At 42.5% G+C, this 71871-nt stretch overlaps 3 protein-coding genes across 4 annotated transcripts in view; all 3 read right to left on the bottom strand.

Annotated features, from left to right (window-relative positions):
* CHEK1 (checkpoint kinase 1) overlaps positions 1-10360 on the bottom strand; it is an 18476-nt gene extending 8116 nt beyond the window's left edge. Inside the window, exons 1-8 of the mRNA XM_060251539.1 lie at positions 10052-10360; positions 7286-7370; positions 6470-6693; positions 4286-4350; positions 4132-4201; positions 3574-3762; positions 1183-1287; positions 715-810 (exon numbers count right to left, since the gene is read on the bottom strand). Coding sequence (XP_060107522.1) covers positions 715-810; positions 1183-1287; positions 3574-3762; positions 4132-4201; positions 4286-4350; positions 6470-6693; positions 7286-7370; positions 10052-10262 — 1045 coding nt within the window. The 5' untranslated portion in view covers positions 10263-10360. The remainder of the gene's footprint in view (positions 1-714; positions 811-1182; positions 1288-3573; positions 3763-4131; positions 4202-4285; positions 4351-6469; positions 6694-7285; positions 7371-10051) is intronic.
* A 2511-nt stretch (positions 10361-12871) lies between these two features.
* STT3A (STT3 oligosaccharyltransferase complex catalytic subunit A) lies at positions 12872-31938 on the bottom strand. The gene is made up of 18 exons (XM_060251538.1): positions 31652-31938; positions 26847-26969; positions 26539-26599; positions 25584-25705; positions 25049-25194; positions 23885-23975; positions 23075-23181; positions 21754-21918; positions 21034-21214; positions 19661-19816; positions 19128-19219; positions 18536-18691; positions 18102-18290; positions 17266-17382; positions 15716-15818; positions 15151-15339; positions 14708-14823; positions 12872-13140 (listed from the first exon to the last, which is right to left on the bottom strand). The coding sequence occupies exons 2-18, from the start codon at positions 26932-26934 to the stop codon at positions 13102-13104; spliced, it is 2118 nt and encodes a 705-aa protein (XP_060107521.1). The 5' UTR covers positions 26935-26969; positions 31652-31938; the 3' UTR covers positions 12872-13101.
* Positions 31939-36235: 4297 nt separating this feature from the next.
* Positions 36236-70275, bottom strand: EI24 (EI24 autophagy associated transmembrane protein). Of its 2 annotated transcripts, none has more exons than XM_060250960.1 (11): positions 70126-70275; positions 56659-56806; positions 52938-53083; positions 51392-51452; positions 48034-48100; positions 46482-46606; positions 44492-44611; positions 43308-43419; positions 41517-41628; positions 39884-39958; positions 36236-38556 (listed from the first exon to the last, which is right to left on the bottom strand). In XM_060250960.1, exons 2-11 carry the CDS (start codon positions 56698-56700, stop codon positions 38394-38396), a joined length of 1023 nt encoding a protein of 340 aa, XP_060106943.1. In that variant the 5' UTR covers positions 56701-56806; positions 70126-70275; the 3' UTR covers positions 36236-38393. The 2 variants fall into 2 exon arrangements, with proteins under 2 accessions (XP_060106943.1, XP_060106944.1); XM_060250961.1 differs by having other exon boundaries at positions 70170-70190.
* Between the last annotated feature and the right edge of the window lie 1596 nt (positions 70276-71871).

The raw sequence follows: 71871 nt of genomic DNA, 5'->3' as shown, positions 1-71871 counted from the left end.
CCTTTAGTATGGATTTGAACTTATAACCTCGGGGAAGTCAACATTGGAGGGAGGGGGGATGGAAATGTCATATGGGTTAATGTGAAAAAAAAAAGAAAAAATTAAGAAATAGATAAGCTTTGTAACCATATGCTACCAATAAATTGTTTAAAACACAAACTGCACAAACATAGAACCACTTTCCTTGTTGTAATTTTCATTCCGAGAAGTACTGCCACAAATCACTTGTGAGCAGGAAAAATCATAACATGGGAAGGAATTTACTCTCTGGCCTTCTCTCAAGCCAAAGATAAGTTCATCAAGAATCCACAATGGGCCCTCGCTAATAATCTTTCAGAAATTAGTCTTAGAAGCTAGCACTATCTTTGATGGTCTTAAAACTAATTAAATTCTAATTTCAAGACTTTTAAACAGTGCTGGATCCTGGCTAAATTTTCCTGTCAGAGGAATGAACTTTCCTGCCTCCCCTCTCCCATTTATCTCCACAAAACTGCTGCTCCTGGGATAGAGGACCCTGAGGGGGGTCTCCAGCAAGAACAGGGAATTGGAGGAAATTGCCAGTAGTTGTATGGATGCAACCCACAATGTATTCCTTTCCATGGTATGTACCTTAGTGCTATGCAGAATAAGGAATCCATTAAACTGTCTGCAGACCTGTCGTAAGGACTTTAGAAGAAACTGATATATACTGAAATATATTTTTAAGATATTTACCTTTCTTTAGAGGTTTTGTATACCATCTGTCTTTTTTTATGTCTGCAATAGTAAGCCTTGATGTAGGGTTCTCCGTTAATATTTTGAGAAGTAAAGCTGCAAAGAAAAACAAACAATCTGGTCCTACATGACTAATAGTTTTAGAAGCAATCTGAGCAGCTTCCGCCACACAATAATTGTCAACAAATTTAGAAGCTCAAGTGAATTTCTATTTTTCCTCAGTGTGCCTAGCAGACATTTAAAAGGTCTGCATAAATCATAATTTTTGGGATAATGAGCGTCCCCTGAAGGATATGTTCTACAATCAAAAACATTTACGTGGCATAATACTTAGCATTTGTCTAGTGCTTTCAATGCTTGAGGCACTTTACCCATATCATCACACAAGGAGAGAAACACCACTCCACTCCCTTCGCACAGCTTCCAAACCCCTCAAACAAGGATATTACAATTAGTCAAATGAGATACCTAAGGGCAATGAATCAATCTTCTTCCATGGTGAAATGTACGTTTTCTTTTCTTTCCAATCACAGTATTCTTGACAAGCATCACTAGGCTGGTCCCATGGCAATTCTGCAGGAAAGGAAGCCAAATTCCTTGACAAACCTGGAAGCAGTCTTGGAGAAAGGCATATGTAGAAGACTGGCTCTCTGTAATAAGGGATTTCATCCTATCATAAAGAGGTACTCTAGGGCTCCAGTCAACCATTGGCCTGGGCTAACCTGATCTCATCACATCTTGAAAGTTAAGCAGGTTGGTCCAGGCTAGTATTTGGATGGGAGACCACCAAGGAAATCCAGAGTTGCGACGCAGAGGCAGGCAGTGGCCAACCACGTCTGTTTGTCTCTTGTCTTGAAAACCTTACAGGGTCATCGTAAGTTGGTTGCAACTTGACAGCACTTTCCGTTACCAACATCTATCATGTAAGAGCTTGAGGCAAAGTTACTGACAACTTGCAGGTCACCTCAGACAAAGAAACCAGCATCAGCACACAAGCTGAGAGTAATATAAGCCTCTAGCCATCCAAGTTCACTGATAAGAATCTCATGGCATATCAAGGGATGTAGCAATTTCACAGAAATTATGGGCTGGGTGTTTTACACATTGACCAGGATAAAAGGAAAGATTTACTCTATTTCTCCCTCTCTAAGTCACTGCAGATCTATCTGCTTAAGAATAACCATGCAACATTAAGAAAGAAGGTTTAAATGAACATTCTGCAATAGATTTTTTGGCTAGGGACATTAGGAGGGACAGTGGCTCAGTGGTAGAGCATCTGCTTGGTAAGCAGAAGGTCCCAGGTTCAATCCCTGGCATCTCCAACTAAAAAGGGTCCAGGCAAATAGGCGTGAAAAACCTCAGCTTGAGACCCTGGAGAGCCGCTGCCAGTCTGAGTAGACAATACTGACTTTGATGGACAGAGTCTGATTCAGTATATGGCAGCTTCATATGTTCATATTGCTTCAATTTAAATGAATATTCTCTCAAAAAATAAAAAACAAAGTATAGTAAAAGAAGGGAAATTAACTACGATTAGGAATTTATGGGGTTGATAGAAAGAGAAGATACTGGGTTGGATGCAGATTACATTTTTCAACAGTAACATAGAACTTTCCTGCACCTCCCCCTCCCCACTGACCTTCCCCAAATCAAGCCAAGATTGGGGACCCTGAAGAATGATATGAAGAGATCTGCTGAGAGAAGGGGGGATTGCAGGAAACTGCTCATTTATCTTGGATTCAACTCACAGTCTTGTGTAAGGGTGGCCAAACTTGCTTAGCATAAGAGCCACACAGAATAAACGTCAGATGTTTGAGAGCCACAAGATATGATTACACACGCCTTTATTAAAACGCTTAATACTTTCTAATAAAATACATATGTGTGCACTTTACAACAAGAACATGCTAGAAGAAGACTTTTTAAAAAACAAAAGCTGGGAATAACAGACCAGCGTAGGGAAAGCCTGGGGAATTATTTTTTGGCATCAATGGGAGAAGGAAAAACACATGTACCATATAAATCACTGACCATCTTTTGCATCATTATGCTTCTCTGTTTTGACACAAAAGTTAGCAAATACAGCTCCTATAAGAGCTATGAAACTAAGGGGGAATTTCTATCCCTCCTTTCTGTGGCTCCCTCAGCTCTTGCACTTTTCCCCCACTCTGGGTCTCTGGGCAATCTCTGGGGTGGTAGAGAAGAGACTGCAAGCCTATTAATCTCTCCTTTTCCACTTCACACACAGCGGAAGTAGTTGCGTACCTATGGGTCGGCGCTCAGAGACTGACTGAGGTCACGATACTAAGCACACTTACTTGAGAGTAAGCCTGCATTAAGTTCCTCCTTGACCGGCAATATGTGTTAAAGAGCTGCATGTGGCTCCTGAACCACTCTTTGGCCACCCTGGTCTTGTGTTAAACCTGGAAATGAACTGCACTGAACATCCCAGTCCCTCAAGAAAAGAAGTCATTTGGTCCTATACAATATTAGAACTTACCTCAGAATACAGCTTTGATCAGTGTTTTAAAGTTTATAAATATCCTGGATGCCCAACTGAGAATCAGTGTTCCCTCTAAGCTGAGTTAGTATGAGCTATCTCAAAGATTTTTAGCCTCCAGCTCACACATTTTTGTCTCCGCTCAGGAAAATTGACTCCAAAGCACTATAATTTATGCAGTAGCTCACAACTTTAATACTAATAGCTCACAAAGTAGAATTTTTGCTCACAAGACTCTGCGGCTTAGAGGGAACATTGCTGAGAATACTGCTAACTTGTACCACTATTAAAAAAAAAACCCTACATGTGCTAGATGGTCAAATCCACGTTTGCAAAACTAAAACATGCACATCCTTTACCTCCTGCCAGCATAGCAGTGAGCACTATTCCGCAGGACCAGACATCAACGGGCTCAGCATGAAAATCTTTTCTTTTAAGGACCTCTGGGGCGATATATGGGAGTGTGCCACACATCTTGTTCAACAATCGCTCACGACCATTGTATTTAAACACAGTTGCTAGACCGAAGTCTGAGATTTTTAGGTTATCTAAGGAAACAGAAGGAAAGAATAAGTATGCCACATATAATGCTACTTTTTATTGTTTTTCCTCAAGTGCAGCAAGATCTATTGAAATGATCAGTCTAATGAGACAGCACAAGTCCATGTGTAAGATTCCAGGGTCAAACAACAGTGAATAACTGCTGTCATAATGCCTTGCATAGAGATATCAATCTGGATGGTCACTGGTGAAGACAAAAGGACAGATTGTATGATCCTACGTCAAGGAAGGTTAAGTTCCACATTCAAAATAACAAATGAATTTGGCTAAACAAAACTCAAAGGTAAGCTTATCTTTTCCTGTTTTCCCAAGCAGCTACCCATTTTAAGTCCATTAACATATTTTTTTTCTCTTACCTCTTTCATCTAGCAAGAGATTCTCAGGCTTAATATCCCTGTGTGTTACTCCTATACTGTGGAGGTAGACCTTTAAAAACAATACAAACTATTAATTTCATGTTCTTCCTGGGGAGGAGAAACAAGCTTGAAAAAAAAGTATAAAGAAACTTACCACACCAGCTATAAGTTGGTGGAAAAATTTCTGTGCATCTGCTTCAGGCATTCCTATATCAGGCTCTGAAAGAAAACACCTTATCAGGAAGAAGCTGATACTTTGGGGGGGGGGGGGGGGCGGGGTTAAGGAAAAAAAGTTGTCACATGGCATAATGTGTTATAGCACTCCAATTGTCTGCCCTGAAACAGCTGCAGTTGTAGGCTCCAAAGCAGCATGTGCAATAGCAAAGATTTTAATTGGAATATCCAACTGAAAATTTTAATAACATTAATAAATAAGAACATAGATTCAGGTGCGTAGCTGTGTTGGTGTGAAACAAAACAAAGTTTGGGTCCAGTGGCACTTTTAAGACCAACACAGTTTGATCCTGGGTATAAGCTTTTGTGTGCATGCACAATTCATCAGATACCATATGAAGGTTGGTCTTAAAGGTGTTGGGTCTTAAAAGTGCCACTGGACTCAAATTTTGTTCTATTAATAAAAGCAGTTTGCTTTGGATGCATCTACATACCTCTGAAACAATATATGATAGTCACTTCCAGCTGCAACCATATCTTGGGGGACACCAAATATTGCATGTCACCTGAATGTCAATCTATGCCATGCTATAGGTGGTGGCTGATAGTGAGAGTGTGTGTGTGTGCATGCTGTGCTTATATGTTATCATTTTCTTCCCAGGTCATATTGAAAACTGAAAAAAAGAAAGGGAAAGCACCAGTACAGCAGTCTAAGAAAGAAAATTCCAGAGAGATACAAGTATCAGTTTTCTAGGGCCCAAGGAGTTTGAATCAAGAGACTTGCTCAATATCAACTGAACCAGGGTCCCCCCCCCCCCCCCCCGTCTCAGAGGACCTGCTTAAAAAGAAAAGCAGCTCAATTAAAGGTACAACCTAAGACCACTCCAAGCCATTTTCCCATCTACTGCTTTTATCTCTGGTGAATACCAGCCAAGAGCCAGACAATTCAATACTCCTTCACACCTCAGGTGGCTTTAAATATTATGTAGTCATCTCCTAGGTAAGGGATGAAATTATAAGGTGCCAAAAGCAGCAGCAGAGACCACACACACCCATTTGTTGCCCAAGCCCACCCACTTCACTTCATTACAGAGGTGGCCATGCTGACTTAATACGATTCACATAGCTTGTTGGAGAGGCTGTTTAAGCACATCCTTTGAAAACACTGGTTCATCACTGCTGAACAGGCTCTTTGCTTAAAATATACTGGGGCCCTAACAACTAACTCCTCCATTTCCTGAGGGTCTTTTTTATTTAGGTTGGACAGTTGAACCCGGATTGTCATAACTGCTCTAAAGAGCTGCCACTTGTAGTACTCATTCATCAGCACAGTTATCTGTAACATCTCAGCTTCATAAATATTTCCACTGTAGAACCATTGCATGGAATGAGCGACACTGAAAAATGTGGGCCCATTCTTTAAATTACTTGTGGTAACATTATATTATTGCAATAACTGAGTTCTGCACAATATTCACTATATATATTCATGCACACAACTCTCTGGATACAGAGACTCTTTTAGCACTTGTGCATATAACCATGGCACAGCAAGCCTATGCAGCTTGAGCATGATAGAAGGGGAAATGTGGGGAGGAATTAATATATTTATTTTAATTTTTTATTTGCCACATTTCTAAACCTCAGGGAAAGAAAAAGAGACTGGATTTATACCCTACCCTTCACTACCCAAAGGAGTCTCAAAGCAGCTAACAATCTCCTTTCCCTTGCCCTCCCCACAACAGACACCCTGTGAGGTAGGTGGGACTGAGAGAGCTCTTTCGAGAACTGCTCTTGAGAGCAGCTCTTTCAAGAACTGTGACTGACCCAAGATGCATGTGGAGAAGTGGGGAATCAAACCTGGTTCTCCCAGGTAAGAGTTGCAATCTAAAGACAATGGAAATAATACATCAATAAGAACCACAGACTGAAAGCAGCACCCCAAAAGGACATGAGCTTTTACTACTGCAATATAGCCACTGAGGAGTCTTCTTTTCCTGCCATTGCAGTCAGGACTTGGTGAACAGATGAAACATTACCAGGCAAATCTGGAGAGATTTGGAGTAAATTTTTCACATTTACAGAGCAACTGGATCCCGATGTTCACCTTCACCACTAGCATTGCCATGTAACCCACCCCTGAAGCTTAGAAAGCACCCTGTACCTATTCGGTCAAAGAGTTCTCCTCCACTGCAGTACTCAAGGAAGAGATACTGAATACTGCCTTCTCGTCGGTGCCCATAGAATTTTACAATGTTCTCATGACTTAACATTTTGTTAATGCATATTTCCTTCTTAATCTGATCTGGGCACTCTGCTGCTCGTTTCATGTCAACAATTTTCACTGCAACTGCTTCTTCAGTGCGTCTGTTGACAGCTAGTTGAACTCTAAAGGGATGAAAAATATGACAAAGGAGAAAGACAGGTCACATTGTTAATATCTACTACAATTATGTATTAGCCTAAACCCTGATCACTACCCACAGTCCATCCTTTATCCTTTCAGACAGAAATACAATTTCTTTAATATTTTTTTTTAAATCCTTGAAAAAAGAAATTAATTGTATCAAGAATTCACAACTCATAAAAAAGGTAAAGATAGTCCCTTGTGCAAGCACCGAGTCGTTACATACCCATGGGGGTGACGGTCACATCATGACATTTTCTTGGCAGACTTTTTACAGGGTTATTTGCCATTGGGTTCTCCAGACATCTACACTTTACTCCCAGCAAGCTGGCTACTCATTTTACTAACCTCAGAAGGATGGAAGGCTGAGTTAACCTTGAGCCAGCTACCTGAACCCAGCTTCCGCTGGGATCAAATGCAAGTCATGAGCAAAATTTGGACTGTAGTACTGCAGCTTACCACTCTGTGCCACAGGGCTCCTTCTCACAACTCATAGTGTCTCCTTATGCTGCATTCAAGCAAGCATTTTCTGCCTCTGCAAGGCAAGCATCATATGTTGGTGACTATACTCACTCTCCGTAGGCCCCTTCTCCAAGAGTCTGCACTAGGTCCCAGTCCTCCACAAAGGGCACTGCCATGTTTACAAACACCACATATACTACAGAAATAAAAGAAACAATAGATTGGTCACATAGAAACAGCCTCTTGTCTGGGCATATACATGTTCCTGCACCAAAAAAACCTGACATTTTAAGAACGTTAAGGCTACAACCCAAACTGTGACACTAGACCAGATTACAGGAGCCTTCATGGATCTGTTTACAAAAACCAAATCAACTTGAGCTTACTTGATCTGGTATGCAGCCTAAAACGGCAGGGGCCCTTGCCTGTTTAAGTGTGGCATGCCTTCAGCATATCTATGATGCAATGATCACTTGTGAGGCACCATTGCTTTAAACAGTCACAAGGAGATTAAAATCTCTTTGACTGAAGCAGCACATTAACTGCTAAATCACACTGCTTTTTGGTAACAGTGTTCCCTTACAACATTCAATCTTTTCAGGGTACAGCCCTCAACCTGTAAGGAGTATATTGTATCTATAAGGGATATACTGAACGGGAGGGGTTTTGTTCCAGGTTTAAAATAAAGCCCCATATTTCTCAGCTAATAAATAGACAATGTATTAAAAATCTTTATTTTAAAATAATCTGAAAACTCTAGATCTGATTAAATAAAACATTACAGAATACATACACTGGCATATGCCATACAAATCAGTCCTATATCAAAATACATGCCATTCTTCTTCTAGCTAAGTTGACTTTAAGAAATTTCAAAGCTTCTTACCAACAGCTTTGCTAAAAATGGGGAAAGCGGATCTCAGTGAATTCCAAAACTGAGAGATGTAAGGATTATAGGGTATGACCAGTTTATACAGATCCTATTACATAGGGCAGTATGTGACTTTACAGAACATTTCAATTCATGCCTTCTAAAGATGTTATATGATGCTCCTCTAATAAACAGTGTTTTTACAATCAGATTTTCACAAACACAGACATGAGAAGGGTCAATGAGAATTAACAATGGAATGCAAGACAAAACAGAAAAGTCTTCACCCACTGGTGGAAGACAAAGATAGAAGTGGACAGATAAAACTCAAAGGTCAAAGGCAGAACTTGCTGCCATAAATTTGCTCCTCCCTCTGCCTCCAGTGCCTAGTCACTGAACACACTCTGAACCATAAAAAGGGCTATAGTCTTCAAAATAGTTTGAGCACTCATATTTTCCTCTAGTATCTGTTGTCATTTAACATATGGATCGATTTACTTATTTGGCATGAAATCATGCACACCCTTAAGACACCTTAAAAAGTCATTGCTCCAACTAGTAAGCAGCATGTATACATTATTCCAGAATTTTCTAACATAGACCCATTTATGGATGACCCTTATGCCAGACTACCCAAACTATGCATTTCAGAATTTGTTAATCTGTAACCTCATATACCACATAGAATGAGGAATTTTGAACCCTGCAGTGTCTTTACTAGACAGAACTTTTCTAACACTTTTACTATGTAGAATGGCTGCGGCAAATGGAGATGTTCTAAACTTTTATGTGACTTGGTTAAGAATAAAAGCTACTGCTTCAAATGACAGCCATTCCAAAAATGACATCCCGGGAAGTTACTTTAAAATCATTCATTAGGAGCCATGTTGCCCCACAAAATAAGAACTGCAGGGCAAATGACCATAAACTTGCAGAGGACCACCAAAATAAAAAACACTGTATAATTATCACTATCACCAAGGCCCAGTATGAGCAATTTGCTGTGTTCAACCCCACACACTTTGGATAACTACGTGGGGAATGAACATCAATAAGAGCAAATTTTCCCAGGCCTCCAAACACAATAACCAAGGAGAGGACAATTGCAGTGCCTTGAATAAGAGCAGGCCAAGAAGTGCAGGGGTAGGCGTTAGAAATTAGAAACCCTACCCGATTTTTTTCTATTTAAAAATTTACCATGGGGTTTGTAGGGCACTAAAGCTTAGCAACCAAGCTACCTGATGCCCCCCCCCCATACGTTCTCCCTCAAAGTCTCTCATGATGGAGGGCAGGGGTCACTTCGTAGAACAAGAGGTGCCGCTGGAGCTCATTAGCACGACTCATCTACATGACTCATCCGCATATGCCACACACCCCTGGCATTGCCGGAAGATGTACTAAATCATATCAGCAGCTACCTTAAAACGCTTCTTGAATTCTAATTGCCGTAATAAAACCTTACTCCCATCATACTTTTTTAAATGACTTTCTCCTATGTGGCACGACGAAGATTTCCATCTGTCTGCTTGATATGTTTGGGTTATTTTCCTATGTTTTTGTGGGGGAAATATCAGAAAATTTGTCGAATCTTAGAATTTAGCAAAATTCTCACAGGGGGTTTGAACAACGCAGCCCAGAAGCAAGTATTTTGGGGGGGGGGGGCGTTACAGAGCATAATAAAGCGTACAGGCTCCAGACTCAGAGCTCTGCTCCTGTGAGCTTCTGCCCCAAATGAGGCCTGTTGGCGGGACACGAGAGGCATCATCCATAGCCACACACGGGGGCGGGTGGAACTTCCCCAGAGAAGCAAAGAAAGAGAGCAGCCCTCCGGAGGAAGAGACGGGGGAGGGATGGGGTGAAGCATGGGGGGCAGCTGGCCGAGTTGAGGCTGCCTCTGAGCGCACCCCAGAACATCTGGGCCAGAAGTTTGTTTGGGTTAAGACGCGACTCAACCCGCGTGGCGGCGGCGTCCCCATCCCCACCGCCTCAGCCGCGCCTCGCCTCACCCGCCCGGCGGCTCCCTGCTCCGCGGCTCCTCAGCAAACGGCGCTTCCCGCCCAGCAGCACCACCAGCCGCCGCGGCGGCGGGAAAGGCCAACACTCGGTAGTAGCCGGAGGAGAAATGAAAAGTGGCGGCGAGGAAGAAGCCGCCTCGGAATTCCGGCGCCAGCCCCGCCCCCGGCCCGCCTCAGCTCCTCCCAGCCGGCCGGGCAGCATGGCGCGCGTAGGAAAGCGTCTCAGGCGCACCACCCTCTCGGCCCCCTTCGCGGCGCTCCCACAAACAGCGCCCTGTCCAGAACAGCCGCGCTAACGGCAAGGAAATCTTATATGGATTGTCGCTCGCTCTTGTGTGTTCTTTAAAATCCCGCCTTTCTTCCGGGCGGGATGTCTCGGTCCCTCTGGCTCGTTTTCTTCTCAAAATAACCCCGTGAGGGAGAACAAGGTTGGAGTGCAGCGGCACCTTTAAGACCAACAGTTTGATTCGCAACGTTTTCGTGCGCAAGCACACTCCTTTAGAGACAGTGAAAAGAGAGCTTCGTGGCTGAATGGGCGTCTGAACCTGACACCGGATTTTACACAGGCGTAGAGAATGCCATCGGATTTAAAAAAAATAAAAGAACCACCGCCGGGAGATTTTTAGCCCAGCCTTTTAAGTATAGTTGACACCCTCTAATGAGGCGTGGCCCACAGATCCCCCAGTTACAACTTATCTCTACAATGCAAAGATCCGTTCCCTTGGAGAAAATGGATTCCCGTTTTGCTAAAAGCGTAAAAGGATTTTTGTGCTTGCCGACCAGGGTTCTAGCCTAGTTTCTTGCCTGATATGTTTTGTTTTGTTTTTGTTTGTTTTTTTTTTTGGGGGGGGGACTTATTCTTAAATGCTACAGGATAGTTTTTAAACGCTACTTCTGAGGAGCCTAGGCAGCATGAATGGTTCTTCCTTCAGGGAATTGGATTCCACGCAGAAATTATTTAAGAATTTGCATAGACTGTGTTTCCTATATAAGAGTTTGGACTGGATTCCTTTGTTTCTGCAGTGGGACTCTAATGAATGAATGACTTCATTTTCTACAGTGTTAATGTGGTATCCCTGATTATTAACAGACATTGATTTGTAAAACCACTGATTTTTATACATTAGTTTTTATATACACATTTGTTTTTTTCTTTGTTCTGCACTGTATAGCCACTTGTTTTCCCTTATTTAACCAAAAATAACCATAAATACTTGGAGACTAATGTGTAGGCTCAGGCTGTGAAGTACTATGCAGAGCCTGCCCTTCTAACAGCACAGCAATGTTTTATTTTGAACCATTACGGAACACTATAACTATTACTATATGAGGAAGTGCTTTCACAGACACATACAGTACTTAGCTTTTGGAATATTGTTAGCAAACAGACCCCTCCTGCAAGAGGAGCAGTTATGCTAATCAAGACACCACCTTTCACTCTAATGTCACCCCAAAATCATATTTGCAGGGCACTGCTTGGCCTAGAAATGACAGCTGGAACACAAGCAATGATTACTGTCAAGCAAAAGCCTGGAAAACATGTTTTTGGAAGGCGAACCATGGCAACTTCCTCCCCATTTCAAAGAAAGATGTGTTAAGATAATGGGGCTCCCAAGAGAGACATCTACATTACTTTTAACTAACTTCACTCACATCTGACCATATGTTCCCCACCTGTTTTAACACTATTTCCCAAAAAAGTTAACATCCCAATTTAATCAAAAGGGTCACAGAGCCATAAACATCTCCAGAACCATTCAGATCCCCTCATGTGATATCATCTGTCAAAGCACCATTTGGGGGACATAACACTTTCATCTTTGGGTATAAATATAGGTTCAGATCAATAACTGTGTATGTGCTCTTAGCATCAATCTCACACCCTCCACCGTGGACTGTGGGGTACAGTTCTTGTCCAGTTTCAGTGGCTGTAAATTTTCACTTCAACTTATCACCTGTTCATCTATTCAAACAAGTTTCCTTTCTACCTCTTCTCCCCCAACACACACACACATCAACTTCATATCTGGATGGAATTCACTCTCTACCTTATCTTCCCCCTTAAACAGGATTTCCAAATTTCTGAAGTGAACTGTGACACACAATAGCTCAATTTAATTAAATGTTGGTAATCTTTAAAGTGCCCCTGAACTTGTTTTATTTGTATGATCTTCAGCCAGTAACACAAACTCAGCACAACCTACCTCTCAGGGTTGTTGTGAGGAAGAGAGAGCAGTGTAAGTGGCTTTGGGTCCCATGCAGAGAAAAAGGCAAAGAATAAATTAAATTAAATTAATTCTTTGAAGACCATGAAGCAGAAGATGATGATACTGGATTTATATCCCACCCTCCACTCCAAATCTCAGCATCTCAGAGCGGCTCACAATCTCCTTTACCTTCCTCCCCGACAAGAGACACCCTGTGAGGTGGGTGGGGCTGAGAGGACTGCCCTTTCAAGGACAACCTCTGCCAGAGCTACGGCTGACCCAAGGCCATTCCAGCAGGTGCAAGTGGAGGAGTGGGGAATCAAACCCAGTTCTTCCAGATAAGAGTCCGCACACTTAACCACTGCATCAAACTGGCTCTCTTCAGCATAGGTAGGCAAAGGAAACTTTGCTTCTTAGTGCAGCAAGTAAATGTTTCATGCAGTATAAAATTGAAAAAGAGCCCAGGGAATATACATTTTACAGATGTAGGTGAGCAAACCAGATAGAAAATAAGGCTCAACTGTGACAGATCCACCCTTTGTTTAAATTGCAGACATTCAGACTCATTCTTACAAACCATAATGTGTTAATGAAGAACACACACTTTTACATACCCTTTTTTAATTATCCCATCATAAAAGGTACTAATTCTGATTTGGTAGTCGGTTCATATTTATAAAAATCATTCCCTCTAATACAGACTTGTTGCGTGAGGACAATATTTCTTGGGCAAATGAGTTCCCAACTCCTTACTGACAAACAATATAAAAAAAATCCATCTGCCTCACAGGCAAAGGCTCGGTCAGTGCTCATTCTAGTACAGCTGAAAGCAAATTACGTTCTTGACAATCCTCGATTATCCAAGTCCTTTACCTGTTAAGACAAAATTGAATTTTTCAGCTTTGCAATTCAAAGTCTTTAGGGGAAAGGTCCCCAAACTAATATAAGCAAAGGTCTCTTGGATTGATTAGCTCCAATTATGAATCCAGCTACTAATTCTGGTGAGCTTTGTTAAGAAATCTGTTTAACATACGCCTGTTGCTTCCTCAATGTTGCCCTGACAGCTAACCTTGACTGGCAAATAGGAATCCAAGTAGGTATACCAAGCATTTAGGTTTACTCCCAAGTTTTCTTCAAGAGTTGCCAAAAAGTTAGTTAGTAGCCATAAGACTGGAGTTTTAATTCAAATGTCTCCCCCTTCCGTTTTATGCTCTCTTATTTAATCTTTCAATTCACTAATAATCTGCATCATTAGGCACAAATAAGTCCTCTAGTTTCAACTGGCTAAAGCACACTTAACTTCATAGGACTGGACTCTCAGATGTTTCAATAAAATCCAGAAATAAATGTTCTTTCATGTTCTTCTACAACCTAACTGCAAGGAACTGCACTTTTCTGTCTCATGTCTAAAGTTTAAACAGTTAAGTCAACTACAACACTTTTTACAGCTCTTAAAAGTTTGTGAGCTCCCTAAGATATGACTGGAAGGCACAGGATACAGTAGCCTTGCTAAACTAAGCAAATATGGTTGAGATCACAGAGAAGGAAACTCATCCAACCCTTCATGACCCAGGAAGACAGGAAAATGGGTCACAATTTCTGTAGTGTTGTGGAATAGCTCTGTGGAGAGCACATCAAGAAAGCTTCCATCAACTGGCCAGCAAGGGGTGAGATCCACCTATTGACGTAACAGAATTTGTCAGGGTGGTAGCATGGTCCAGCACTGCAGTTTCTGAATGCTGGGCCCAACAACCTCAGAAAGGGTAAAAAGTGTCTAGAAGAAAGACGAGTGGGGACCAAGAGCAATCAGAGGCAGAGGAGGTATAAGACAGAAGAAAGCCAATAAGAAGTAGGTGGTGGAAGACAGTATGGAGAAGGGGGGAAAGCAAGGCAGAGGAAAGTCAGGACAGGACACAAGGGAGAAGAGGGAAATGGTTATGTTCACACGGAGAGAGAGGGATGAAGACCTTGAAGGCAAAAAAATTGGGTAGACAGCTGATGATGCTGACATAGCAGTGGCTTTTCATTAGTCAGACCTGGGTGCTGCAAATCACAAACTACATATTTGGCCATCAAACAAAAATCTACAAAACTGGCAGTTGAGCAGAGAGTCTTTTTCTTGGGACAGTACAGCAAGAAGATTCAATACGTGTCTCTCTTCTACTGAATCTCATCATATTCAGATCCAGGATGGGGAGACTTCCTGGAATTCTGTGTATACACTATCCCGAGTTCTTTGATGAAAGAATGGTGCAATAAAGATTTAAATAAATGCCCAACTCAAAATATGATGCCTTTGTTAAAAGAAAGGCATGCTAGGCCTTCCACCTTGCATAAGAAGATCAAGAAGGTATCTTACGCTAGCTGCTTGTAGAAAATGGCAAGTTGCCTTTACCTTCTCCCTCACTTTAGCAGATGATGCAATTCAGATCTTGCTTACCTTGTATATTCGGACCAACCAGTGTTCTGTGGTGTATGCCTCTTCCAATACATCAAGTTCAAAGTCTTTGTTACCAATCTCAGCGTTTCTTACTCTGTCATAACCTGGAGGGCGCTCTAGAAACGGAGGGAGAAAAAGTTACAGCTCACAGCAGCTTCTGTCAATTCCTCATGCCCTCCATCACCCCATATTAACTGCATTTTTTACATATCTGCCATTAAGTCAGGGATTTTTTTCCTAGCTGGTCTTCCACCAATGCACAACAACGTCAATACTATGGAAGAAAAGTAACTGCTGGATGAAATCCAGTTATGCTATAAACTCTGAAAGGCAGCTGTGCTCAGAAGACCTTGATACATGGAAAACCAAGGATTTAGCCCCAAAATCCAAGCCCCAAGACAAGTCTTCTCCTCTGCTGCCAATTTCAAATGAAAGTCACTTACTGGCTTCTGTGTACACCTGTCCAAAGCGGTAGTAGCACATTTTGTACATAAGGCAATTGAGCAGCACTGGAGAGCCCTCCCTATCCACACGGAACTCTCCTGTTGGTGTGTAGTAATCGTGCTCCTTTATATGCTTCCCAGTGTCCGTGCTCCCACCAATTCGTACCATCCACAGAAATTTGTTGATATCTGTGGAAAATAAAGGCAACAAGAATGGAAGTCTTTACCAAATGGCCTATACAGCAGAGCAGAATACAGTGAGAATGTTAATTTTGACCATCAAAAGGCTTGCAAGATAGGGGAAGGATAAAAGATGAAGTTGGCAAATTAACCACAAGCTTTAAAAGTACAGGGAGAAGAACTCAACATTCCACAGTCTTGGTTACCAAAGTTTGTCTATGACAATGCTGGGCTCATTGCATATATGTCTAAGAGATATGTTTTAGCATTTGCATTGAGTTAAGCAAGTTATGCATTTGCTCCATACTCCCATCAACAGGGAATATTAATAAGTCACTGAAGTTATACAATTGTTATTTTTGTGTACACAGAAGCACATGATTACCATCTGATGAATATCCAGTGAGGCCTCCAAATATTACCAGCACGTAACTGACATCTAGCTCTCTCATAATCTCATATGCTCGCTCTTCTGTGGATGCCATGGCCTGAAAACAAAACAGCAATGTATAAAAATTCATAGTATGTCAATTACTACATCTGCTTGAATGATGACTTACTCATTTGAAGGGAGGGATCAGACCAGGGGTGTCAAACAAAGACCCCACAGGCCAGACACGGCCTGTCCAGGGCTCTTATCCAGCCTGCAAGCAACTGGTCATTACCTTTATTGCCAGATGACCAAGGCTGTGCATCGTGTCCCTATATGCTATCCCACTGCTAATGAGTAATAGGAGGTGTAAACGGAGGATGGGCATCAGGGAGATACTTTAAGGAAATACTGTAAGAATGTTAATATTTTAAGCATGTCTATATTTTGAATAAATAATATTGTGAATTGGATTTGCCTGTGACATTACATTTTATGGCACACATGGCCCGCCCGACAAGGTGACATTTATTTCAGATCCAGCCCTCATAACAAATAAGCTCTATACCTCTGGACTAGATCTTTCACAGCATCTCTCCATAATTTCTCATGATGCTAGGAAGAAAAACTGGAACTTACTAAGCAGCAGAACCTAGCTAGAGATGAAGAGCTTTGTTTGGTGGCCTATCCAGAAATTTTGAAGCCACCTCCCATGTAATTATTTCCCCCCCCCCCCAGAAAAAACACCAGAAATTTTGGGAGAAATGGAAATATATGCAATACCTACTTGCCTATCAAACCTAAATCTATTTTACTGATTTAAGAACATAAAATGCACCATTTATAATTTAATTATCATAAAATGTTACTATCCTGCATCTTTACAGAATTTGAAAATATAATTTCCTTCATTTCTTACAAGAAAAATTCCAAATGTGCCCAATGTGTACTTGAGTTGCAGAATACTACACCCTATGCTGCTCTAGCACATGGACCTTAATTTTTGCCATTTGAAGGGGGGGAGGGATAAAAGATGGAAGGTAGAAAACAAGTTCTGTAACAAAAGAAAGTATTTGGAAATAGGTAGGACTAGCAGCATGTTTGGATATTAAGTTGAACACTGAACTCTTGAAAAAGTTCTCAGGATTTTCATTCTGTAGTTCTGGAATGAATGAAATGCTTTTTAAAGACAAGGTTCTTCTCACTTAAAAAGAGAAAATATTTCACACAAGTTTTTTGTCAGTGTTCCCCAAAAACCTCCCAATTTTTCCATTGGAAAAAAAAGTATTTCCATTGGAAAAATTGAAAAAGTCCTCAGATTTTCTTCACGCTACACATCTTGTGTATGATAAACCTGGCCTCAAAAAGTATTTCATTCATTCTAGAAGGGAAAATGTTTCATAGGAGGTCTTTTTCCCCACCCAGTGTTAACAAAATTTCCTCAGTTTTCCCAATAAAAAGGCTAGGGAGGTAGAGTCTTTGGGAGCGTGGGGGAAACAGGCTCCCCCCCCCCCCACTCTAAAATTCTCTGCTTTTTTTCTGGACCTTTACATCTCTACACGTACCTGACCAACTCGAGAAATGTGTGTGTTATTCCAAGTGTTGTTGTCCACAAGAATGGTTCTGTTTGCCATAGCTGTTATTTGATATCCATAATCCCACCAGGACATAACTTTTGCATCCTGAAATCAAAATACAAATCAACACATCGTACTTCTATTAAATTAACATGCTCGTTTGAGTTAATCTGTAAAAGTAGCAAAAAATGCAATGGCAATAAAAATTGCTTTTTCTGTGCCAGTATCACATGGTGGCAGCCAGTGCATTTAAACCATCATCATAAGAACTTCAAAATACCAATACATACAACTGTTTTGTACAGATGTGATCCCAGGCACAGCGAATTTGTCATTACTAAAGACCTATTATGCATACTAATGAGTTCTGAAGTCCAAAATGATTTTTCTTTTCATTTTAAAAATTAGAAAAACATTTCAGAGGTGATGCCAAAAGCAGGAGAATCTCTTTTCCTCTGAGATCCGGTGAATTAAATTATGGGTACCACATGTTCAGACCAAGTTACATAGCAGGCAGTGTGAAGAATGTTAACCAAAACCCCACAATAGAGAATCATCCCATCGAGACAACGGCATTATGCGTTTACAACTGATTTAACCAGTAGGCGAAAATCCATGCAGTTGTTCATCTTCTACTCCTCCTAAAACTAAAATGCAATATACGCTGATGTTCTTAGAGTAAATTCAGGAGGGCTTCCACCATACAGGCTTTAAATTTTGACCACCATTAAGGCTGGAACCTGGAAGTATACCTGTCCCATGAAAGTTAACAGCACTCTAACCTCTTTGCTGCTTCTCAAAGTGAGCACTCTGAAGAGAATTACCTCTGGTGTATTATGACGAAGCCAGTAATAAGCCTCCCTAAAGTCATCAAAGATGATTCTGCTACCATCACCGCCACGAGCAGAGAGCACTATGGAAGGGGAAGAGTAAGCTTCACTGGTCACCCAAGTTGAATGAAAAGTGTAGGTGATCAAGAAGAAAGCCATCACGAGGATCATGCCACTGGCAACCTAAGGAAGAAACAAGGGCTATCAAGATACATGGATGCTACAATTATGAGAGCAACAAACATAATAATCCTTTAAAAAGGAAAATCTTCAAAAAGTATTCAGAAGTAACCAAACGACAAACAGAACAAAAGTATTCAAGTAAAGCCTACCCTAATGTAATTCTCACAACACCCTTCTAGTTTTGCTGTGTTCCTCTGAGGAGAACCCTGCATCCCTCATCAAGTCATCCTCATGCAGTCACTCACTTCGTTTTTGATGGGATAAGTAGAATCCTGTTGCTTTTTTGATTTCTTGTCTGGTCGGCTGATGTCCAGGTTTTTCATGTAAGTGGACAGTACTTGGGAAACTCCAATGCCAGACAGAATACACATTACTGGAGCCAATACCAGCATAAGACGAACCTGTAAAAATAACAGCCCAGTATGTAGATAAAAACAAAAACTGGAGGGGCCACAAAAGAATAAAACATTTCCCTGAAGTGATGAAGCTTCCTTCATTTAGACTGTGGAGTCTCCAACTTAAGCCACAAACTCATGTTCAATTAAGCAGAATGAAAATTAAAAGGATGTTGTGGAATAGCAATCGCTAGCCCCTTTCACCATGACACTATCTCTTCCTCCCAGATGATGCTCTCTTAAAGTGAGAAGACTGGATTAAAATGGAGACATGCTTAATTTTTAACTGACGTATTCACACAAACACCTGTTATATGAAGTCTCACTAAGATACAAATTGCTGAAGCAAGTAAAAGGAGAAGAACTAGGATTATGATGGTTCCTCTACCGACCCACTTCCAAACTGGCAAATCCCCAGGTAAAGTCCATGTTAAATCCTCACCATCACGGCAGAAAAGTACATGCTGGTCACACCATACATGATTATAAAAATGCGGGCATCGGACAGGTTACTGAAACAGTAATACAGACCAACTGTAAGAGAAGGAGAGATAAGTCAGCTATCTGTCCCATTATTCCTACACAAGCAGCAATGAGTACACAAGACACCAAAGTACATTCTGTTAAACAGGAATGTATTGGGAACTAGTAACACAAATGTATTGGGAACACAAAATCAGGAATGTATTGGGAACACAAAATCAGGTTCTCAATCCTTCCTAGGTACTGGCATCTTTTAACCAACTCTTTTTCTTTGACCCATGCCCAAGCCTCTCTTCATAGCAAACTCTTCAATACTGCTGTTGCTATCTATCAGTTTTCCTCTTATAATATTTCCCTGGGGATTACTTTTAGAAGAGACCACTGATTTTCTAAAAAGTCAGCCAGGCTCCTGCCATTCTTTAAAAAGATCAATTATCAAGAATATAAAAATATAAAAAAAACCATTTATTACGTTATCTATGCTATACTTACCTGGGAACATGAAAACAAGAAGCTGCAGGTCAAAGTAATAAGAAGACCATGTGGTAGGCTGGTGCTCAGAGACTGAGGCAATGATGGGAATATTATTCTTTGCATAAGAAGGATCCAGCAGTGAGTAGAAGCGACCAGTCCAGGGAGAAATTTTTCCTGGCAAAGATGGGAGAGCCACATTTACAATACAGTCAATTTAGCATAGTTTTATTACAGGGCATGAATCTCTCTCAAACCAAAACCATTTCAAATCACATTTGGGAGTTGCCAAGTATTTAAAAATTTAGCAGAAATTAACAGGTAAGCCCAGTTTGCCTTTATTCTTCTTAAAAGTGACAAACAACATACAGCTTGTATCAAACAGATGTCTTTGCTCTGTCCCATAGTGAGGGAATCATTAAAGGCTCGCATAATAGCTTTTAAGTGATTCTGCAGCTATTAAACAGCCACTCTGTTAAAGCATCTTCAGGACTTCACCTCTAACATGAGAAGACTTTAAGCAGATACAGTTTAATGCAACATTTCTCAAACTGAGGTCCACAGACTTCTAGGGATCTGCAACTTCTATGTAAGGACAGAGGGGTGTGGCATTCTCATGCCTGTTCTGCTAACATGAAAGAAAGGTGGGCGAAGACCCTCCACCTCTGGAAAAGGGGACAACAATCACAAATCATAAATCTCAATATAATAGGTAAATGGTCACTGTCAAAATAAGAAGAAACTTCAAATATTTCAACCAGACTTGGCATATTTCCTGAGAAATAATATAATCAATAACACTCCTCCTTCCTCCACAGCAATAAGTAAACTCAACTTGATAGTCTATAGGATATGAGCCATTTAAGATATGATAATTCTATTAAGCATTTGTAAAAAACTATAACCTGCAGAATTAAACCTTTGATCTTTTTCTCTTTCAAAGAACAGAGCTCCATCTTTCCTCCATGTGCTGTTGCCTAGTTTCAAGATCATCAACCAAAAAATACACTGATCAGTTGCCAGGAATCAATAGATCAGCTTTAGGAACTGGAGGTGCAATCCTAATGCTGTCATCATCGTTAAGTAAAACAGTGCTCAGCACTTGCTCCTTCAGTATTTTACAGATTACCTGGTTTTTTATCAATCACAAAAAACCTTGGTTTTTAAGAAAACTTGATTCTCAACATGCTGAACAGTGTCTAAAGTTGCATGTTTATATATGCTTGCAGTTTTGAGCAAAGTCACTTTTAAAAGACTTGACTCCACAGAATATTCCTGTGGGTAAGAAAAAACTCCTGTTAAGAATAAAACTGTTTCTAGTCCAACATTCCCATTAAAAGCACAGAGGCAAGTTGAAGCCAGCTAATATCTCAGCAGCAACAAGATCACCACACCTGTCAGCATCAGAACAGCTCCTATTGTTAGAAGGACAAACCCAACCAGGGAGATCACACTTCTGAAGAGAATCTCAAACTGTTGAGGGTTGAGTTTGCTGCGCAGATAATCAACAAAGGCATGGATCTGACATAGGCCAAAGACACCCAACGCAGCCATATGTTCAGATGATAGGACAGGCTGAATAGGGAAAAAATGAAAAGGGACAGTTAAGCTGTGTTTTGCAACACTAAAACAGCTTCTCTTTTGCCAAACAGTCTCACAGACATCATGAACCATGCCTTCAGCCCCGACACAAAGTATTTATAATTAAACAGGTGGGCTGAGCCCAAGAACAGCTAGATCAACACTGGTAAGTTTACCCACCATTCCAACCTATTATTGCCTGCTATATATCTGATGTCCTTTCCTTCTTCCCCACAACTACTTCCTACTCTGGTGCAAAAGAATTTATCACATCATGCTTCACAGTTCAGACTCACAACAAAGCCCAGAGAAAACATGCTGTTCTGTGGCTAGCAGAAAGGGAAATATTGCAGGAAATATGGTGTTTTAGGAAGAGATGTACTTTATGAAATGTCCTTAATCACCAAAGTAATACTCCTGGTATTGAACAGGAAGCTATATCTGAAGGCAAACCCAAACACACACCCCTGATCTATTGTCTTCATACAGATGCTAGAGAAGTTACAAAGTCAGTGTTAATTATCTCCCCTCACCTGGAAGCCAACAAAAGAGATCTGCATTGATAAGATAGTTCCTAAACAATATACTGTGCAGTAAGCCACATATATCCGATGTGAGAACCGTCCAGTCAGCATCAGCACCAGGACATGGAGAGGAATGAGGTTAATCAAAAACACATAGCCACCCCATGAAGAGACCTGAAAGAGAGAGGAAAAAAGCTAAAGGTTCCCAAGTGATCATACCTCCAGATGCAATAAAGACCACAGAACTATAGCAACGACCAACACAACACTGCTATTCAGCAAACCAAAGGCATTTTTAAACATCTCAGAAATGCAAGACTGCCTGATGCCTTATGTGCTAAAATAGTCACTATCTTAAACATACAATATGAGTACTTGCTAAACAACAGCCAAACGATGCTAATGAGTGGCAACAAAAGAGCACTATTGTATCAGATCTAGTGTCTCCCTAGCCCAGCACCCGATTCCTCATCAGAGCCAAACAGATGTCTCAGAATGCCCAGAAGGGCACAGAGTACACACTTCACTGTGCTGTCGTCTCCCAGAGGTGTTCAGAGATATATGGCTTCCAAACCTGGAAGCTCCATTTAGGTCCCATAGATAATAGCCACTGACAGACCTACCTGCTATGAACTTATCTAACACTGTTCTAAGGCCATCTTTTACTAGCCATCAGTATATTCTGTGGCCATGAGCTCCACAAGCTAACTACACATTAAATGAAGTACAATCTGTCTGCCGTGAGTCTGCAGCCCACCAGCTGTATTTTCTCTCACACACTCTTTTTTTAAGCCATCAAGTCACAACCAACTTCTGACAACCCCAAAGGGTTTCCAAGGCGAGAGATGTTCAGAGGTGATTTGCCATTGCCTGCCTTTCAGGACTGTCATATATGGAATCACCATCTTCAATAACTATCTACTGCTATCCCAAGATTTCTTTCTTGGCTAATCATGCTATGTGGCTTGTCTAATAAGTTTGTGGCTGAGAGGAGATCTGAACAGGGTAATTTGCCAGTTCACAAGTCAATTTAAGTTTCATAATACCACTTCTACTCACACACACAAAAACCTAAGAATGATAAAATATGAGGATTCCTTAATCTCCACTCCAGCCCATTTATAAAACTCACTCTCTGGATAAGTTGGGAATGGTGGACATCATGACAGCTCAGCCAATCTGCACTGATTCCAGGAGTACAAGACAAGTTCTACTCAGGCTGCACTTAATCTACTCCTGCCCTTTCTCATTATCCCACAGCAACACCAGGCCAGGTACAGCTGACAAACTTGCCAAGAAACTCAGAATATGATTGAAAACTCTCACTCACCATGTAGAAATAAGCAAGCGCACACATGGCTGCCCAATAAATGGAGCCTGTCTTTACTGCTTTGATCCACATGTAGTATGTTAGAAGCATACAAAATATGGCAATACCTGCAGGTAAAGAACGGAAGTTAAACTTGAAGGATTATTGCAAACAAAATGCACTAATCTAGAAAAAGATGATATCGGATTTATATCCCACCCTCCACTCTGAATCTCAGAGCGGCTCACAATCTCCTTTACCTTTCTCCCCCACAACAGACATCCTGTGAGGTGGGTGGGGCTGAGAGGACTCTCACAGCAGCTGCCATTTCAAGGAGAACCTCTGCCAGAGCTATGGCAGACCCAAGGCCATTCCAGCAGGTGCAAGTGCAGGAATGGGGAATCAACCCCGGTTCTCCCAGATAAGAGTCCACACACTTAACAACTACACCAAACTGGCTCTCAAGAGCCTCCAAAACTTACAACAGAGTAAAACATGCTCATGATACAATTACACCATTATTTAAAATGTAACAAAATTATTCAATTTGCTGTATATAAAGTGCATAAAAATACAGCAACTCTTTTATTGCTGTTCACATTTATTGGTAGGAAGTACAGTGAGGCAGTTAAAACAAAACAAACAACCTCTTATAAGAGGTTACACTTTCCTTGAAAGATCATGTCACAAGTCTGTAGGCTTTCCTAGACTAAGCTTTGCTAATGGAGCATCAGGTAACAGGTGCAAGCATAACTGCCTTTTACAAACTTAGACTGATCTCCCCAGCTGTGCCGACTACTGGATCAAAATTACAGTTTCAAGTTCACTCACCTTCATTGTCATAGGATCCAGCAACAGAACGAGAAATGTAACCTGGTACTACAGCAATCATAGCAGCAGCTAAGAGACCTGCCCCAGCATCCTACATTAGGGAAGAGAGAGAAAAAAAGTAAAAATATATGAACAGCCCAGTCATTACCAAGATCTGTAAAATGTACAACCATAGATATTAAATGACTACACATTATTACAGCTGAAAGAGGATTCATCAAATTATTAAGCTTTCCTTAACTCTGCTATTATTCTAAACAAGGGGAGAGAAGACTCATAACGGATTGAAATTGGGGAGGGACAGTGGCTCAGTGGTAGAGCATCTGCTTGGGAAGCAAAAGGTCCCAGGTTCAATCCCTGGCATCTCCAAAAAGGGGTCCAGGCAAATAGGTGTGAAAAACCTCAGCTTGAGACCCTGGAGAGCCGCTGCCAGTCTGAGAAGACAATACTGACTTTGATGGATCAAGGGTCTGATTCAGTATAAGGCAGCTTCATATGTTCATATGAAATTTTTTTTCACATGAGCAGCCAGTATGGAAAGAAGTTCCAAGATAGGTGTTTTATTTCTAGCTTATGACAAGCAATCAAAGTGGAAGAGCACGACTTTCCTACTTCGGTATTCATAATATGCCTTATCTTAATATGCAAAGTACCTGCAACTTCCCATTACAAGTAACAGGTACAGTCACGGATAAATTGAAGGCAATGATGGTAAACTTGGAAATCACTTTAAAATCTTGAATGCTCAGGCTGTCTTTCAATATAAACCAACTTAAAACTTCACAATCCCACCCCTAGCCAACACACCAATATACCCATTTAAAAACCTGCAGAGGCCCAAAATTATTTCCTTCATTTACATTGTTTTTTAGTTTGAAAATGGGGAGGTATAATGAGACGATCCACACTGAGCAACGTTAAATGCAGAACTCTTTTGGTGCAGAATTAGAGTAGCATCACAGCGTACTAGATTTAAGATCATAGGCATAATATGAACTGCCAGATAAATCTTACTTAAGCAGCAAGTAATAAACCGATGGCAAAACAGCAAAAATTATAACCCAACAACTTTAGCCTCAGGCCTTTTGCAGTGACATGCAAATAAATCATGCCATGGAGAGCACTGCTTTCAGTCCTGAAATTATGCTTCAACCTTGTTTTTACCTTGAGCTCTTTGGTCAGATGATACGTTACAATGGTGGTGAAAGAGGAAAAAAGGGGAGCCAAGAACACACAGACATTTCGGATGTCAATCGTAATATGGAAGAAGTGCAGAACATGGTAGATTGCTGCAGATGTTATCATTAAGCCTGAAACAAAAGTAAATAAAAGATATGTTACTGGCAAACAGGAACTAACAGCAGCTATGCAGGTCAAACTGAACCAAGCCAGAATAGGTTTACAGAGGGATTTGCTGACCAACATGAGGTTGACCTATGTGATACCAATCAACAGAAACATTTGGATGTAAGATTTCTGCTTTTTTACTAGAAAACTAATGCCATTCTGAATTAGTACATCACTCCAGCAGAATCAGTGGCAGCACTTCCTAATCTCTCAAGTAGTTTTCAACCACAGAGCTTCACAGAGTCAAGAAAGATGGTCAAAAGACTAAATGAAAAAATCCATACTGTTTACACTGTGTCTTAAATACATGTCCTCTGTGCTTCTACCATCAAGATGAATCTTGGCTTTCTACCTGGATAGATAGTTCCACCGATGATCCTCCCCAGGGGGTACCATGCTCGGTCATCAAACCAGTTGTGGAATTTGTAGAAACCCTCTTCTGCCAGGAAGCGAGTTGTACGGTAATTAAAATATCTGCAATATTAATATAGAACTGAGGCTCTTTCCAGCAGAACATTAGAAATACAATTCAACAATAACAACAGCAACCTTTAATGGCATACAAGAAATACCATTCACTGTTCTTCATATTACAATCTCTGCCTTCAGCTAAGGTGCTTATGTAGACATTCTGCCAAGTATAACACACACACAATCAGCACCAGTTTGAAGGCTGAATTTGTTCTTTCAGGAAATGCAATCTTTGTTGGATCAAAGTACACACCTCCAAATGCATAACAAACACTTGCATAGCAATTGATTCTTCACAGCATACAATCAGAAGCACCCAATCTTCTGCTCCATTTCTAGAGGCTTGCTCTGCAACATATACTACCACATGCCAAAGAGTGCACTACACAAGCTCCTCTTAATAGACATCTGCAGCAAAAGCGCCACCATCTCTCTGAAACATTTTTCTGCAACCAATTGATTTTTTCAAGCCAGTCCTTGAAGAATGGAATTCAATTGGCCATGGGGCTTTGGGTGTTACTTTAGAAAATACTATTTCAACTAAATTTTCATCCTTTCAGTTTCTACAGCTATTCTCTATGGGACCTGGGTGAACTACCTAGAACTGATATTAGATCTGCTACTGAACCTACTGCAGCAATTCCTATTACAATTCGTTCAAGAAACAATTCAACATCATGAAGCATGCTGAAACTCTACAATTAAAATATAATAATCTGCACTGCTCTTTTTACAGTTAACACACTATGGGAGGGAAATATAATCAATGCCTATCACAGTCTCACAACCAATCTCACAAAACAAAGCAGACTAACAGAGGGAACTGAGATACTCACGGATCAAATTCATGAATGACACTCTCAAATCTTAGGACAGAAAACAGTCTGGTAGAGAAAGCTACAATACAAAAGAAAGCAAAATCAATGCACAGTTATCACTATTGAAATGACTACTTTGCTGTTTATGATACAGAACCTTAACAACTAGAAAGTGCTACAACCATCAAATAGGCATCTAATTCAGAGGTAGAAAACTTGCAGTCCAAACATCTGTGGCCGAACATGCAATTTAAACCAGAAGAATGTGAGACTAATAGGCACAGACCATGCTGTCTTACTTCAGAGTTTTACAAGCTTGAACTTACACAGCACAGCTGCCATTGACAGGATGAGAAGCTTGAGGAGGGTGTCTTGTTTTTCATAGGACAAACGGAGGAATCCTAACTTGGTCATTTTGGCAAAGGCAACAAAAGGCAATACTTAAACACCTGAAAGGAAAACCAACAAGACAGATAAACAAGGTGAATAAAAGCTGAGCTAAGCAATCAATTCTTCAGGCTCTACAAATCAGATAATTACAGGCAAATGTGTTTCCTAGTGGTCTAGGAGATAAGCACCTCTTTTCCATTAGAGTCAACCTAAAAGGTCATCAGTTTAGCCACTTATCCCAATGAAACTTCCACACATACCAGTCTTAACAACTGATCCAAAACCATCATTCATGCCCTTAAATAACAAAGTCCCCATCAATTGCTCCAATTTATTTACCTTCCCACTCATTACAGCTGCTTTCAAATGTCACAACACAAACTTAACAGCTTATTTTTCTAAAATGTGTAAAAGGCAGCCTGAATGAAGGTTTTCTTTTTAGTTCTATACACATACATACTAAAACAGACAATGCATTGAAAATATTACCAAGACAGGCTTGGAAGAGATAATTTTTAAAGGAAACAAAATACACATAACATGCTATTCATAACCATCACTTTCATAACAATGCTTAATTATATTTTCCCTGCCCAACAACTAGTAAAAGAAGACCAGCTGTCATAAAAATAGGTTGAACAAGGGCTTTCCAGTAGAGACAGCCTATACAGTTCAAAAGGACAGGATAAAAGCAAATATTTAAACCAAAATTACCGTAATTAACTGGATGCAACTTTTTTAAATAAAGCAGACTCGTATATCAATGGTTAAGACATTGTAGGCAATAGATAAGTATTTACCCTGAGTAAGACATACATTAGGAAAATGAAAACAAAGGAGAAAAAAAACAGATGTTCCTAAAAAGATATTTTTTAGTTAACAGATTATTTCAAAAAACCTAAAATTCTTAGGCAGCCTTCTGATATAATCTGAGTGGCAACATCAAGCACTGTAATTATTTTTCCCCTGAAGACTTTTTTAAAAAAGTTACAGCCATAGATTTAAAAAGGTGCCACTGGTGCAAGGGGAAAGGGACTACAATGCTTTACATGTGCCATTTTCCACGAATAATCTCCACCTGCTCCAACAGCTTCATCCTCCCAAAGCATTTGGAAAACTACTGAACTACATGAAACCGCCCTTTTTTCAAAGTACTGAGACATATGATGCAGCCACCATGCAGAAAGCTAAGCTGGTCTGGTCTATACCTGGATAGGTGACTTCCTGGGAAACCTATCTATGTCATTTTGAGTTCAAAGCTGGAAGAAAGGGTGGAACATAAATGTAAACAATACATCTAGTATGCATGGGAAGTCACTGAATTGGTATGAAGCAAAGTATGCAACCATCCATCTAATCAAATATGATCCATCTCACCTCCCAGTCTTGAATGGCACTTTCAGTATTACAAGAGTCTGTTCAACACAAGTAACTACCTTTGGGCCTAACCAATCTCATGGGTTGTTGGGAAGATAAAGCATTCCATTTTAACATCTTGGAGAAGGATGAAGATGCATCAACACAATACCTCAAAATCATGCAACAAAAACCACTGTAACACATACCCTCTGACGGACACAGCAGAATTACATTGGAAATTCAATTCCTGAGGCTATGCAGCATGATCTGCACTTAGCTGAGAAAATCTCACAAGTAATATCAGGCAGGATACAAGCAAACACGCTACTATAAATCACTCAGTATGCCTGCAAGCTCTTGTACATTCTTGTCATGTGTGGAAAAACACAAGAAAGGCCAACTGACCAATGACAATCTCTGTAAAATCTAAATTTTATTTTGTTAAAGCGGCAAATATAAAAATTAAAAATTCTTACCACTCCACATATAGAACTCTTATTTACTTCTTTTATAGCCTACCATTCTCCCCAATCTTACCCTTGTAAGGAAGGAAAGGCTAAGATTGTGTGACTGGCCCAAGGACACCATCAACAAGTTCCATGGCAGAGTAAGGATTCAAACCTGGATCTCCCAGGTTGGAGATGCTACACTCTGTAAAGTTCTGTTCTATGGCAACAGAAAGTTTCCCACCTAAGTGTATGTGATTCTAGAGCTGGCCCACCCCAGAGACAGTACGAGCGGAAGAAATAATGGAAATACAGCATTCAAAACACTGTGATGCATCACAAAAGTGAAATAATGGCCATGGTTTTTGTATTTTAACAAAACATGCCAGTTTTACACAGGTCAATTTTACAGACCAAGATATGCATTTCTATGGAATTGTAAGTCATGCTATAGGAAGATGCTAGTGCCGCAGTCTGTTAAAACATGGACCCATTTCTGTTGGTCACGTTGTTGGTGACTAGATTAGAATTTTCAATAGATTACATGCATTTCTATCTTGTACATCCCACATGTCATACCTCCTAGATTCTGCTATTTTTAAAGTGCTACCTAAAGTGACTTCAGCAGCACAGTACATCAAGTATACACAGCAGAGAAGCTTCTGTGCTATAGTTATAAAAACAGGGAGGAGGAAAAAGGGGAAATCTTCCCAGAAACAGGGAATGAGTATCTATAATAAGAGCATATGAAAATGTGAAAATGCCATACAGTGAACTAGATCATTGGTTCATCTTGACTAGAAGCACCCCCTCTGACTGAAATCATCTCTTCAGGACTTTAGGGCAGATTTCCTTTCCAGACTTGTTCTAGGAGCCTTCATAATGGAGAGACTGAACTTGGGATCTCCTGCATTACTTTCCACAACTGAGCTGTAGACCCTCCTATGGTTCTGAGAACTGAGACACTGGCAGTATAATGCTAACTAGATCTGATGGTGTTGGAAAATGCCATCAAACTGCAGCCAACTTATGGCTATCCCTGAAAATTTTCAAGGAAAGAGATGTCAAGAGGTTATTATCTGCCTCTGCATAGCAATACAGGACTTCCTTGCTGGTCTCCCATCCAAATACTAAGCAGAGCCGACCTTGCTAAGCTTCTGAGATTAGAGTAACCTGGTTACCTCATTCTAACCCTATTGATTTCAAAATGTAACGCTGGTTAGGACTGCACTGCAAGTGAAGTGCCTCCCTAAATGAACAGAAGACTTTTAGCACTCTGGAGGCTAACAAAATTGTATTCCAGTCTAAGCTTTCATGGACTAGAGCCTGCTTTCTCAGGAGCAATGAGTGGATACTTACTTTACTGTGCTTTTATGTAGCAAAGTATGCAGAACACATGTCTGTATTTCTGTTGACAAGATTAGAATTTAAAATAGATTACATGCATTTCTATCTTGTACATCCCACATGTCATACCTCCTCGATCCTGCTATTTTTAAAGTGCTACTTAAAAGTGCCTGGAGACTCCAGTCTGTTTTTATTACAACAAAGTAATACAGCTGCCTCTCTGGAGATATTAGTACACAAGGCAAAAAAAATCTTATATCTGTACCAGAACAGAAATCAGAATTAGGCAATAAACTCCTGAAGCTGTAGTTCGAACTGCACCACTTCATTATTGCACTTCTCATCTCAACTTGCCACCTTTCTTCCATTGGGAAACTGAAAGCAACTCCCGCCGGGTTCCCATAGAGACCCACAATCTGCTGAATTTCAGCAAGACGGCTGTTAAAATATAAAGCCCTAGGTCAGGGGTGGCCAAACTGTGGCTCAGGAGTCACATGCAGCTCTTTCATACATACTGTGTGACTCTCCAAGCCCCTACTACCCCATCAGCCAGTTTGGAGAATGCATCTCTCTTTAAATCACTACTTCGAGCCAAGTCAGAGATGTAGCTTGGAGAATGCATTCAAAGTGAAAAATTGCTTTCTTTCTACCTCTCTCTCCCCAATCTAGTGCCTGCCTTCCTGCTCTCAAACATCTGACATTCATGTTTTGCAACTCTTAAACATCTGATGTTTATTCTGTATGGCCCTTACGCTAAGCAAGTTTGACCACCCCTGCCCTAGGTTATAGCAGGATGATTAAGTGAGACCGGGAACAGTATTCCCCCAACGTCACACGTCCGCAACCTCCTGCCTTTCTACAGACTCCCTGCAAAAGAAAAGGAGAACTGCAAGGAAAAGCTCTGTCTTCTAGCCTGGAGAGGTGGCGGCTGAGAGGTGATAAGATCACCATCCTCAAGTACTTGAAGGGCTGTCCTATAGAGGATGGTGCGGAATTGTTTTCTGTGGCCCCAGAAGTAGGACCAGAACAGATGGGTTGAAATTAAATCAAAAGAGTTTCCGGCTCAACATTAGGAAGAACTTCCTGACCATTAGAGCAATTCCTCAGTGGAACAGGCTTTCTCAGGAGGTGGTGGGCTCTCCTTCCTTGGAGGTTTTTAAACAGAGGCTAGATGGCCATCTGACAACGATGAAGATCCTGTGAATTTAGGGGGAGGTGTTTGTGAGTTTCCTGCATTGTGCAGGGGGGTGGACTAGATGACCCTGGAGGTCCCTTCCAACTCTGTGACTCTATGATTCTCCCTGGGGGGCTATTTTTCAACGTGCAGAGGGTTCCCTTTCAAGACAAAAGGGAACGGGGGACACGTGATTCCTCTTTTTTCCCCAGTGAAAACATGCAGGGACCTTTCCTTGGCATACGGGGGGTCTTCTGTGAAACTCCTCCACCACCTTCTGCCTTTCTCACTCCCCAACTAGGCCTTTTCTCCCTCAGGATGCGACACCCACGTTAGAATCAGCCGACGCCCACACAGCCAGCTCGCCTGTCAGTGCCATGCCCCTCTTTTCTACCTCAGGTGCCGTTTACCTCACCTGGGACTCGGGAACCGCTCTCCGCCCCGCTCCCTCAGCCATCCGCTCCACGCTCACCTCCTCCTTACTGCAGCGCCGGCCCACCTCTCAGTCGAGAACTGCGGCAACGCCATTGGTTTAAATTTGTATCCATCACACCCAAGGGCCCGGAACGCCGTCTTTTCCCCTCAGATCATTGGGTGAAAACCTTGTCTTTCAACGGAGAGGAAGTTTGAGAGACGCGCTTCCACAGCCTTGATTCCCGATTGGTTGGGAAATCGCTCCGGACTAGGCGTGGTTGTCGTGCGGGGAAGCAGGCAGTTTGGTTGAGACGCGAGCAGTGACGTGTCTCTCTAGCCTGACGAGGGCGAGCAGACATCGGAAAGTGGGTGTGGCCACGTGTTGTCCTGCGGCTTGCAAAAGGGGAGCGGCTGGGAATGGGCGCTTGGCGAGTGGGGATTGGCTGCGTGGACCAACGGGGGGAAATTGCTATTTCTAATGTGTTCGTCGAAGGTTTTAAAGCAGATTTAGGTGCTACTGAGTGCAATTGCAGTGATTCGGTGTAGTTCCCAGTGCGTTGAAATAACGGTGTTCACTCGCAATTAACGCTATTACCATGCTTACTCGTAAACTGTGATTGCAGCGAATTGGTCTTAAAAGTGCAGTGCCAGTTAATGGGGCTGACACGCCAATCAGGCAGGGTTTTCAAACAAGCCCAAACAGCTTTATATCGATTTCTCAAGAATTTGCAACGCTATATCTGCGAGGGTCAGATTGCAGCTGCAAAAGCCACGTTTTACAGCATCTTTTAGGCGGACTCAGGGCCCGCGCTAGGCTTTCTGGCGCCCTAGGCGAATCACCCACTAGCACACACCCCCCTTATTAAAAATATAGGGAAATGGAAGAGCGCCAAACTTTAAACTTTTCACATTTTTAATTTACTGATTTTTAATTTTTTAAAAAAGTTATAAAAAAAATTGTGAAAATAAATGCTTGCCGGCCATGTTAGGAGGGTGGCAGGATGGGATGAGGTGGGAGGCCAAGTCATCAGGGAGTGGGGGGGTGGCTTGGCTTTGTTGAGGGCAGCTTGGTGATGGGAAAGGACAAGGTGACGGTGGTCAGGAGCCAGAGTCATGTGTCAGGGAAGGGGCACCCTAGGCGACTGCCTACTTTGCCCGCTCCCATGCACTGGCCCTCAGTGGACTAAACAAGACTCGTGCTGATGCCAGTTACTGTGTCAGCGGTGTTCAGGTGTATGAAAGGAGCGTTCCTGATTTACGCTTTCAGGATTTTCTGTCACACCCGCTCTGGGAGTTTTGTTCGTCGCAGCACGACTTTTTTTCCTTTGTGGAAGATGTGGTTGTAACCCATGCTCGTTGGCAAACCACTCTATGGAAGTACTTTGAGGTGCTGTTGGTAAAAAGATTACCGAGGACAAAATGTCAGGGGTGCAAGTCAGCTGGAGGGCCCCTGAATTAGAATGACACAGCTAATATATACTGAACGCCATCTGAAATGAAACGATATCAAATGATATTAGCACCAGACTGTTTTAACTGTTTAATTTTGATGTAAGTAATATAAGTGAATTGTTTTGATTTTACTGGTTGTGTGAGCTGCCCTGAGCCTGCTTCGGCGTGGAGGGCGGGATATAAATCCAATAAAACTTAAACCTTGAGGACAGCGTCATGCTGTAACCTGCCAGGTGCCTTCCCTTTTAATGCAGTTCTTCATGCAGCCACTAGGGGCACAAGGAAGTCCTAGCATTGTAAAAGGCACTCTGACTACCTGCTGGGCTCCTTTCTGCAAGACTGAAGTAAATTTTTGTGATTGATCGCTCTTAAGCCCATCAACCAAGCCAGCATTGGAGCAAGACAAGCCAGAATGGCCAATGGCTGCTACAGTAATTGCCACACACTTCTATCTTCCCTCTTCCTTGCGCCCAGATCTATAGTTTGCCGGCCATATCTTGCAAAGTGGTCATTAGTGTATTGCAGCAAAATAATATAAAGTTTTCCTCACTTTCCCTTAATTTCATGACCTTTCCATACTTGTCTGATTCATTTTTCTCTTCTTCCACCTAATTTTTCTGTGATGAAAGGCTGAGTCAACCTCTAGCTGGCTACCTGAACCAGCTTCCGCCAGGATTGAACTCAGGTTGTGAGCAGAGCTTAGGACTGCAGTACTGCAGCTTTACCACTCTGCACCATGGGGCTCTTATTATTACTACTACTAGTTTCATGATAATAGCAAGCCAAGTGATTTGTTCTATTTGATTTGGACTCAGGTCATTGGAGGGGGGTTGTGTGTGCATGGTGGCTCTCAGCAGCATGGAATGTTGTTGATGGGGGTATACACAAGTTTCACAACACACAAAAAAAATCCATAGATTTTTACTGGGAGGGAATGTGATGACAGTCAGGGAAGAGATGGGACACTGGGCAACAGAAAAATGTTAAGTTACGGTAACTTGTTTTTCGGGAAATTGCTCTGAGGTGTACTGAGTAACCCTAACTAGACTGAACTCGTCAGAACTTGGCAACTAAGCAGCACTGGCCCTATTTTAATACTTGGAGAGACCATCAACAAAGCCCAGGGGTTGTTATGCAGAGGTGGATCTTGGCAAACCACCTGTGTTCATCTCGTCTTGAAAATGGGGGTCATCAGAACTAAGCTGTAACTTGCAGGCAACTTCCACCACCACATTATAAAAACTTTTTCAGGGATACTTGTCTTTAAAACAGCTAGCATGCAGCTTCTTGAAAGAATAAACGTTTTTACGTAACTGCTTTAGAGGACATTTTCAATCTGATCTTATGTATAAGACGGCAAATTTAGTGCTAACTGCAGGCCTAACCCTGAGCCCAGCCTAAGCCGCTGCCATCAGTGTTTGAAACACGGGAAGTGAGGATAAGCGAACTACTGGGTATACAAGACAAGACTGCTGTTCCATTTCCCTCTGCATAGCAACCAATTCCAACTGATGCAGAAAATAGCTCTATTACAACCACAGCCAGTCAGTGTTTTCAACACGTTCCGAGCCGAAACCACTCTGTTATCAAAGGGAAGCAATACTATGACTGATCATGTGTCTGAAATTCTTCCTTACAGTTATGGAGTCCATTTAATCTGATCTTGCTAGAGAACAGTAACTAGACGGCAGAACTTCTGCTTGTGCTAGGTCCACACCAGATGTTATGTACCTATCTACTGCAAAAACCAATATATTTGGCTCCAGCACCCTGTTTACAAGGCTGTGCATGTCTTCTGCCCCTTTCCCCAGTATGCCATGGGGAAAGAAAGATCATAATTCTCCGTGTTTATGGAAGGGAAAGCGAAGCATGCAACTGCCTATTTCCAGCAAAAGCTGCACATAAGCATTCCATCTAAATTTCGTTCTCAAAAGTGCAGAACCTCCAGCAAGAGGATAGAAACTCTTTAGGAACTGATCAAAAGCCAACATGCTTTGCCATATCTTAATTACAACTTGCTCCTACTCTTTACTTAGGCATGGTACTCCATAAAAACCCTCTCCAGGTCACTAGCCCCAAGAAAGTCTGTCCTGCTGGCAAAGGAATTTGCTGCACCCTTCATTTAAGAATATTGTGGTGCCAGCCCTGCAGGCAATTTTGCTTTTTATTTTCAGTCAGAAAGAAAGCACAAATAACACCTCCTGGAGAGCCAGTTTGGTATAGTGGTTAAGTGTGCAGACTCTTATCTGGGAGAACCAGGTTTGAGTCTCCACTCCTGCACTTGCACCTGCTGGAGTGGCCTTGGGTCAGCCATAGCTCTGGTAGAGGTTGTCCTTGAAAGGGCAGCTGCTGTGAGAGTTCTCTCAGCCCCACCCACCTCTCAGGGTGTTTGTTGCAGGGGAGGAAGGTAAAGGAGATTGTAAGCCGCTCTGAGTGGAGGGTAGGATATAAATCCGGTATCATCATCATCTTCCTTGTTCTGTTGTCAGATAAGGGTGTGTTGCATGGGGGTTTTTATGTTCTTCAAACTAAAATCAGATGTGCTACTGATAATTTCTAGTGAAAACTTTCCTTAAACCCAGTGGAGAGGACTGTGAAATCCAGTCTGATCATATGCATATTCAGAAGTCAGTCAGTCCTCACTGAGCATAACCCCAGTTACTGCATGGGATCACAGCCCAAAATGAAGCTCAGTGAGACCACTGGTCCATCGGGCCCTGCTTTGCCTACCCTGTCTGAGCAGGTTTTTATCAGCCATGTGACCAGAAAGCCATTTTTCTGAAGGCACCAGTTTTGCTGAACTTGGGAACCTTCTGCATGCTAACCTGGTGTTCATTCCATCTTCCCACCCTTAATCTGGAAATAAGTTTCTTGAAAAAGAAGACTGAACTCTTATCCTCAAGAACTCTTGTCCTCTTGTGTCTATGGTGCAAACGAACTCCCTTGTTTCTGGAAAGCTTGTCAGCCTTCTTCACTTTTGTAATAAAAATTCTTTTAGACGGAAATGTAAAGTGTTGTACTTGCCTTTTTAACAGCCAATATAAAGCATCTGTACCAAACTATTTTGTGTATTGGGGGGGCGTTGAGGGAGGGGAGGATAAATTAAGAAAACCTAAAATGTAAAGAACTTACAGATTGGGCCAAATGTCTTGATATTTTGTCCAAAAAATCCTTCAACAAGAAATGCAGAAGACTTACAATATTTGCACTTGTAGAAAAATTATTTGCTGACAAAAATACTAAGAATTTAACATGGCAAACCTGCCAAAATCAAAAAATTAATCACAGCTTAGAAGACAAAACTATTCAATTTGTTCATTAGATATGACTGAAGATACCATGCACTTAACAATAGCCAGTTTGAATTTAAAGAATTATTTTTCCTCTATTAATACAATTATTAATTAGTCTAAACATCATCTTGTTACAGGTGATTTAGCGGTGGGATTAGTCTGAAATAAAAGCTGGCTCCCAGACCCAGCCATGATCTGTGGATGTCTGTTGAGGCATTAAGTTCCATCCAACTCAAGAAGACCCACGTCCAAGCAATTTGTGTGCAGCTGTAACTTTTGGAGATGCAAGTGGTCCTTTAGGCAGAGAAGATGCCCCTCATCCCACAATCAGGTATCCAGGCAGCCTCCTTAAAAAGAAATATCAATTCTTCTACCAGGACGATTCCCTCCCCTTCACCCTACCCAGCAGTGACATCTGTATCTTGACTAAGTCACAAAAGCACTTCAAGTTGCTTTCCCCCCATTTTCATTTAATATTTCAGTGTGAAAATACTAGAGAAAAAATTATCTGTAGACTGACCTCTGTTCTGCAAAAAAGCCCCAAAGGGCTTTTTAAAAATTTAATCGTTTCCAGCCCTACAGAAGTCTGACATGCATGAGGAACACTGCCTAAAATCAGGATCGATTGCGCTCCCTTGGTGCATACACAGTTACATATGTACCCACAGACAGACACACAAAGATCACCTGTCTGCATCTGACCGGCAAGAAGTGTCAGCTGCAGCTACAACCACACAGGAGCACTTCAGCTTACGTCGTTCTGACTTGGCTGGGGCGACAACTGCAGAGCAGATTTATGAATCCAAGTCGTAGGCTTTCTAAGCACAACTTGGACAAGTCTTTTTTTTAACCTACAAAGACAGGTCCACCATACCTTGACATAGCAAGATAATGACCCCTTCGAAACCTTGTGCGTGAGCCCTGTGGAAGCCCTTTCATTTTTCCCCACAGACATCGTTTGGTGCCTTCATTGTTTTCTCCCCAATTGCCAACAAGATACATAAAGACACTAATTTTTAGAAACATTCGCTAGTTCCAAGACCAAACATTATACTGCAAATCTTACTATCCCAACCACAGAGATGGCATGCTTCCTGACCTTACCCGTACACTTTTCGGATTTCCCTTTGAACGTTCAGAAGATGCTTTTTCAAAAAGCTCTAAGGATGTAGATTTTTTTTAAAAAAAAAAAACAAACCGTTACATTCAGTTGTTAAGGTTAGGAATCTGTTTCATCCTTCAGAAGTGCATTGTTTCAGCCAAAAAAACAAAGGTTGGTGGCACCAGTCCACATCCTCAAGGGAGACACCACCAAAGTTTGTCAGTCGACACCGCTGGATACCAAGGATTGGGGGAAGTCCCTCCCAAGTCCACCTCATAATCTTGCGCCCACAGTTACATGATCCGCTGTCTTTTCTCATTTCAGCACAACAGAGATTACAAAATCCTGACCTGAGTTATATAATATACAAAGAACTATGATCATCGAGAAACCCAACACTTGTGGTACAGTTCACTGTAGAGACCCCATCAGCATCACAAAGCTACGACAAAAATATGCATTACAAAACCCAGACATTTGGGGATGGGGGAGGGGCGGTGCATGAAGAGGGGAAATGGCACTGAGGGAACAATGGGAAAGGTGAAGGAAAGAAGAGTATACAAAAAAACCGTACAAGCTCAGGTCCATGACACGCTACAAAACAAGCAAAGAACCTGGCTTTTAAAAAACTCACAAAGATGTTTAAAAACCCAGAATCTTCTCCAGCTCCCTTTCCTCCCTCCCCCCCCAGACAATATTTTTATCCACACACACAGTGCGACATAAAACCTGTGCCCAACTGGAGCTTAAGGTGACAAAGTGTGCGCAGGGGGAAAAACACGCACACATGCAAGCCCCCCGGGCAGAACAGTTACTGCCCTTCCCTTGGATCACAGGTGCATGTTATGCAGCAGCTGGGAACGGCGCTCTCCCTGCTCCCCCACTTTGGTTAGGGTTCAGTGCGCTAAAGCTGCCTTCTGCCTGGCAGGCGATGGGTGCGGTGAGGGCAGCCGGTCAGCTGACGAAGAGCTGCTCAGGGTGGACTGAAGGTAGACCGTCTTGTGAAAGAGTCTGTTGCTAAGGAAGACCACCAAGGAAAAGAGGCGCAGCTGGAAGTGGCTGAAATTGCAAGAAGAGATGGCGATCAGCTCCCATTCAAAGACCTTTGGGCTGGGAATCACATGCATTTCGCCTCCACCTTGGCCCAAATTCTGCTCTGCTTAGCTGGCCCCAATCAGAACTGCTGGCAGCCTGAAAGTGAGATGTGCTACGATGCCTGGACACTTACTTCCTTAGGGAAATGCTTTCTCTGATGGCTAATTCCTATCCTCCACAACATCCCTTCAAGTCACAAAATATTTAATTTAAAAAATACATTTAAAAATTTCACATAAAATAAACCTTCTCCACAACCTTCATTTGTGCTTGATGGGGAGTCATGGCTCCATCTTCAGCTAATCTAAGCAGGAAGCCAGTGATGACCATGTACACTGTGAGAATTCTGAAGGGAGAATGCACATGAGCCTGCCATCAAGATCAGTACTGTCTATTAAGACTCACAGTGACTCTCCAAGGTTTCAGGTGGAGGTCTTTCCCACCACCTACTACCTGATCCTCAACAAGAGATGCCGGCAATTGAGCTTGGGACCTTCTGTTATGCCACACAGATGTTCTACCACTGGGCCACAGCCCCTGCTTGTGCCCTCAGTGGTCATCTGGTACAGTTCATCCCACCCTTCCTCCAAGGAGCTGAAGGCAGTACATGTGGTTCTCCCTCCTCATTTTAGCTTCACAACCACCTTGGAGGGAGTTGAGGCTAAGAGCGAGAGAGACTGGCCAAAGGCCATCCAGCAAATTTCACAGCAGAGCAACAATCTGAGAGAGGGTCTGTGGCTCAGCAGAAATGCTTCATATGCAGAAAGTCCCAGGTTCAGTCCCTGGCATCTCCAGTTGAAAAGATCAGGTTAGAGGTGCTGTGAAAGACCGCCACCTGAGGCCCTGGACTGCTGCTGCCAGTCTGAGTAGACAATACTGACCCTGATGGACCCATGGTCTGATCCAGTACACAGCAGCTTCATTTGAGTGAACCTGCTCCTCCCAGGTCCTAGCCCAGCTGACCGTTACACCGCACTGGCTAATTCAGAGTGACTCATAACTTGGTTTCCCCAAGTCAAAAAAGCAAGCACACTCTGAAAGCCCTTCAAACCAATCAGATTTTATTGACTTGGTCATCAAGTCAGGGCACACAGAGTGAGCTAGCTCATTTCGCTATATGGAAAAACCAGCAAGAAGTGAACCGGTTTCTTGGCCAGCAAGAAGTGAACTGGCCAAGAGTGAACTGGTTTCTTGGTGATCCCATCCCCATTCAGATTGATAAACCACCAATGGGTCCCTCCCCATGTGCCTCTTAATAATAAACCTGGGTAGAGGGGGCACAGGTACATACTATGCTTTTCCTGGAGTCTTTGCTTCATTGGCGCTGATAATAAACAGAGGAAAAAGGATGGAAAACAGGCAGCCACTGAAAATAAAAAGGCATAATCAATTAGAAGTCCCTTGTATTAGGAGAAGGCTTCTACTGACACAGATTCCTGCAGCAAAAATTTCACAGAATTAGCACTAGAGAGCTCTCTGTAAGCTTCAATGGTCCTATGAACCTTTCCTATGAATGGTCCCATGTTGCTTTCCAACAACTTTAGCACAAACACATTTACACATGGTGTGGTCAGGCAGAGTAGTTGATGCAGATTTAGAATAAAGAGCAATTGTATTTTGCATACCTTGTTTTCTTGCTGTGTTTTGCTGCAGAGTAAAAAAAACCCAAACCAATCCAAAGAATACATTCCTTCTCCTACCACAGTGCGGGTGTATTATTAAAATTGTTTAACAATCCAAGCAACTCACTAATTGCATAGATGGTGAAACTGTTGATTGCAACGGGAGATGCAACACTGACAACAATGGGATAGAAAATAAGCAGGTACTACCTGTTCACAAGTTATAGTGAATGCATGTACATGATGCCTGTATATGCATGCACCTGTTTGTAACAAACAGCCAACACGTATTCACTTTACAAATGAAGCCAGGGACCAGGATAAATAACCTTGCATGTAATAAGAGTTACTCCACACACATACAAAGGAAAATAAAATATACCCTGTACACAGAATGTATATGCATTCACTGTAACTCGTGAACAGGGCTAGTGTCTGTGATACTACTAAGAGTAAAGCAGAGACTCCACTGTGAGGAACAAATATGGATGTTTCCCATCCAACTTTCTGACACTGGGACAGTGAAGCAAGTTTTCTAGATACTCTTCACAGTATAGTCCACATAGTTTGCTGTCGTGTGGAAGCTAGTCTATGTACTCTTTACCATGTAGTCCACTGCACTAATGAATATCCATTACATGAATCCCAGAATGCTGGCAGTACAAACTAGGTCCAAGGAACAGGTCAGGGCTCCAACCACAAAATGGCTGCTGCAGGAGCTAGGACAATCACAAAATGGCTGCCACGTAGGGTCTGTGTCCATGGCAAGTCCAAGAGGGCACAGCTCTGATGCACCTACCCTGAATGAGCTCAGATAGTCTGTCAGTGGGAAATGACCAAAATCCTTCAAAATCTTCCAGCTGTTTCCTATTCCATTCAAGACTATTTGGAATTTACCTTTAGGAATCAAACAAGTAGGTGCCAAGGAAATACATGTTGGTGGATTACTGAAAGGGACTAATCATTAGCAAGTCTCCCATGGAACACTGAGGCTCAGCCTTGAAGACCATTCCATAGATTACTCTTTCACATCCTGCCTTAGGTTTGACCTTTTCAGCACCATAGGGCCTAGTGTTACAGAAACAGTATCAATTTTCCTAGTGGTAGAATGGGGAAGAATAGGGCATGGCTGCCATTGTTCTCAAAATGATTTTCAGCATTTTCATACCAATCCCACTATTCCTGTTCTGCCTCTCGTAGTCCTGCACTGTCCACTATTTCCTTCCAGTTATTCAAAAATCTACATTCGACTGCTGCGAGTCTAACATAAAAAAGAGAAAGACAAAGAACACCTCCACATACCTGATAATGTAAGACGACTGCATTGCAGTGAGAAAAGCCAGTGGTAAACCAAATCCGAAGTAATAGGGCCAGTTCCTTTCGATGTTGGATAATCGTTGATGCATTTCAATTCCTGACAAAAGACAACACAACGGGTTCAATGAAACAAACAAATAATCTCACATTCTGAGAACTTTAAGCTACATCCAAGATCCAGAGTGGCAGATGCTTCTCACAGGCCATCTTCAGCCTACAAATCCAGACCACAGAGATATGCAAAAGCATGGACAAGCTGTGTGCTACAGATCCTGTGGCTTTAAAAGATTCTCCAAACTCAGTTCATGTCGTTTGGATTACATTTTCTCCAACAAAAAGTTAAAGGGAATTTCTAACACATCTTGCTCGAATTTCACTGCTTGGTTTCAGTGGACTGAACCCACCAACTTAAGTCCTGATGTAAACATAGTGTCCCTCCCAAACACTAAGTGATTAATACCCATTGGATGATTAACTTAAAGTTTCCTGTAATGTTGACAGAAAACATATGGATTATAAAGAATGTATTTCCAAGCTCTCACTGATAATCAGTTAGCCTCTCAATGCCCTTTAGTAGTCAATTTTCAGTTGGTTTTCTTGTAAAAGGTTAAGAAAATAGAAGGGATTTGTGTTTTGTAATACACAAACACTAAAAGGTAAAGATAGTCCCCTGTGCAAGCACCAGTCATTTTCGACTCTGGGGTGACGTTGCTTTCACAATGTTTTCACGGCAAGCTGGGTACTCATTTTACCGACCTCGGAAGGATGGAAGGCTGAGTCAACCTGGAGCCGGCTACCCAAACCAGCTTCCGCTGGGATCGAACTCAGGTCGTGAGCAGAGGGCTCCGACTGCAGTACTGCAGCTTTACCACTCTGCACTACGGGGTTCTTAAACACAAACACTACAAATGCCATATTTATCTGTATCACATTTTCACTCCACTTTTCTTCCAAGGTATTCATCATACAGGATTTTCCCGTCTTCTATTTGCTCCTCATAACAATCCTATGAATTAAGCTAAGCTGAGAGAAAGTGACTGGCCAAAGATCACCCACTGAGCTTCATGGCTGAGTCATCGTAGTTCAGCATGTTAATCTCCGTTCCACACTGGTGCTGTACGGCACAGTATCCTGCTATTCCTCCACAGAGCTCAGATTGACATTTTCGACTCACAGAAAAACCTACGAAGCAGGTTAAACTAAGACTTTGTCGAAGTTATCCAGTGAGCTTCACAGGAAAGGAAAGAACTGAACCTGGCTTCTCACGATTCTGTGATGCACCATCTACACCTGCAAACATGAACCACAGCAGAGGGGCAGATCATGTGGAAAGCCCCCACAGCAGTATCTCATCTTTCTGGGAACACTGAACCTTTCCACACAATTTACCTACTGCTGCAGCCAGCGTTCCCTCTAAGCTGTGTTAGTGCAAGCTAGCTCACAGTTTTTTAGCCTCTGACTCACACATTTTTGTCTTAGCTCAGGAAAAATGGCCCCAGAACAAACTAATTTATGCAGCAGCTCACAGCCTTTAATGTCAGTAGCTCACAAAGTAGAATTTTTGCCCACAGTGCTCCACAGTTTAGAGGGAGTACTGGCTGCAGCCCAGGAATGCGATCTTGCAGAAACAGAAATAATGTTACACTGATACCATGAGCCGGTCTATTCTACATTTCCTGTTGAACTTTTTGGGATGTGTTCCAAAGAAAACCCACCTGCCTGATCACACCCAACAACAGTCATTTGGCAGCAATGAAAGTGAAGAGAAGTGCTCACCTTTGTTAAACCAGCGGTACTCAAAACAGTACAGCGAATACAGCAGCGACATGTGAAGCAGGCTGACCAGCTGGCCAATGATATCGATGGGAAACAGGCTTACAATCATCCCCTGTGAAGGAGAAAACAGGGACTTCAGGTTTCCTTCCCCCCCACACTCCTTTGCAAATAGCAAATTTCATATCACAGCAGATGCACAATCTAATAGCCATTATCAAAATCCCAAGACGACACATACCTGAAGAAGCCTTTAGTTGTCCCCCACACACCCAGTCCAGCCACCAGGATCTTAAAGGTGAATCACAGTAAGCTCCTAGTCACTATTCGTGCCCGTAACTCAGAGGCCTCTTGGGGCAATCATTTCTGACAGACTGCAAACGCTTGAGCAGTGAGATGAGCCTGACATGGGGCATGGCTGAAACTTGCTCTCCCAGAAGCATGGCTGTGACTTGCTGTCAATGACTATTTCTAATTTTACCCATGTTCATAGGCATTGATAAGACTGTCATGTTTTGGGCTGCGGAAGAACTATCAACTAGAACCCTCGAGCTGCAGACCGGTCCCAGTCCATGGCCTATTAGCAACTGGGCCACACAGGCATGGTGCTCTCAGCTTTGCGGGTCACAGACCTGGGAAGCTGAGAGGGGCGGGATGGTGAGCTGGCGTGTGCTCTCCTCCAAGCACGGCTTCCCAGCAACCTCAGCTGATTGGTGGGGGTCTTTAAATGGGAGGAGGAGGCAGTTTGGATGTTTCTGCTGCCTCGCTGCCTAGTGGGGATATGGCAGAAGCAGACCGTTTCTCCCCCCCCCCCATTTAAAAACCCCCATTGGGGGCAGTAACAGGGGTGCAGGGTGACCAGGGGGGCACTCAGCACCACCACCCCTGGTTCGTGGAAAAATTGTCTTCCACAAAACCAGTCCCTGGTGCCAAAAAGGTTGGGAACTGCTGGTCTAGCAGCTTGGCAGGCAAAGGCAAGAGGAGAAAGAGAGAGACCTAACTTACTCCTGGGGTCATCTGGTCATGTTTTCTATGGTCGAGACACTCCTATTCAGAATGTGATGGGTTGACATCTGAAGGTGTCACAGATGCAGGCCCTCCCAGGAAGAAGGAAGGCCTAGGAGACCTGCTGGTCCCCATCTGATGCTGAGTGCAAGTTTCCTGGTGCAGGTCTTGTCTGCTCTTACCTGGATAAGGAAAAGAGCTTGCAGCAGAAGATTAAACAGCATGTCCGCAATGATTTTACTGACACTGGGGAACGGCTGAGGCTTCCTCCCCGATACCTCAAATGCTAGATCAGCAATGTCCTAAAACACAAACAAAGCATTTTAGCAAACCAGAATTCCTTTTTTAAAAGTCAGTAATGTTTATAGCTGTTCTGCTGCTCAGCATAGTGCATTTGGCTTTTGAGACACTACTATTTTCTTCTGAAAGCTGGAGACCACTTTCAACGTTCAGTTACATGTGGGGGGCAGTGTTCCCTCTAAGCTGAGTTAGCTTGAGCTAGCTCAGATTTTTAGCCTCCAGCTCACACATTTTTGTCTTAGCTCAGGAAGGATGACACCCAGAGCACAATAACTTACGCAGTAGTTCACAAGTTTAAGGCCAGTAGCTCACAAAGTAGAATTTTTGCTCACACAACTCTGCAGCTTAGAGGGAACATTGGTAAGGGGTACTAGAAAAGCTTATATTAAAGACAGCAAAAGAATGCTGCATGACTTGGGCATCTTTATCTCCCCAGATACTTCAGGCAACTGACCAAAGAATTAATATTTACACAGAGAATCTGAAACACTGGCACACCACATCAATTAAAAGCTTCCCCCCACTACCAACTAGAGAAATCATCCTAAGAAAAATGTAAAGTTATCTGTAAAGAAAAAGCTCTTCCTTTCTAGGCACCTGTAAGCATGCAGCCCTTCAGATGCTAGACTAGTGCTTGTAGGCACAAGCATAACTTGGAAAAAAGCCAACTCATGAACTATAACTTCCTGAACATAGCTTAGTATCATCGTTTCATGTTTAGCTCTACAGCGCTAAGAGCTTGAAACATGTGTCAATTTTAACCTTCCTGTCCCCAAGTCACACTAAAGCCTCTTGGAGACTGAAGGCTGCTTATTGTCGGACTGGTAAGCAATTGCTGCAACACAGTGATTATGGCCTCCCTACATATAAACATTGTAGCATAATCTCCATATCAGGCTGTTTCTGCAGGAGAGTCCCAGTACAAACTCCAACCCTGGCAGTTTTTCAAATGTACTGTTTCTTCTCATCCTCAGGCAGGTGTTTTGTGAATCCTGCATACCTGTACATTGATTCAATATAACACGCGCACACAGACTTCTTCCTCCTAACACACCTAACTCTAGTTGCTCCCATTTGGAGAACAGATTCAGTGTCCACTCTTCTTCCCCAGTCTCTAATTCAAGCACAACCAAATGTACCTCTGTTTGCAAACTGCTGAATGTATAGAACTATGGAAAACTTGACCTCTCCGAGGAAAGACGCGTGTAGGAAAGAGCAAAAAATGACAACAAAAGATGGTAAAGTAAGTGGCTGTGTTCCAATCAAAGCTTTTTTTGAGCAGGAACGCAGGAACTTGGTGTCAGGGGTGTGGCCTAATATGCAAATAAGCTCCTGCTCTGTGTGAAACAATGGTGATATCAGGGGTGTGTGGCCTAATATACAAATTAGTATACAAATTCGTACCAAAAAAGCCCTGGTTCCAATAATAGTAAGAATGAGATCAAAAAGCAGACTTTGTTAGGCAAAGATTCCAATGTAAACTTCCATGAATGAATGTAATAAAGCACTTTCCTTTTAAAATTTCTTATGGTAAATGAGGAAGTCAGTATAAGGACTGTCATATAAGCAAATGGAAGCAATGCTAAGGGAGACCACAGAAAAACCATTACATGTTTTGCCAGGTTCTTTTTTCAGATTTTTTTAAAAAGGTGTCACATTGGGACAGGACACAACATTTGGCGTTGACTGCACAGTTGGGAGTAGGGGATGAAATCACACAAGAACTGGCTGACTTGTATAAGCCGTTAGTGGGATATCATCCACCCTTAACACAAAAAAACAATGTGCTTCATTTAACCGTCTCAGCTGCTAAGCGGGACTTTTGTTACCAACCGTGGGAAGGTGCATCACCTTTCTGGCAAGATCACCTACCTGAAACCAGATGGCATTGACAACTTTACTGAGCACAAAGAGAGGAAGGACCCAAAGAGCACTGAAGATGGAGGTGAGGATAAACTCCAACCAAGACCAAACATCACCATGTAACAAGGGATCACCTTTCAAACAGAGACAAAGCACTCAAATCAATATGAATGCAGGATTAGATACATCTTGGGTATTAAAAGATGCCCCTCCTCTTGCAACTGATTACCCCCTGAAAATCTTACCTTCTTGCAGCAGTACAATCTGTTAAAGCAGACAGGGCTGTATTTATATCTTCCCTTCCTTAAAGAGCCAAGCCTCACCCAGCTCATTTACTAGCTTACAAAAATAGCCTAGCAGATGTACTTCTATTTTGCCTAATGCTATGAGAATATGCTTTCCACGTTTCTACCAACATGTTTATTTGTAGCGTAGTTCAAAGGCACAGGCACAATGTTTTTGAGCAAGGATCAAAAAAGCTGCTTCCTGTTCCATCTTAGTCTGTTTTTTTGCCAGCAAACTGCAACTGACATTTGGTGACCCCATAGGTATTTCAAGCTAAAGGATGTTCAGAGGTGGTTTGCCATTGCCTGCCTCTGCATGGAGATCCTGGCATTCCTTGGTGATCTCCCACCCAAATAATGACCATGTTGAACCCTGTTTAGACTCAAATCTGACAATATCAGGCTATCCAGATCAGGACTCAGTAGGTCCCTAAACTGCAGCCTTACGCATGCTCACTAGGATATGTGCCCCAAGGTACTCATTGGGACTGATTCCCAAGTACATTTGCTTAAGACTGGGCAGGTGGTGTCAGAGGTTTAGTTTCCAAAAATTACAGGATGGAAGGAAAAAGCATTTTCCCATGTAGACTACAGGTGAAAAGAAGCCTTACCTAGGAATGAAGTAATGCTCTGACCAAACACTATCAAAGCTGCAGGTTTTGGCTCTCAGGAATTCAGGATTTTCCTTAAGGGTTTTTGTTTGTTTGTTTTTTTAGTGTACAAAAATGGGAAATCAAAGCCAAGGAGAAAGGAATTTATCCAACATAGTACAGCATAGCCAGAAACAAATAGCAGTTCCATTTATGAATGGCCCAGAGGAAAGATTACACAGCTGTGTATCAGTCTTCAAATCTTTCCTCCCACGAGATACAGATGAAACCACTTGTGCTTCAATACAATGCAGACACATTACTAACAGATAGCATCCTTCAGCACAAAGGAACAGACCTTAAGAACTGAAGAGAGAAACACCAAAAATATAAACGATCTGAGATACAAAGAACAACTTCAGTCAAAAAAATGTAGACATCCTTTTCCCCTTTGAGTAGCAGTCCCTCATGCCACACTAAATGCTTCTGAAATCTGCCCCATTTTCTCAAGAGGCTTCTCACACAACACAAAGTGCTGTCTGAGAAACAGAAGTCCAAAGCTCCCATGGACATGCCACTGATTAGTGGCCCACTTACACACAAAGACTGATGATCGAGACCCAAGAAAGTCACTGATTTAAAAAGGAAGTAGCAATTAAATATCTGAAGTCACAGATTTGCACTTACCAATGATGTGTGCTGTTGCTGACTGAAGGACAGGTATAAAGACTCGGTAGAACAAAAGAAGACTCAGCTAAACAAAGAAAAGAAAGCAATTACTACGCAGACTTTACTAAAAGAAGCATGATGATACAAACACATTAATTTGTCCATAATCCTGAGATGGTAGGGAAAGATTTGCTCATTTGCTTGAAGCTGATCCATTCCACAGCCTCTTCCAGGCATGGTGTTCTCTACCACACAGAAATGCAGGAATGGACAATCCAGTTTCCAGCAAACACACGGAGAGACAGTATTGCTATGAGCTTTGCAAAAAAAGGGGGATGGGGTAAAAAATAGTTCATCGCTCATTTAGCTGCAGATAGTGGCCATAACACAAGTAAGGAAGTGGAAGGAGCAAGAAACATTGGAGTGATATAAACATATGCAACCCTATCCTAAATTATGACCAAAAAAATCAGCTTTTGCAAAAATGCGCCTTCAGACCAATCTCAACATTGGAAATAGAGCTGTAACTCCAGCTTGGGTAATAACTGGAAATTTGTGGTCTGGAACCTGAGGACAGATTTTGGGGAGGGAAGGGACCTCAGCAAGGGGTAATGCAAAAGAGTCAACCCTCCAAAGCTGTCATTTCCTCCAGAGAAACTGTTCTTTGTAGTCTGGAGATCAGTTGTAACTCCAGGAGATCTCCAGACGCCATTGGGGGGAGGGTGGGCTGGCAAACCTACTTGGAAGAGCAATTACCGTAGCTATTCAGTCCTAATTCCCACCCCATCTTACTAACCAGAAACACTAACTTTGAATTCCCAGTCCAAAAGCCATTTCAGTTGCCTACCTCAAAATGCTCAGAATCTCAGCTTCAAAGAGGCCTTTCCCCTCACTCTTCAAAATGCTAAGATCTAGGCCAGGGGTGTCAAGTTCATTTGTTATGAGGGCCGGATTGACATAAATGAGACCTTGTCAGGCCGGGCCATGTGTGTCATAAAATGCAATGCCAGCTATATAAATTTTATAAAGGACACAAACACAAAGATTTTTTAAAAGCTTAAAATAAGACTCATTGGTCTTAAAAGTGCTTTCTTTCTATCTCTCCTGTGCAATCCAGGGAACTGGGCAAAGGAAGCTCTGACTTTTTCCTTCCTTCCCTAGGGGACCAAGAGGAGGAGGAGCCACAGACAATAGAAGGAAGAGAGGCTTGGCTCAGTAGCTCTGCTATGCAACTGCTGTGCCTAGCAAAGCAAACTATTCCCCCCCCCCTTCCGCCGCATGGGAGGAGCCTTAGCCAGTGGAGAAAATAGAGGCTTTGCTCTGTAGCTCTTGTGCAACTGGGCAAGTCTGGCAAAGCAAGATGCAAAAGGAAGCAAGAGAGGGAGATGGAAGCAGATGACAGCCAGTTGCTTGGGAGCCTGATTCAGCCCCTAGGCTGCATGTCTGACACTGTCTGATCTAGGCACTGGGAAATCCAAAGCGTGTGCTCACTCCCTCTGTGTGCATGTGCAAGTATCCAAGTCACTGTTGCAATGTTTATAGGGCTGAAGCATTTGGAAGGGAAAAAAGAGAGATGGGGACACAAGGGAACTGCATAGCTGGAGGGACAGTCACAGCAAGGAATAGCTGTGTTAGGTACAGAGACTTAGCTGTGACATTGAGCTAACTCTCTGTACCTTGATCCTGTGCTATTACATCTCATTTACATTATCTGCACATTTTAAAGCTCTGCTATGCAAATGCAAACATCATGGCTTGAAAACCTACTTTGTACTTTTAAAATAAAAACCAAGATGTCTGAACTGGATGTGCAAAGCTCCATGCTGCATACCCTGAGCTTCACCCACAGTAGTAAAGAGTTACAAGTATTCACTTAAATATTTAATACAGGCCTCATGTATTTTGTATTGAAATATTCAACACAGAGTGCTAGAAGCAGATAGTTCGGAAATTCTAAGTACAGCCAAAATACATAATTGAAAAGTCTCCTTTCAGCACTTCCACACTATTTTATCACCAGCCAGGACAGATTTTAAATGGAAAATGAAATTACTCAATGAATTATCAAGAGAGAAACATCAATTAGACCAACCACAACAAGTGAGAATACAGAGCTAAAGCGCTACTGAGTTCAGCAACAGCCAACCAAAGGCTGTTTCAAGACTAGGGAGTACTGAAGTATTAGGCATTGATGTTCAGAGATAAGATGCTTTATCTATTAAGGGAACTGAAAAATCTTGACGTCTAGACAAGGTTCAACTGCCTTTTGTGGGTTGGGTCAACTGGTTGCTGCCAATGATGGCTAGTTGTTAATAAGCATAAAATACTTTATTTGATTTCATTTCCAAGTCAGGGTCCAAAAACTGCATATAAAAGAAATGATATTTGACCTGGGATAGCAATACATTGGTGCCTAGCAGGACTCTGGCTGTTCAGTGATATATTTTTAACAACTGCTTCTTCTAAGCAAGATCTAGGAGCCTTGTGGCACAGAGTGGTAAACTGCAGTACTGCAGTCCAAACTCTCTGCTCACGAGTTCAATCACAGCAGAAACTGGATTCAGGTAGCCAGCTCAAGGTTGACTCAGCCTTCCATCCTTCCGAGGTCAGTAAAATGAGTACCCAGCTTGCTGGGGGGAAGTGTAGATCAGGGGTTAGCAACCAGGCCGTGAGAAGACATTGGATTTATATTCCGCCCTCCACTCAAAGTCTCAGAGTGGCTCACAATCTCCTTTATCTTCCTCCCCCACAACAAACACCTTGTGAGGTAGGTGGGGCTGGGAGGCTCTCTCAGAAGCTGCCCTTTCAAGGACAAGCTCTGTGATAGGTATGGCTGACCCGAGGCCGCTCCAGCAGGTGCAAGTGGAGGAGTGGAGAATCCAACCTGGTTCTCCCAGATAGGAGTCCGCACACTTAACCACGACACCAAACTGGAGCTGTATAATTATTTCATTATATATTACAATATAATAATAGAAATATAGTGCACAATTATAGTATTCCAAAACCATGCTCTGTCCTCCCGATCCACAGGAAAATTGTCTTTCACGAAACTGGTCCCTGGTGCCAAAAGGTTGGGGACCACTGGCGTAGATGACTGGGGAAGGCAATGGCAAACCACCCCGTAAAAAGGCTGCCATGAAAATGTCATGATGCGACATCACCCCAGCGTCGGAAATGACTGGTGCTTGCACAGGGGACTACCCTTTACCTTTAGGAGACTAAAAGTTAAGCTAGTGTGTGTCTTCAGTTCACAATATTATCTAAACAAATAGTGTAAGTAAATCAGCATTCAGGCACTCAAGCAATGCATTTTTTTTCAAATGGTATTTTTATCCTGATCTTTTTTCCCCCCAAAAAAGCTGCACAAGCTTACCCAAAATACACCTCCATTCCAAGCACAACACTGAAATATTCGGCTTACTATCCGGGGTTCACTGGAAGGCAATAAAGGAAAAAGAGTGAGACTACACAGAACCAGAATGTATGAAAAACTAGTTTTTCATGCCAAATGCTGCAGCACTGCTGGAGCTAAATGGGTATTTGCTCCAGTCAGTCCCCTGGATGGGGAACCACAGGGAATCTTTTTTAAGAGTCTGTGACGGAACCGGCCCAATTCTGCCTTCAGACCCGGTCCCATCAACTCCCTTTTGAGTTGCCAACTCCTGGAGGGAGCTTATCATCTTCCCTCCACTAGGGCATGGTGCCACCACCTGTTCAATTTAGGGGTTCCTGACTGAGAGGAACAGGACTCCCAAACCCCCCTTGCCAGTTCTGAAGCCTGGCCTCAAGGTCCTCTGCCAACCCAGCACCTGGTTAATCCAGAGACCAAAGTCCTTCTTTGGGAGGATTGGCACCCTTGCCAACTGTGTGCCTTCCCCCCTTCCCTGGACTCCCCTCTTGAAGTAGCTTGGTCTAGGGCGGTTGGGAAACCTATGTGGTACAGAGGGACTACCTTTTTAAACAAACAAAATATTTATTTACAATTTATAACTATTTATAGGCATTTTTAAATATAGGGTGAACAGAAGTAATAAATGAAAGTAGGGATAAACGCTCCTTCTTTCCCTAATATATAACTGGCCTTAACCATACCATCCAGAACTGACTCACCAGTCACCAAGACTCAAATCAAAACTCAACTGACTGTCAGCTTCCCCTGACAACTTTTAACTCCCGATTTCCCTCCCAAAACCTCTAATATAAAACCCAGTTCCCACCCAGGAACTGGTTTTCCCTCCTGCAGCCTTCTGGGAGACCAGAAGTTACAATCACAGGACTTTACAAATATGTATACATAACACTATAGGTCTGTCCTAGAGGTATGCACTGAAACACAGTTGACTTCCTGTCTCTCTAGGAGGCCTCCTCCGAAGTGCTGCTTCCAGACAGGAGGGGAGGGCGAAGGAGGAATAGATTAAGCCAAAGCCTTGCCTAGAGTGTTATAGACTCTTCTAGCCAACTCCCAGACAAGCACAGGCCTAAAATGGTGTTTCTCCACAGAGTCCAAATACAAAACAATAAATAATCATCCTAAAACACATTCAGGAAAAAATTCCCATAGATTTTATTCATTTATGCCCCACTTTTCTTCTGCATGGAACTTACATCATTCTCTTCTCCTTCCTTTTATCCTCACAATAACCTTGTGAGGTAGGTTAAGTTGAATATGTGTGCCTGGTCCAAGGTCACCCAGCCAACTACCATGGCACATTGAAGATCTGAAACCAAGTTTCTCAGATAGGTTCACTATAACCACACTGGATATGCCATTCCAATTTTCATTTATCCCAAATGTAACTGTCAAAAACCTCTACTGGTATTACTACAACTTCCATTCTGCTTGGGAAATAACTTTTATGTTGGTAAACAAAACACATTTTTACAGCCAACTCCCCAGCCTTCCTCACTTCAGTACTCACTTCTCCTGCTTCCTCTCCTCGCTCTGGGCTCTTCGTTGAGCAAGGATGCTGCTTGCTCTTCTTTTCCGTTGCTCTTCCCTTTTCTGCTGGATTCGAGCATCAAGCTTGGAGATTGTGCAAATCCCCCATATGGAATCCTTAATTCCCTGCACACATAAAAAAAAAGCACCAGGCCTACATTCAACTTGCTGGGTGGGATTGTGAAACAAAAGTGAATAAGAGACATTTCTGTACCTTGTCAGGTATAAGTAAGTACGTCAGCAACTGGCCTGAGGACACAGAATGTGGTTAAATGATAGTGGTGTTAGCATAACCCAAACACTATATTCTCTGCCAAGAAAATTAAAATTTTGAACCAACAGCTACGTTTTACAACATGCACCACTTGCCTTATTTAAGCAAATGTAGTTTATGAAGTGCTATAGTTACAATCACAGGACTTTACAAATATGTATACATAGCACTATAGGTCTGTCCTAGAGGTATGCACTGAAACACAGTTGAATTTAAAGGGACTGCAAGCCCCTTAAATGCCTTTGGAGTTCACTTGCTGTGGAGTTGCATGGCTTGGAGGAGGCATTTAAAGGGACTGAAAGCCATGCAGCTTGGAGAAGGCATTTAAAGGGTTAGGCTTGGAGGAGACATTTAAAGGGACTGAAAGTCATGCAGCCTGGAGAAGGCATTAAAGGGACAGCAATCCTTTTAAAAACCTTCAGCGTGAACTCTCAGTCTCAGCTTGGAGAAGGCATTTAAAGGGACTGCAAGGCTTGGAGAACACATTTAAAGGGATCACAATCCCTTTAAATGCTTTTCTGCCCTACCTCCATTGGAAACAATGGAGGATGGAGCACCTTCTTCTGGGGCCCATAGAATTGGACCCTCTGGTCCAATCTTTTTGAACCTTGGGGAGTTTTTGAGGAGAGGCACCAGCAGCTATGCTGCAAATTTGGTGCCTCTACCTCAAAAAGCAGCACCCCGGAGCCACAGATAAACAGCCTTTCTAGAGCCCCAGATCAATTCTCCATTATGGCCTTTGGGACCCATTGACTATTATGGCCCCCATAGGGTATAATATCGTCAAAAAAAAATCAGCAATACTGAATATTTCTCGAATCTGAATATCATACCAGATTTGGGATTCAGGAATATTGGGAAACACCAATTTTTTTTAGTTCAATATACCCAAACACAACAAATACTTTTTTTTTTTTTGCATACTCCTAGTCTGTCCCCAACAAAAAGAAATCCTTTTCAACTCTTGCTGGCTTCTGAAAATTCACAAAGTAACATCTACATATATTTAAAACCTACCTTCAAAACCTACAGGGATATAGAAATATTAATGTAAAACAAAAAAAGAAAGAACTTTTTTCAATTTTTCCAAAGAGAATTTAGAAATGAGGAGGAGCACTGAAAAACCTACAATGCAATATTTTCTCTCTTAGAGCAAAAAAAGCCTTGTCTTAAACTTTACATCATTCGTCCAAAACGTCTAGCATGAAAATGTCTGAGTGGGGAAAAAGGGAAAGTTGGGAGAGCATTGGAGGGAAACCTCCTATACTATGAACATATTCAAGATTTTCAAGGTTTTCCTTCCTTCAATGTAAATACTTTGGGGGAAAATAATAAAGTATGATGTGTTTAATGACAATACATTGGCCAAGAGTTCAGTATTTTCAATACTATAACATTTAATTTAAAATCCAAACACGGTAGTAGTTCTACCTCTTGTGACTAAAAGAGCTTCTGTTCATATAATACAAACTCTTTTATTTACTACAAAATTTTTCTACCTTGGTCTTTTATTTTTTCCTGCTTTCAAATGATAACAATTAAAAATACATGTGTTATGGTAACTAAGGTGTAACAACCTTACTCTTTCTCATGAAACGCGTATATGTGCAATTGTTCTTATGGAAAAGAAAGATATTTATACTTTTAAATTCCATAAATATGCCAAATAATACTATTTTAATATGCTAAGTTATAAGTGATGCATTTTATGATGACAAATCTGTAAAATAAGTTTGCTTGAAAGGAAGTATTGCATATGTTTCAATCTTGCCCAAAATTTCAAGGTTTTTCCCAGGATTAACATAAGGTTTTCCAGAGGCTTGTAAATTTCCCAAAATTTTACATCTCTAAGCAATAGTGAAGTCATGTCATGCACACAGCATCAGGTATCAACTAGGGAGTCTGAAGGACTGAGTCCAGCATGCCACCGGTCAAATTGCAGCTCCTAAATATCCACGTTTCAGATGCTTGCTCTGTCTTCTCAAGCAGATAGTTGGGTTACCACCAGGGCCCACCTAGCCAAGTGAAGACACCCACCCTCTCCATTTTAGAAAGAGATCAATACATGTACAACACCTTTTTTTCAGCAGCCCACTAATCCAGAGCAAAATAATTTGTTCTAAGCATAAAATGGACATCAGAAAAGCAATCAATTCTCTTCTTTTGGCATCATGTCATTCCTTCTCACTTTGATGTAATCCAACACCTTTCCAGTAGCCAAAGTAATCTCCTTCTCATTTTTCCTGAGTTGCAAAAAAGGACAGCATGGGCTAACATGAAACCAAGGCTCAGTCCCTTTCTGCTTCATCTAATTCAAGTTGATAGGCGGCAACAGCACATGGTCCACAAGAAAGCAGTAATATATTTTATATTATGAAGACTGTGCCAATATTCACTAGCAACAAGTAAGAATCTGGGCAATCAAGCAAGGAAAGTCTGTTTATTTAGGTGACCTATGACCAGCATAGTCTGTATGAGGCTAAGTGAACCAGTAACTTCTACAAACTTATTTATAAAGAGGCACACTGACAAAAATACTTCTGACAGCAACATGTCTAGTGTTGCTCAAAAATCAGAACTGAGAATCCAACACAGGCCCAAAAGGGATTCACAATCTCAACAGTCTGGACATGTTTACTCAGAAGTAAAACCGATTTAATGTGTTGGGACCTGCTCCCATGCAAGTATGCATATTATTTTTGTCCCAAGGGAGATAAAGGAGGAAGCAACCAAAACAAAAGGAGACAGGAATAGACATTCAAAGTATGCTCTAAAGAGATGCAGCTCTAAAAGTATGCTCTAAAGAGACCAATCACCTCATCCATTACTCTGAAGCACCATCAGGAGGTTCCAGTTTTGACTAAGCAGCACCACTGGAAAAAGGGTGAGCCAATGCATAAGCAAACCGATGGAATTCCCTTTCATGGGGTTAAGAGTGGAGAAAGGGCTAAAAGGAAAATGAAGTGCTCTGCTTTGGACAACAAGAGCCCAAACTTGCAGTATGAGACCCACACTTGTATTTTAGAATGGGGAATAGAGAAGGGGCCTGATCATTTTATGAGAACTGAATAGTAGGGATAAGGGGAAAAGAAGTTGAAGGAACATGCACTACACAAATGGAATAAACTGAAGTGTAAGCTCACACACAACTTCTCAGAATGGGACTCCAGGGAGATTTGAACTGGGAAGGACTTTGCTTCCTGCCAATTGTCCATATTTAAACCTGTCCATTGCCTCCCACGGAGGCTATCTGTCCCTCTTTTGCCTTGGCTGCTATTGCAACGTTTGCCTGACCCTTTCAAATACCCTCATCCACAGATTTCAAAACCCAACATGTCATGCTGAAAGACACAGTGCTCTAATTTCAGCCCGCATATATTCTTTGCCACCTTTTGTAATGGGTGGGGTGGGGTGGCGGAAGACTTACCCTAATGAGATCATTAAGGAAGATCTTGACACTATCTGCCATCTCTACTCCAGCATCGCCTCCAAATCCAAAACTATCAACTACAGGGTGAAGGGAAGAAGTGAACCCCAACCTCTCTCATGGTGAAGAGATGGGAAATTGGTAGAGTCTGAGAGAAGGAAGGGAGGAAAATGCAGGTTAACATTACAGAAGCAATAATACACATTTGTATACTGGCAATACTTTGGGACCACTTAGTTGACACAAGGGAGAGTGGCCTGGATTGCAAGCGTGACTTTAATATCCCCAAACTTTGCCCTCTCACAGAGATAACACCAAACTAGTGCCAACTATTCTGGTCCTCTAAACCCTAATCTCCATATTTTCTTTCTACTCCACTCCTCTTAAAAAAAAAACAGTGAGTAAATTTATCTAAATCTTTTTAAACATTGAACTCTCCGTTAAAACCTCACGAGACAGCTATGTGTGAATTATCCATTTTACATAATTTGATTTGAATGCAGAATTTTGCCGGGGGGGGGGGGGGGGGGAGAGCTGAAGGCTCAGGCTTAAGGTCTGAAATTCTGTCTTTCATGCACCTGTGTTGTGAAACATCTCTCTCTGACCCAAATCACAGTTGTTGCATCAACCAAAGCAAAGCCTTGCAGATATGTCCATATTCCTACATAGAATAGCAGCGACCAAACTCAATCTGGAAATGTATTTCCTGACAGTGCAAAAGGCAGCAAAGTAATGATGAACCAATGAGGTAAAGAAGCGGGGCTGACCAAGGGGGGAAACTTCGGAAAAGAATGTTATGATCTGTGATTATTTAACTGGACATTAAAGTATGAATAAAAGGTATTTCATAGCACAGATAATATGTTGGTAGGTGCCTATGAACTCTGATGACAATGCAAGGGTCCAATTATAATATGCTTGATGTAGCTATCCTTGTATTGCAGGGCTTCCCTACACAGTCCTTCACCCTTCTAAGGCCATTGACAACAGTGGATTTAGAAGAGAGTGTCTCAGTTTAGGATGATACTCTGAAAGTCCCCACCACAAGACTGTATTCCAACATAAGCATTCATGGACTAGAAACGACTTTGTCAGATTTTGTTATTAAATTTATACCCCAACCTCCTTCCTTAGTGGGGATCCCAATCAGCTTACCTGTCCTCCATTTTACCCCCACAACAATTCTCTAAAGTAGGCTGAGGGTGTGTGCCTGGCTCATCACTACTCAGCAATCTATCCTGGAGTAAAATTCTGTTGCTACAAGACACTCCATTTAGCTTTGTCACAACAGATCAACAGACCTCCACCTCTGAAATTATTACCATCCTTGTCACTGTGCAAAATAAAATAAACACATACAAGGTCTCTATCAGGAGCAACTTACAATCTAAATTTATTTATTTACTTTATTTATATCCCTCCTTTCATCCCAGTGGGGTCCCAAAGTGGCTTATGTCATTCTTCTCATCTCCATTTTATCCTCACAACAACCCTGTGAGGTGGGTTAGGCTGAGATTGTGCGACTGGCCCAAGGCCGATGGCATGAAAGTACTGGATTTCCCAGATCCTAGTCCAGCATGTTAACCACTGCACCATGCTGGCTCTATAGCTGTCTACAGCTGTGAAGATCCCAAAGAAAGCAGGAAAGCAATAAAAAAGGGATGTGTTAGCAAATGCAGTTACGTGAGTGTAGGCTTCAGTTAGGGGTGAGAACAAAACATCTACGGCCTGTTTATAGCTGCATGGAAAAAGTGGGTACCAGGAAGAGGTCAGAATGAAGGGCAGCATTCTGGAGAGAGGGGTTCGGACACAAGACGCTTCAAAGGAGAATGGGGATGAACCAAGAAGATGCTGTACATTCAAGACTTCTAAGTTAAATGGTAATAGCACAAAGGTTCAGGATTTGAAACAGCTGCTGGAATGGCCTTGGGTCAGCCATAGCTCTCATAGGAGTTGTCCTTGAAAGGGCAGCTTCTGGGAGAGCTCTCTCAGCCCCACCCACCTCACAGGATGTCTGTTGTGGGGGAAGAAGATAAAGGAGATTGTAAGCCGCTCTCTGATTCAGAGAGCAGGGTGGGGTATAAATCTACAGTCTTCTTCAAACTAGGACAGAGGAGAACTACATTCAAATCAAATCACTAGTTGACCTCAGGCACTTCCTCTCCCCACCATAACCTACCTGGTGAGACTGTGGTGAGAGGATAACAAAAGAAAAGGGGAGGACCATGTATGCCACCCAGATCTCCTTAGAAAAAGGACAAGAAATGTAACAGACAGAAAGTAGGTCGTCATTCCCCTGAGTCACACCTTTATTCGAAACAGAATACAATCTCTAGCGAATAAATGGTTCCCTTTAGCAATTTGGCAAAGAGAAAATGGAAGGAGAAAGACTCAAACTGAAAGAGAAAATATATTTCTGACTCATCTTGAATGTTAAATATGCTATTCACAACCTTGTACTGTTGTGTATTACTAATAAATATCTGTGTACCTTTCATTTTCAGTAGCAGGCAAAGGTTCTTAGTACACTTAAATGCATGACTATGAAACCATTTCCACTGATGTCATGATAGCACAGTTCCATGTTTGGTTTCCATAGTGGAATATCCCCCCATCCTTTGTTTCATTTACTCAATGCTAGTTTCAACCTGTTTAAGCTGCTAATGGTGCAGTAAAGAAACCATTAGATGCAGATTCCCTTAGGGCATGGCTGTACTAGTATACATTTAAATCAGTTTTATACCCAGGTAGCTGACCACTCCCATTCAACGAAACCATGAGAATTATGGTTCTGCGATGGAGCAAAGTGTATCAAAGTTTATAGGTTTGAATATTATACCAGATTCAATGTAGTTTTAAAAAGTCACCTTACTGTCCCATGCTTATCCCCAGCCATACCATAAATTTCACGAAGAGTAATTTATATTGACCAAGGCTCCCAAGCCTTGCCCTTAGCACCGAACTGCAACTTAAACCCCTTCTGAATTTTTGTTCATATCTCAGCAAAGGATAATGCTACTTAGCACTGCAAGGTATTTTGAGAAGTAGTAGACAACAAACGTGCAGGTAAGTTCCTGTTTACAAGCACCATGCCCTAACAAAATCCTTTTATTCTAAGTCAAGTGACTGTCCAGCTCCAGAATCTGAAATGCTACCCAAGAACACATTCGAGATGATAGCACAGACAAAACTCACTGACTCATCCTCTTCTCCCGCTTGAAAACAGATTGTTATGCTGATCTCATGATTCATTCATCTCCATCTTACCAAAACAACAATAATAATAATGTTGTTCCTAGCAAGTTCATGACTGCTCTAGTGAAAATAATGCTCACAGCCCAAACGAGTGACGAATGCTTCTAAACATTAACTTAGCTCACCGAGGCCAAAATTCAACATGATAATAAATACAAAAATGTTCATGAGGGCATTTTTGTTAATGGACAGTAAGGCCACTTTTAAAAAACTACTTTGAATGAAAACAGTCTAGGAGGGCGCCATTATAATGGAATAGAACTGAAGTTCATTGCCATAATTATTCTAGGGATCACCTCACTTTTACAGTACTGTTCTGCCTTGGTCATCTCACTGTGCCTTGCCTAGGCAGTTGTGGTTCACATTTTCTACTAATTCTGTAATCCTAGACCAACAGCATTGTTCATTGGATGTCTTGTGCTATAAGACTAAATTGGTTTTTATCCAGTTGTCTGCCTTGAGTCTCAGCAAAAAAAAGACAGGCTATAAATAAAGTAAATAAATACTCATACCTAGCACTTCACATGTAATATCTCAACAAGCTTTACAATATTACACAAGGTAGGTCAGTACTGGCCCAGGCTAGCCCGGTCTGGTCAGATCTTGGAAGCTAAGCAAGGTTGCCCCTGGTACCTGGATGGGAGACCAACAAAGAAGCCCAGGGTTACTATGCAGAGGCAGGCAATGACAAACCACCTCTGTTCATCTCTTGCCTTGCAACTGCTGGTGCAGGGTCAACAAGAATTGGTGGCGGCTTGACAGCACTTTCTACTATCCGTATCACCAGTACAGGAGAAAGACTGAGCAAACTACATGGCTTAAAAATAGTAAAAGAGTCCAGTATCACCTTTAAGACTTGCAAATTTTATTATAGCATAAGATTTTGAGAAACAGAACTCTCTTCGTCAGATGCATCTGATGAAAAGAGCTGTGTTTCTCAAAAGCTTATGCTGCAATAAAGTATGTTAGTCTTAAAGGTGCTAGTGGACTCTTTACTATTTTGCAGTAACATACTAACATGGCTAACTTCTCTGGATCTATGTACATGGCTTAAGTGAGAACCGGCAATGGGGACTTCCTGGTTCACATCACTGTCTCTTAGGCATTACACTAACACTAATTTAACACAATTAAACCTTCACAGGGGCCAACTCACATCTTTTAAAAAACTAAAACAGTCAATGATAAGTTACATACAACTGTTCTGTTGATTTTTGTGGCTAAGGTGTGGCTGATTCAAAATGAATAATGAAGCCCGGCCATTTGAGGAGGAAATGGTGTGCACTAAGTCTCAGTTCTCGCTGAAGTGAAAAATCTAAGATTGACCTGGATGGCCCTAGCTAGTCTGATCTTGTAAAATGATCTCAGAAGCTAAGCAGGGTCAGACCTGATTAGTACTTGGAAAGGAGACAACCAAGGAATATCAGAGTCGCAACGCAGAGGCAGGCAATGGCAAATTGCCTCTGAACCATCTCTTGCCTTGAAAGTCACCATAAATCACCTGTGGCTTGACGCCAAAAAAAAAAAAAGATTAAACATTTCAGGCTCCAGGTGAGACTCACACCATGGAATACTCCCATGTGCAAACCAAAAGTGTATTTCCTGTACGTAGGAAACTAAATATCACAAAGCCTAGGGTTTTTATCTGGGGAGGGATGGCCAAACTGACAACGTAAGAGCCACACAGAATAAACGTTAAATGTTTGAGAGCAATAAGACATGCATATCAGATGTTTGAGAGCCGTAGGAAGGGAGGGAGGAAGGAAGATGGGGAGGGGGAAAGAAAGCAACTTTAACTTTAAATGCATTCTCCATGTCGCCAGCTGGCTTAGCTTGGAGAAATGATTTAAAAAGACAAATGCCTTCTCCAAGCTAGCCAACAGGGCAGTGAGGGCTTCGAGAGCCACACAATATGTATGAAAGAGCCACATTTGGCTCCCGAGCCACAATTTGGCCTCCCCTGGTCTGGGGAAACATTCCATCCTATGAGTTCCTACTAGTATTCCAAAGTGGTATAGCCATGATACAGATTCATCCTTTCAATGTCAATCAGATCACAGAAGACCAACTCAGAATTTCAACAATGAATGAGAATAAAAACAATCACTAAAAGAGGGTCAAAGCAGCTACAGGCTCCAAGAAAAGGAGGACAGCCACAGTGCGGGGACTAGTAGTGTACAAGTTCAAACACTTGAAGCATTTACTCAACAAAATATGTGCCAGAATGACCTTTTTCTCAAAAAAGGGCCATTAAGATCTTGTAGCATATTACCAGTCAGACTGCAAGAGCATCCATCCCAACAAGAACACCAGCTACTGAACATTCATCTGGAGGCAAATGAACACAAACTGCAGATAATAACCTGCCTCATCAAATCAATGGTTTTGGGCTCATCAAACCAATCTTTTCCTTCCACTCCCCTTTCCTGGTGTGTGACAACTTTTAATTTTGAAAGCCTGGGGACAAGGCTTGTGTCTTATTTTCACTGACACACAGTGCCTGCAAGGAGCATTGTGAGTTGGGTTTTAATGGCTACAAGCCACATTAGGAGACAACTTTTGCTTGCAAAGCTGGATAGCAAGAAGTTTGTGCACAGCAGAGCCATGGATCTGACCACGTGCTTGAGAAAAGGTCCCAAGGCAGAAAAGAAGTTGGATACGAGCATGGAAAGATGTAGGTCTTGGCAAACGAGACATTACTTCTTGGAGGGGCTGGAGCACAGTAGCAAGTACATGACATCCATGCTGAAAATTCTGAATTCAACTTATGGCATCTCCAGTTTAAAAGAGCTTCAGGTAGCAGGTAAAAGCATTTCTTTTTTCAACACCCTACAGAGCCCCTGCCAGTTCAATAATGCTAAGCCAGACAAATGGCATAGCCTAGTACAGGATTTCCCAAACTTTTCTTTCCCGTGGCCTGGTTATTTTTACACTTCTCCTTCGTGACCTACTAAAATTTGGGGGTGGAGCCGGGAGACAGGAATTATATCATTTCCTGTGGTGTCAAGGGCCAAGTGATGTCACTTCTGGGGCACACTGAACAAAAACTCCACCTTTTCCTGTGATTTCTCTTCCAGAATGTCCACCAGTGGGGCCAGGGCAATAGAAGCCCTCCCACTGTTGCTTCCCCCCCCCTCCCAGCACCAAGAATACAGACAGAGAATCACTTGCAGGGAAAGAAAGAAGGGGGGGGGGGGCAAAGAAAAAAAGCCTTCCTCACCATCAGATGACCTCAACCAGCAACAATTCTGCCCAGGGGTCGTTTGGTAAAAAAAAAATAGCTACTGGAATTCCCACTCCCCGCCCCTCCCGGCTGGAAAAAAAACACACACACCCTACTTTGCCGCCCAGGCCTCTCGGGGAAATCTCCTCAAAAGAACATACTGCAAGCACAGGAAAGCTCATACCTTGAAGAACACTTCATGGGTCTAAAGTGCCAGTGGACGCCAGCTTTTCTCTCAAACACTGGGAGGGGGGGGAGAAGGAAGGCGAGGCAGCCCAGCTCCTCTCTGCACAACACAGAGACGGGGGAAGGAAGGAAGTCAAACAGAGCTCAGACTTTGCAGCCTGTGTCAGTCTTCAAGGCTAGCTTTTCTCTGCACAACAGAGAGATGGGGGAAGGAAGGAACATATGAAGCTGCCTTATACTGAATCAGACCCTCGGTCCATCAAAGTCAGTATTGTCTTCTCAGACTGGCAGCGGGTCTCCAGGGTCTCAAGCTGAGGTTTTTCACACCTATTTGCCTGGACCCTTTTTTGGAGATGCCGGGGATTGAACCTGGGACCTTCCGTTTCCCAAGCAGATGCTCTACCACTGAGCCACCGTCCCTCCCCGAAAGGAAGCCAAATGGAGCTCAGGCTTTGCAACCTGTGTCAGTCCTCAAGGCTAGCTTTTCTCTGCACAACAGAGATGGGGGAAGGAAGGAACCAGAGCAGAGGTCATGCTTTGCTGGGGGCGGGGCTAGCTTTGGCTTTTCTCGTGACCCGGTAGTGAGGCTTCCGTGGCCCGGTACCGGGTCACGACCCTGCAAATGGGAAACACTGGCCTAGTATAAAACAGCTTCCCGTATTCATTAGAAGCAACACTGCCTATAAAATATATACATTGTGTTGCTATTACAGCAACCACAAACGTTCATTACCTGTAATATAAATGATATGCGGCTGTAATATCAACATATGAAACTACCTTACAATGGCATATTAGAGGACATTTATATATTATGCTGATATACGTTCACTGCGTATCACATGTTTATTAGTATAAGCACCATAACAGCAGCCCTGTGGGTTCAGACCCATTTTGTCTATCCTGAACCGACTGCCCATCCACTGTAATAAAATATAAATACTGTATATTATGTGGCTGTAGGGCAGCTTCATATTTTTCAGACGGCGCAACAGAGGCTGTAACAGAATTTATCCTACGGTGATATTCTATGCTGTGAGGGGTGTCAAGAGTGTCTCCACAGCAAATACCGATGTGGGAAAGACCAGGAGGGGGGAAGAAGGGAGGGAAGAAGGGTTGAGGGGCAAAAGGAGCTTGCAATTTGGAAGTAGGGTTGCCAAGTCCAATTCAAGAAATATCTGGGGATTTTGGGGGTGGAGCCAGCAGCAGGCTGTGACAAGCGTAATTGAACTCCAAAGGGAGTTCTGGCCATCACATTTAAAGAGACCGCACACCTTTTAAATGCCTTCCTTCCATTGGAAATAATGGATAGGAGGAACTTTTTGGAGGCTCATAGAATTGGACCCCCTGGTCCAATCCTTTTGAAACTTGGAGGGTACTTTGAGGAGAGGCATTGGATGCTATGCTGAAAATTTGGTGCATCTACCTCAAGAAACAGCTCTCCCAGAGCCCCAGATAACCATGGATCAATTCTCCATTATACCCGATGGGAATCAGTCTCCATAGGGAATAGTGGAGTGCCCAGCAGACATTTCCCTCCCCCCCTCGCTTTCTGATGACCCTGAAGCGGGGGGAGGGCCTCCAAACTAGGGGTTCCCCTGCCCCCACCTGGGGATTGGCAACCCTATTCGGAAGAGGGCGATGAAGGCGTGAGAAAGGACCCCAGAATAGGGAACGGGGGAGAAGGCGAATGTCTCGTCGTCCCCCAACATGGGCTTCTATACTTGCCGGCCCGGGGCCTTCGGAGTCCGTGGTGGCGGCGGAGCTGAGCCAGGCGGTGACAGACGGGGGAGGACGGGAGGCCACTCCGGCCACCAGGAAGCGAAAGGATTCCTGGGCGAAGGCGGCGGCGAAACACCGGCCAGGGAGCCACTGCGCACGCGCGTCTGACTGCTCTGCCTCCCTCATGCATGCAAGGAGCCAGACGGCAAGGAGGGGGAGAGGGAGGGTCGTGGGACGACGGCGACGCATGCGCCCTTCCGCGCGACTCTGAAGGAACAGAGCAAGCGCACTAAGGAACCCGAAAGAGGTCGGCTCTTGGGCTCTTTTGAGTGTTCCCCCCCTCCCGAAAGAAGAGGGAGGAGGAGAATGCAGTGTTGCTATGGTGACGCGTGCAAACGTCAGGAGATTTATTCCATTCAGAAATGTACATCAAGGCATTTACAATTTCATTCCTGTTACAGAGAAAAGAATAAAGGCCAGGACTAAATTTAGGCAAATCAGGAAATCAGAACTGACAGATAATAACGCTAACATGAATCACAGCAGATGAAATGGCACACTGTGGGCAAATAATAATAGCACATTCAGCCACAAGGCTTCCTATGAGTGAACGACAGCAAACGAGAATATCTTGCATTCCCAGAAAGAGTAAGAGCACACACACGAACACGCATGAAGCTGCCTTACTCTGAGTTAGACCATTCCCAGACTGGCAGCAGCTCTCCCTGGTCTCAGGGAGAGAAGTGCTGTCACATCCGCCATAATAATCAAAAATATTTCAACATACCAATTCCTTCTTTACTTTAATGTTATACCTCTATTTGCCTAAAGACCATGAGCTGAATCACAATAAAATCCTCTGAGATAAAATCACTCCCGTCATTTTCTACCTATCATTACCCTGGAAACAAATTTCACAACTGATAGAGTTACCTTAGGATCTGACCCAGTCAGCAGAAATTTCAGTTTGTCAAGTACCAGTTCCTTTCATAAACATCCACTTCCATTCTTTTACTATTTAAATCACCTTAACTTAAAAGACCAAAGGGTGGTTAATGAATGCACAATCCTAAGAAACTCTTCTTGGAAATAATTCCCATTTTATTCACTGGAGCTTAGTTCCATGTGTAAACAACCCCACAGAATAACTTAGGAGTTATTTAGGTTGCCAGCTCTGGGTTGGGAAATACCTGAATATTTGGAGGATGAAGCCGAGGGACGGAGGGTTTGGGAAGGGACAGGACCTCATTGGGATATAAAGCTATCCAGTTCACCCTTCAGAGCAGCCATTTCTCCAGAGGAACTGATCTCTGTCACCTGGAGATGGATTCTAATTCCAGATCTCCAGGCCCCACCTAAAGGCTGGCAAACCCTGTTATTTTCAAGTAGACTTGTTAGGATTGCTCTTTGTGTCCAGGGATAATAAAATATGTGGCATGATTTTATATATATACTCTGTAAAAGAGACATCTTCATACTTCCAACAAAATGGTAATATCTTTTATTAAGGGGGGAAGGGTTTCACAGTCATACCTACATGTTCATAAGGTATGGCAAGACAGGAAAATCTCAGTTTTGCTTTCTTATGCAACCAACAAAATAACAGGATAGGTATGGGGGAACAATAAAGAACAGGAGAGTCTCAAATATTACAGCCTTTTAAGCATATCATAAAAATATTTGAAAACTACTTCAAATATTAATAGCTCAGTACCTGAAATGTTCTTGGGACACTTAAGTAGGATGCAACTTCATAGCAGATCCCAAAACATCCTAGCATTACAACATGACCCTTCAACAGGTTATTGCTGTCTTGTAAACAGGAAATATCTTGAGATCATCATCTAATTATAATACAAGTGGCCAATCAGTAAATTGCTGGCTTATCTAATGACCCTGACCCTCAGATGATAAAAAGAGACATCACCCCTTTCTCCATAGCCAAAAAGCCACTTAGTATTTGACTAATGGCTTACATAAATTTTGTGCAGCAGACAGCATGGGCTCTAGTTAATGAACGCTTATTATTATTCCACAATAAATCTGTTAGTCTTTATAATGTCAACAGATTCCTGCTTTTGCTGCAACATAGCTACTGCTTGCTTCAACACAGAAATCTACTTGAAATCCTAGCCACAACTATTAAAGAACAGTCCCCACCATCTCACTGAATATAGTGAGATGGAACTGACTTCTGAGTAAAAACAGTTGTCCCTGATAATGCTGGAGAGGCAGCATATCAATGCTCTAAAAATAACTTCTGCAGGAAAACTAGGCAGTAGTAATGAGTGAAAAATAAAATCTTTAAAATTTCACTCTGTGGTGCCATCCTGTGGCAACCACTGATCTTTAGAGACAATGAAAATGGAAAATCCTGCATCAATATACTGCAGAAAACTTCATTATTTTCACATTTCTTTTAGTCTTAGAATGTTATGATTTTTGAGGATTCATCTGTCACAACCTATCAGCGATGATGGCTTAACACTAAGAGTCAGGGTGCCTCTACTAGGGTTGCCAGCTCTGGGTTGGGAAACCCAGTTATGACAATATGTTTGAAGCACGCATCTCCATTTCATTCTGTGTCTGTCATTAAGCCCTAGCTTCAAATATACGCATCCAAGTTTAAGTGGTTACTACTTGGCACTGGACAAAAGATGTGACTTCTTATTTTGATCACAGAAAGAAGGGTGATAGGAACTTCTCTGTCCTAAACCAGGGTTGATGATTTAATTTCTTCAATCTCTTTTTCTGTGGCATTATATATATGCCACAGGCACAATAGTTTACTCTGTCAAGCTGTACCTTACATGCTGAATCCTTCACTTCCTATGTAATCAATTAAGGCAGCAGGTTTGTACTTGCCTAGGAATAAAACCCAATTTTTAAAGTGGCACGTACTTCTGAGTAAACACACATAGGCTTCCACTCTTAATTATCAGAAGTTCATAAGCGGCCCTATGGAGCAGAGTGGTAAAGCAGCAGTACTGCAGTACTATAGTCAGAACTCTCTGCTCACGACCTGAGTTCGATTCCGGCGGAAGCTGGATTCAGGTAGCCAGCCCATGGTTGACTCAGCCTTCCATCCTTCCGAGGTCGGTAAAATGAGTACCCAGCTTGCTGGGGGGAAAGTGTAGATGACTGGGGAAGCCAATGGCAAACCACCCCGTTAAAAGTCTGCCGTGAAAACGTTGTGAAAGCAACGTCACCCCAGAGTCGGAAACAACTGGTGCTTGCACAGGGGACCTTTCCTGTCCTTTCCATATTCTATTGCTTCACCAGCATGGCTACCCACTTGGATCTATCTTCAGAGTTGAATTAAGTGTTGCATCTCTCAACATAACTTTTATTTGACATTTCTGGACAAATGAAAGGCTGCATAGCAAAGAAATATGTCAGAGTTTTTCAAATGTTGACCTTCAGGAATCTTTTCCCAAATCAAAATAGGACCCAAGTTGCACCTTTAAGACCAACTTAGTTTTATTCAGAACATAAGCTTTCATGTGCTCTAAGCACACTTCATCAGATGAGGAATCCAGTATGATGAAGTGTGCTTAGAGCACACGAAAGCTTGCGTTCTGAATAAAACTAAGTTGGTCTTAAAGGTGCCACTTGACTCCTATTTTGTTCTACTACTTCAGACCAACATGGCTGCCCACTTGGATCTTTTCCCACATCGATTTGCCTACTACAGAAGTATTGCAGAGAATCCTAGACACATTCTAGGTTGCACACCCAGTTCATGCAGGACACTTGTTAAGCCTATCGGACACTGAAAGAACTAAACGTTAATGTATGCTATGCTTCTTGAACATGTGTCTGCCATACTTGTCATTAAAGGACACTCTTCTCCCACAAAGCATCCAAGAACGTTGTGTGTGTGTAAAGCACCATCAAGTTGCAACCGACTTGTGCGGACTCCAGCAAGGGTCTTTCAAGGCATATGAGAAGCAGAGGCAGGTTTGCCATGGGCTTCCTCTCCTCTGCAGAGTGTTCCTTGGAGGTCTCCCTTCCAAGCTTAGCTTCCAAAATCTGACGAGATAGGGCTATACCATGTCACCTTCCCTTCTCAAGAACCGGCTCTCCAAAAACAGTCTGAAAAACAGTGCTCTCAAAGGCTATACGATAAATCTGTGGCAAAATAATAAAGGATATTATGTATTTACTTAATGTATAGTACTATACATTCCAGAAACTAGACACCTAATCTGTGATGCACATGTCAGTTGTTGAAGTAGCTCAAATATTTCAATACTAGGTCATAACATTTTAGGCACAGTGCAAAATTAATTGTTAAAAAACTGCACTCCTCCACTTTACAATGTTTGAGGTCAAACCAGTCATTACTAATACATAATAAATCATCATGCTTTCTCCTTCACAGAGTGAATAATGTTTACTGTTGTCCACATAGTGGAAGTGGAGGAGCATTGATGGATTTACCATTAGCTTTTTGCTCAGGGTGGGAATTTTATGTAGCTTGAGCCAGGCAGAAAGTAGATCTAGCTGTTCTTTATACGTATTTGATGAAGCGAGCTTTGACGCTCGAAAGCTTCTATGCTAAAAATCTATGCTATGTTGGTCTTCAAGGTGCTGCTAGATTCGAATCCTGAGCTTCTACTGATGATGAACACAGCTACTCACCTGAAACGATCTAGTCATATTGTAGTTAATAAAAACTTAAAAGATGGGACGAAATTATTTTATTGGGGGGGGGGGTTGGGGGGGTATGTTTTCTCTATTTGACATTGCATCTTCCTTTTTTTAAATAATAATTTTTTAAAAAGTCGTGCCGTTTACCCACAACGGAAAGACAACACGAGTGCAGCCTACCTATTGAAAGCGTTATCTGGTCCTCCAGACAAGACGCACAATCGACACACGCACAAACACTTGGTATTCCACCACACCATGTACGGGGTGCCCTGTAAACACAACTCTGTAAAGCATACCATCTTTCTCTTTCACTGATTGTCCAGTCTTCCAGCACACCACCCAATCTTTTCCCTGTCCAACAACAGCCAGTGGGCAAACCCCCTTTTCTTTGTCTTCAGTCCCCCTTTCTCCAGGTTGAGACTTACCTTGGGGGACTCTCCAAACAGCTCTCATCCAGGTTTCCACAAACCTGTCAATCTCTGGCGCGCAGACAGAAACCCCTTTGGCTCCCACTGAATCTGTCCTATACAAACAACTCCCTCCTCCGAGGCCGGGACATCTTCGGTACACAACGAGTGCCCACTGGGAAATGTAGTTCCGATTCCGAACCTGGCTTTGCATGACAGGCATGCGAGTCAAGCCTTGGTGGCTTGCAGAGAGCAATCTGGGAGCTGTAGTTTGGCTGGCTCCTTCTGGTACTCGGGGCCAATGAAAAGGGCTCGCCAAGATCGGGGCACGCATCTCTCGAGATAAGCATCCTGCCTGCTAGATCGAACCATATGGTCATGGATTCTGTGCGGAAGACGATCCTTGACTGAGCTATTGTTCTGTATCCCAGAACAGATTCCACCCCACCCCGGCTCCCATAAGCATGCGTGAAAGCGTTGGGGAAATTAACCAATTTGATTATGAGTGGGGGCGACTATGCGAGATGGGTGCTGTGGGTGCGTAGCCCTTCGGGCATACTGGTTCACTTTGCTCAGGAGGAATAATTGTGACAGTCTCCACTTTGTTTTTTCCCGGTAGAGACAGTTCTGTAAGAACAACAAGGAAAATCTAATGGCCTTTCTTTCTCCTCATGATAAGGACTGAAGTCTGAACTCTCCAGCTTTTGGATTTCACGTAAAAACATCAGAGTGCAGCGAGGCAAGGCACGAAGAGCTCAGGCAGGGCTCAGTTCCCTTCTCCAGCATGTCCCTCCCTGGTCAGGTGAGGATCTTGAGAAAGGAGGGGAGTCAGGAACACCGGCAGTGAAAACGGGTGAAACAGAAAGCTCATAATGATAAATATGGAAATAAAATTAAACGGGGAAAGTCCAATACTCAAAGAGAGAGACAGAGCGGAAAACGTCTGAGAATAGGTAGCTGTGCAGGTCAGCAGAAGAAGACCATGATTCAAGTCCAGGAACACCTTAGAGACAGGGTTGCCAACTATGGGTTGGAATCGGGAAAGATTTGGGGGTGGAGTCTGAGGAGGGCAGGGTTTGAGTTTGGGAGAAACTTCTGTGGGGTATAATGCCATAGAGCCCACTGTCCAAAGCAGCCACTTTATCCAGAGTGGAGTGATCTCTGTCATGTAAAAGTCCATTGTAACCCCAAGAGATTTCCAGCCACCACTTGGAAGTTGGCAACACTAGCACCTCAACAGATTTTCAGGGTATACACTTCCAAGAGTCAAAGCACTCTTCATCAGATGAACCAAAGGGAGCTTTGACGATCAAAAGCTCAGACCCTGAAGATTACATCAGTCTCTAAGGTGCTTCCTCCTCCTCCTCCTCCTCTTCTTCTTGCTGTCAAGTCACAGCTGATGTCTGGCCTTATGCACAATCATACATAACAGTGCCTTGCAATCTCTTTATTTTTAAAAGCTGCCTTTGGAGAGAGGAATGGGAGCTGCAGTGGTGGCAGATGCTTAACTTCCCCTACCCTTGCTCTTTCTCTTTTCCAAATAACCTCGCATCTTTTCCCCTTCACCAACTTTGCACACACACATTTTGAATAGTTTGGTAGTGTGTATGTGTGGGGGGAAGAAAACCTAGACTGGGAAAAGCAGTCCTGATTGCTTTTATACCGTCCCCTTCACTTGCCCAAAAAAGGCAGTGGGCTGCATTGTTATATTTTTTTTCTTTGCAGCAGCCCCTGCGGATTTATGGCAAGCCCTGTAGGGTTTTC

This window comes from Heteronotia binoei, chromosome 12 (assembly GCF_032191835.1).
Source record: "Heteronotia binoei isolate CCM8104 ecotype False Entrance Well chromosome 12, APGP_CSIRO_Hbin_v1, whole genome shotgun sequence".
Classification (NCBI taxonomy): Eukaryota; Metazoa; Chordata; class Lepidosauria; order Squamata; family Gekkonidae; genus Heteronotia; species Heteronotia binoei.
This window is presented reverse-complemented; position numbering and strand designations above follow the sequence as displayed.

What these genes read in the sequence shown, in the direction of transcription:
- STT3A (XM_060251538.1), bottom strand. Translation starts at nt 26,934, where the DNA reads ATGACCAAGTTAGGATTCCTCCGTTTGTCCTATGAAAAACAAGACACC. An exon ending in TCTCTTTTGTTGGCTTCCAG is followed by an intron (nt 21,215 to 21,753) that starts GTGAGGGGAGAT and finishes TTCCCTATTCAG; the next exon opens with CCTGTCCTATCATCTGAACA. An exon ending in TTCGTCATAATACACCAGAG is followed by an intron (nt 17,383 to 18,101) that starts GTAATTCTCTTC and finishes TTTTGATTTCAG; the next exon opens with GATGCAAAAGTTATGTCCTG.
- EI24 (XM_060250960.1), bottom strand. Translation starts at nt 56,700, where the DNA reads ATGGCAGATAGTGTCAAGATCTTCCTTAATGATCTCATTAGG. An exon ending in GAGGAGAGGAAGCAGGAGAA is followed by an intron (nt 51,453 to 52,937) that starts GTGAGTACTGAA and finishes ATTGCCTTCCAG; the next exon opens with TGAACCCCGGATAGTAAGCC. An exon ending in TCAATGCCATCTGGTTTCAG is followed by an intron (nt 44,612 to 46,481) that starts GTAGGTGATCTT and finishes TTTGTGTTTTAG; the next exon opens with GACATTGCTGATCTAGCATT.